General features: G+C 44.3%; 1 protein-coding gene across 1 annotated transcript; it reads left to right on the top strand.

Moving 5' to 3' along the window:
- Positions 1-39,280: 39,280 nt before the first annotated feature.
- On the top strand, positions 39,281-70,452 carry PCGF3 (polycomb group ring finger 3). The gene is made up of 9 exons (XM_056848259.1): positions 39,281-39,379; positions 50,998-51,115; positions 54,515-54,611; positions 54,917-54,972; positions 56,352-56,462; positions 58,773-58,861; positions 60,122-60,259; positions 68,778-68,858; positions 70,302-70,452. Exons 2-9 carry the CDS (start codon positions 51,007-51,009, stop codon positions 70,347-70,349), a joined length of 729 nt encoding a protein of 242 aa, XP_056704237.1. The 5' UTR covers positions 39,281-39,379; positions 50,998-51,006; the 3' UTR covers positions 70,350-70,452.
- Positions 70,453-71,934: the final 1,482 nt, after the last annotated feature.

Raw genomic sequence — 71,934 nt, 5'->3', positions numbered from 1 at the left:
CCTTCTGAGCTAGAGATCTGCCAGGACCCATGAAGGGCCAGACCAAATGATTTTGCGGGCCTTATACTGCCCCCGGGCCTGATATTCCCCACCCCTGTTTTAAAGGAATAATGAAATTATGAGAAATTGGGGAGGTTAGAGTTAGAGGTTAGCTTTTCGTTGTGATGATGATAACCACATATACTACAACGCTATTATCATAGCTTAACTACGATTACAAGAAACAGTGAGGATTAGGTTTTGTGGTTGCAGTAATTAGAAAACATTATACTTAACATACAAAACCTTGAAAATTAGTCTGAAATTAGGCCGAAAAATTAGTCTGGCTCCTAAATTTTTGAGCTGGCTCCTGCAGCCAAAAAATAAATAAACTGTCAGGGCCTGCTGTGAGCCTACTAGCTGGTGTGACTTTTGGAGATCCTATTTTGCCAGTTTTTAAAACTCGGCATTGGCTGCTGGTCTGCTTCTGGGCACAAGTCAAAGCACTGATATTTACCTATAAAACACCTGTGTTTGACCTGGGGTCAGGGAGATGCCTTTCCCCCTTTGGGCCTGCAGGCTGCGTTTATCAAAGGCCTACCTCTGTATGCCCCCAGGTTCTGAAACTAGATGGGTATGCTCCAGGCGTGGTCTTCTCGGTACTGGCAGCAATATATGTTTGCCTGGTGGCAAGTCTGTGCTTTTAGGTGCCAGGTGAATTTAATTCTCTGAAGCCTTTTAGACCTCTGCAGTTCAGTTTCCCTGCCCTGTTGAGTGTGTGTGTTTTGCCGTCAAGTCACAGCTGACTTGTGGAGACCCAGTAGGGTTTTCAGGGCAAGAGACGTTCAGAGGTGGTTTGCCATTGCCTGCCTCTGGGTCACGACCCTGGTATTCCTTGGAGGTCTCCCATCCAAATACTGGCCAGGGTTGAGGCTGAGAGTGTGTGGCCGTCCCAAGGTCACCCAGCAAGTTTCCATGGCAGAGTGGGGGGGTCTGAACCTGGGTTTCCCAGATCCTAGTCTGACACCTTAACCACTACGCCACACTGGCTCTCCCCTCCCCCTGTTACTAGTAGTTTTCGGCTGTTTTTCAGATTCTGTTGTTAAGCTGTTTGCGATTTGATATGTGGTGTTGTTCCTGTTTTGTCTTTGTTGTAATTTTTAAAATATCAATTTATATGCACACTGTATGCTGCTGTGTATATATTCATACTAATTAATAGCTTATTGCGAAATACCTTCACAGAGAATGTAAAAGCTGTTGCAGGTAGTTGTGTTGATCCACCGATCAATTCCAAAAATATAAGTCTTGCAACACTTGAGAATTTGAACATTACAGTGAGTGAGTGAGGTCTAGGTAACCAGCTTTCTGCCACCTTTCTGATGCCTAATTTCTGCTCTGTGCTTTTTTCCAGGTTTGATCAGAAACCTACAAAAGCACTTGAATTGGCCAGTTCGTATAATAAGTGATTACTTTGGATAATTGATGTATTTAACAGTATATTTGCAACATGGAGTGAACAATCTTTGTGCCAGCCTTAAATCTGACTTGGCTGTGGGTAAGGTGGCATGTTAACAGTAGCTCTGCACGTTAGCTCTTCTAATCTCAGTGTTTTTAACACGTTCCTAATTAGGTGTGAAGTGACTGAAGGTTGGTAGCATCACAGTGAGCGATGTTCGTTCAGATTTCCTGCTAATATAGTTTATTTACTTAGGTGGGTAGTCTGTTAACAGCGGGAGGTGATCTGAATTTAATGGGTGAAATGAAGCCTTGTTTTGATTTTTGAAAAAATAAAAATAAAAAATCATTTCTTTTTGAAGATATCCCTGTGCTCACTTTTTTCTCCTGTTTGGCGACTGAACCTGGTACTTGCATACATTTCAAATGAGTATATAAAGTACAGCCTGAAGATAGCATTTTAAGACTGCTGTTTGGCCTCAAGTGAAGGGGTCAGGTGGCTAACTGAAATAAAATATCAGTTTAAGATGGAGATAAGATTTGAGGACAAAAAATGGGGTTGCTGCTAACAATAACCACTCTGTTGATTTTTTTTTAAAAAGTACGCTCTGCTTTGACTGCCTACGAAGCAGCTTCCAGCAATACAAAAATACAACGGAGCATAAACAATGAGCCAAAAAACAATCAATAAAGATAATGAAACAATAAGTAGAGCCCAGAAAGTCAGCCCCTAAATACATAATTTCAAGCATAGTCATAGAAGCGTCATTGGCACCGAAGGGCCAACAGCCCAACTGGTTTGAGTAGTAGTACCCCTCGTTTCCTTGTAACGTACAGTTGTTGAAATGAGCCTTGTCATGCATTCTTCCCTCACAGTGGTATGTGTGCATATAGGTGGGTGGGAGGGCTGGCAGTGCACACTGTTATAACATGTGTTAAGGTCCCATAACTACACATTTGTGCAGTGGTCGGCAAACTCATTGGTCAACAGAGCCAAATATCAACAGTACAACGATTGAGATTTCTTTTGAGAGCCAAATTTCTTAAACTTAAACTATATAGGTAGGTACACTGTTTATTAACTTAATAAACTTTAATTAAAGTTTTAAGTCTTAATTAAACTATTAATTAAATTAGTTTTTTAAGCTCCTCCTACAGAAAGTTTAATGGGTATTTTCAAGTGGGCACGCATACATACCCACACACGCTGACTTGGATAATTCATCCCCCCCTTTCCTCAACGCCTTTTAATAACCATTCATGCACGGGAGGTTTTGCCTTGGATTTGCCGCTCTCTAGATGCACATTTTCCCCATCTGCATTCTCAAAACTCTGCAGGGGGGCTTATTGTTGAGTTTTGAGAATCTGGATGGGGAAAATGTGCATCTGAGTGGCAAATCCAAGGCAAAACCTCCCATTCGTAAATGGCCAATAACCCCCCATGCAGAGTTTTGAGAATCTGGCTGGGGAAAATGTGCATGTAGACAGTACAAATCCCAAAAAGAGTACAAATGAATCAAACATGGCTTCCCCCCCCCCCCGGGCCCCGACCTCCTCCTCCTTGCCGCTGCCTGGGCTCCTTCCTTCCTTCCCCCCGGGCCAGCCTACTGTCCGCCCCTCCTCAGTGCCTCGGCCTCCTCTGCCAGCCAAAACCAGCTCGAAAAATCCTGCCCGCTGATTGGCTGCCACTGCCCGCCCGCCTTGGTGCCGCCGGCCCTCGAGCGCTGTGTGCAAAACCCGGCTGCGCTGTGAGGGAAGGGAAAGGGGGGAGGAGGAGGGCATTTTACCTCACACACCGCCCCTCTCGTGGGGGGGGGAATAAACCCGAAATGGGGCGGTGAGGAGAGGTTTCGTGGTCGACTTTTGGGGGGGGGCACGTGCCTCTTCCTCCTCCTCAAACATTTGGGTTTCCAGAGCTTCATGTGAAGCTTCCCGCATCACTGTGGGGATGAGGGGAAAAGCTGCACCTGCAGAATCATGATTTCTGCCAGAAAAAGTGCAACTCTCTCCCTCCCTCTCTCTGCATACACACGCGCACAATATCCACAACCCACAGCTAAATCGGACGTGTGTTTTAACTTATTTCAGAACTATAACTCCATACTACCCTTGGCACTCCCGGGGCGGATGGACACAGATCTTTCCCAACTTTGGGATTCTGTTCTCCCCCTTGCCACTTAGATTCCCCCCCCCAAGTAAGCAGCGGTGGGAAAGGCAAACGTCGGCACCCCGAGGACCGTTTGCGTGTCGCGAGTGCCTAATAAGGAAGGGTGCAGTCCGCACGGCCACGCTCGAGGGGGGCCGGGGCAGGGTATCTGCCCCCCCACGGGGTCAGCCGCGGCTCACAGCAGGGGAACCCGTCGGGGTGTGGGCAGTGGACTTGGCCCGCGATGACTCGGCCAGCTCACCGGCTGCAGTGCCGGGGCAGCATTGCGAGGAGCCTCCCCCGAGATATCTCTCTCCCCCCAGGTCGAGAGCCTAATTATCACGCAAGCCAATGAGCGGCGCAGCTCCCCTCCCAGCCCAGACGGCGCGCGGCGGGCCGGGCAGCGGGACCGCGACCACCACCTTTGGCAAGCTGGCCGCACTCGCTGCAGCCAGCGCGGCCGAAGGGAAGGGAGCGGAGCCGGCGAGCGCCGGACGGAGTCGTCCCCCATCGGGCTGAGCCGCCCCGCTTCGGGCATCCCCGGGCGCGACCCTCGAGGGCTGCAGAGGGCGAGGAGAGTCCCGCTGGCGCCGGGCTCGGCACACTGCCGCTGCTGCTGCGGGGTTTCCAGAGCCTCACTCAAAGAGGCAAAGAGCCGCATGCAGCTCACGAGCCGTGGTTTGCCGACCCCTGCATTAGTGGAAGAAAAGGGAGAATTCACTGTAAGGGGGGGGGGGGAATTTGCCATTTTCAGTTGCAATGCTGTGATTATATCTAACTCCAGTGGCTTTTGTAGTGGTCAAGTTTTATTTCTTCTTCTTCAAATCATCCTTCCAGAATCATCAACTTTTATTATTTTATTTTATTATTTTAACCTAACTTTGATTTTTACCTAGCGCTGATATTGTATCAAAATAAAACTTGACTTGACTTGTAGTGGTCAGATGCATTACTAGCTTCCAGCAAACCGGGGTTCCTTTGTAAACCAGAGAGTGAAATTTTGGTTTTAAATGGGTTCACAGCTCACCCTTATGAGGGAAACTGCTATGCATTAAACAATGTTAGCATTAGTGCAGATTAGGGTAGCCATCCTCCAGGTACTAGCTGGAGATTTCCTGCTGTTACAACTGATCTCCAGCCAATAGAGATCAGTTCACCTGGAGAAAATGGCCGCTTTGGCAATAGGACTCAATGGCATTGAAGTCCCTCCCCTCCCCAAACCCCACCCCCCTCGGGCTCCGCCCCACAAATCTCCTGCCGGTGGCGAAGAGGGACCTGGGAACCCTAGTGCAGATATCACACATAGTCATGACTAGTGCTGGAAATGCAAGGGAGAGCAAATGTTTCTTTCTAGACAAGGTGGGGAAGAGGGCACAGCTTCACAAGACTAATTTCCCGTTTTCAAACCATATTGCATTTGTACTGGGCAGTTACAAGAGGATTCAGCAAGTGAAATTTGATTGGTTAGCTAGTGCAGCATATCCAGAAAATCATGGTTGTGAGAGAGCAGTCTGATGCCCCCACGATTAAGGGCGATTCATTTTTCTGTGGTGGTTCCTATAACAGACATTTAAAATGTGGGCAGTAGATGTGTGCCTTTAAGCACTTGGGTGCATGTGCTTGGGAGCCTTTACCAGAATAGTGTATTTTTGTATTAGTACACATGTTTGTTCGCACATCTGCGTTTTGTGTACCTGCAAGCAACTACATTTGATGTGAAAAGTTTGGTGTCAAACTAAGAATACTTTTACTTTTTTAAAAAATCTTGAACGAGCCAGGTGAAGATTTAGTTTTATAAAAATAAATCTTGGATTAACATTTTTTCCTGAATCCTTTAGAAATCTTGCTATGAGCTTCAGATGTAAGTGGGTGCAATTTGACACCAGAGCTGGAAAAAATAGTTTAGGTTCATTTTAAGTTTTAGCCCTCAACAGAGAAATATACGGTACTTTCAATTCATGGGTTTCTAGGCTTAATAGCTAGCCAGTTAGTGCCCAGTTGAAAACAAGCAGTGGCTTTGTTATATTTTTCTAACGCTATTTTCTACATTTATCTTGGATATAATGCATTGATTAGAAAACAGAATTTTTAAAAAAACGAACTTTAATTATAATCCAGTTGAACCTCACCACTTTCTAGTTTGATTTGATTATCAGCGGATGAGTAAAATGTACCGTATGTTTAAATCTCCCTTGTTGAAATCGAGGCACTCAGAACAAACTACTGAACTCTGGCTAGATCTTGCCCTCTTCCTTTTGAATTAGGATTCAGTTCGCACAATCACTGCTTAAAATTGTGTGAAGGAATTTGTGATGTAAGCCTGGGCCATATGCTGATTTCTTGAGCTGGTTCCAAAAAATCATTCATACTTTCACCCCCATTCCTGTAAGGATCCGGAAATATAATTTTATGTACTAAACTGCAGTCCCAATAACCTCTTGTAGGTGTAAAGGTTCAGGTTCATTTGAATTTCAAGTTGAGAAATCAACTGAGAGTTGAATTCAACTTTTCTCTTGTTCCCTAGGAACAAGATGTACTAATCTGGAAGCCAGCCTATCTAAGGTACAAACCATTAATTTCAATAGTATATTCATGCGATACATTTCGCACTGGGTATAAGTAACCCAGTTTGAGATTTTTGGCCAGCTAGCACTGTGATCTAAAATTCTTCTTGGAAATCTGTTTCTGCTGATTTATCAGAACCCCTCCCCCCCCCAATAACTAGCTTTGCATGAGTCCTGAGAATTTTAGTCCACACAAATTTACACGAGCCCTGTTATTCTTTCATTGCCTGGAAGAAATAAAAATTCCTTGGTCACCTGCAGGTGATTGTTAGTTTTCTCATGGCTTTTTCCAAGCCAGCACTTTGTCTAGGAATCAACACTCTACTTACTTTCTGCTAAACATATCTAAGTGTATTTACTGCCAGACATTAAAATGTTTTTGTTGCAGTTAATGTATCTGCTTAATGTGTCATATTTAATGGTATGTTGAAAAGTTGTTTAGTTTAAGGTATTATGTGTTGCTGCTATATCCTAAAATAGCTTCATGCATACTGGTAATGATAAGATTTCCCCCCCTTAAATACGCAACTTAGAAAAGGGATAATATGTCTCTTTAACTGTACTCCTAAGAATCAGATTAACCAAGTCTGCATGTGTAACTGCTAGAACATATACAATATACATGTGTCTGTTAACACCCAATATTTTGATCGACATCAAATACATTTCGTATTTTTTTGCTCCTCTGCCGTCAGTGACATCTGTTAATGAAGTGATCACAAAAACTGTTTTTTAAGTTAGCTAGATTCATGGGCAGACACCAGAGGTGCACAGACATCTGTGTCGTAAACTGCAACTCGGATCGCAAATGAATTTTTAAAAACCTTTTATCCAGTGCCTTTTAACAATTAGATGTGACAGCAACAGCAGATGGGGGGGCAGGGGCATCAGCTGAGAGAAAGCAATATAATCGTGCAAATGGACATATCAGAAACACCCAGATAAATTCAGAACAGCTTGGCGAACAATTGTCTCCACGGTGGTCAGCCGGGACTTAAGCCAAGCAAGTGGGTGATTGAGAATCCCTGATTTTGAATACAGAGATTGTACAGTTTTTGAGTACAGTCACAGTAGTTAGCTTTTCTTAGTTGGAGCATTAGTCTGGAGAAGAGCAGGTTGAGGGGGGACATGATTGCTGTCTTTAAGTATTTGAAGGGCTGTCACTTAGAGGAGGGCAGAGAGCTGTTCCTGTTAGCAGCAGAGGATAAGACTTATAATAATGGGTTTAAATTGCAGGTGGAGAGGTACCGGCTGGATATTAGGAAAATGTTTTTTACAGTAAGAGTTGTTTGATGGTGGAATCAACTACCTGGGGAGGTGGTGAGCTCCCCCTCATTGGCAGTCTTTAAGCAGAGGCTGGACATGTCAGGGATGCTCTAGGCTGATCCTAAATTGAGCGGGAGGGGGTTGGACTAGATGGCCTGGATGGCCCCTTCCAACTCTATGATTCTATGATTCCTATATCTAAAAGCCAGCTCCAAGATTGTGTTGCACTGTAGTATAACTGTGAATCTGAAATATGGATGGGACTAGGCAGACAGGAGGTGGCTTGGTTGTGATTGTTTGCTGAGTTACGAAAGGGCAATCTGGGGCACAGCTGAAAAGAAAAAAAAGCCCTTTTCTGAGAGCCGCCTATTCTACGACATGTCTGAGAAGAGCCTTCTTTTCCCCCTTTCTTTTTCTTTTCTCTCCCCCCCCCATTCTTAGAACAATGAAACCATAAAACATGGTGAATGAAGCTGGGTATTTGTTTTTCTGCTCCCCACTCCTTCACCCATAGCTCCTAGTGTTGCCAACCTCCAGGTTGTAGCTGGCGGTCTCCTGGGATTACGACTGATCTCCAGGCGACAGACATCAGTTTACCTGGAAAAAATGGCCACTTTGGAAGGTGGACTCATGGCATTTCTAGCCCATTGAAGTGCCTCCCTTCCCCAAACCCCGTCCTCATCAGGCTCCACGTCCAAAATATCCAGGTATTTCCCAGCCTTGAGCTGGCAACCCTAATGGCCCCACCTATTCACGAGGCAAATTCTCCACAGCAAATAGAGGCAGTCAAAAAATAGTATAAAGCTTGTTCACATTCCCGATTCTGACCACGTTGGTTGTTTGTTGATCTCAAAAACAGCAGCTAAAACAATACTGACCTTTTGTAAATGTTAATAAACATTTTACGACCCTACATAAGCAGCCAGTTTTCATGCCAGACTTATTAAAAGAGGACATCTTGTTTTTAGAATTAGTGGTCAATGTCAACTTGTAAACTGTGTTACTGATTTACATAGCTTAAGGGAAAGGGTCCTGGAAAAGTCTGGAAGTGAAGATATAAAACTTGGTTTGGCAACTGTCTTGATCTCAAGATGCATGTGCTGAAACTTTAATGAACAATCTTTGTGATGAGCGGTGTGAATTCAAGGTTCTTGGACATGGAAAGAAACATATTGAACTTCTTAGCAAAATGTTACCCCATAGTGAGAGATTCTGAGGTTTAGGGAAGCTGCTTTGGATAGCGGTGATGCTGCCTTGTCAAAGCTCTCTTCTGAATAATTCAGTTTGAATGTTATAAAAACTCAAGTTCAGGTATTATTGAAAACAGTTTAAATGACCATATGGGCCATCAGTAGACCAATTTGACCCATTGGAAGCTGTTGACTGTTGGTTGACTGTAGCTGCCACCCCAAGGCATGCAAAGCAGTTGCTAAAGAGCAAATTAGAAATAATACTAAGTTGGATAATAATACTACTACTAATAATACTAAGTTGGATTTCAGAGCAGTCAGCAAAAAGTGTTTTTGGTTTTGAGCCACTTTATGAGAAAGGGGCTGATACCAGCACCTAGAATACGGGATTCCCTAATGCAGGGGTGTCGAACTCAATTGTTACGAGGGCTGGATATGACATAAATGTCACTTTTGGGGCTGGGCCATGCCTCGCCAGCCCAGATTGAGAGTGCGTGTGTGTGGGGTAGCTGCCTTGGCTGACTTGTGGGCCGGATAAGAGCTTTCCAGGTGGCTGGATCTGGCCCTCAGGCCTTATGTGTGACACGTCTGCCCTAATGCTTTCCAAACAATTGCCAACAGAAGATGTGTACACTTTATGTCCCTCTCTCTTCAGGTGTTTATCGCTTGAATGGGAAGCAGTAAAGTGTAGATTGGATTTCTCTTGATTCTCCTCCTCTGTGCCCTAACTTCCAGACCTCAGTCATCCAGTTACTGTCATCCTTCTTTATTTTGTTAACAGATGTTTGAGTGGCTTCCGTTTTTTGGTTTTTGGTTTTTGCTTCCTGTTCCCGGTATGCCAGTGTCTGAAACCAGCAGCACCCTGTGCCCATTGAAGTAAAAAAAAAGCATTCTTCATGGGATGATGATAAAGAGGCTGTAAGATCATGGCCTGAGATCTCCCTCCTCTGTTTCCCCACCCCCCCAACACACACAATCTGAAGAAGAGTTCTGGAGATCTTGAAAGCATGCACTCTGTGTGTTAGTTTGATTGGTCTTAATAAAAAGTATGGGAGTTGCCCTTGGCTTTGCCTACTGAGCTATTTCTCCTTTGTCTTGGCAGGGTCTGGGGAGGCCCATGTGGACTTCATGGAGAGGCTTTTTTAGAGAAAGTTTGAAGAACCCCCGCTCTGCCTTGGCTTGAAGTGTTTGCCATGCAGCTAACCATACGGTATGAGTAACTGTTTTCCAGGCATATAAGTTGCTAGGTCCGTTGCTTCAGTCTCCCAGTACCACATAGCATGAGAAACGGGTACAGCTTTGTGGAGGGCTAGTCCCCTTTTTATACTCTTGTGCAAGGCCAGCCTGTGTAATTAAAATCCTAGTTACGTGAGAGCCAGTTTCAGATTTCTTAACTCAGGAAGTCCAAGCAAAAAAACTCATGTGGCAATGCTGCCTTTTTTGACAGCTTCATGAACTCTAAGGCTGTGGTAGTTTCTTCAGTGTTGTTTTGAAGTTGCTTGGTACATTTTCACTTGTTGAGCGGGTTTAACTTTCTCCGGAGCAAGTGGTTTGAACACACCTGCCAAGGTTTGAAGCTCAAAATATATTTCTTTATGTCTGTGTTTTTTTTGGGGGGGGGGGCTGCGTTGATCATCCACCTGATTTAGAGGTCCTAGGACTGTAATCTGTGATCTAAATTGGGGTGTCAGTTATGATACATGTGTTGTCTTGGATTGCTGAAAAGGGGGGGACAGCTAAAAAGGCAGCTCTGGCCAATGCAAGGAAGAAACAGCTTTTAAAAAGGATGTGTTGTGATAGGCAAATGGATAATATAACAGTCGTTACAGGATGGCTCTTGAAGCCATCCTAGGACAGCAACTTGGCTTCATTGGACCATATTAGGCTAATAGACGTTTGTCCTGGAGTGAAGTGTTTGGGGGAGTGTTTTGGAGCCTTCACAGCAATATTTTTTGAAGGTGCAGAGGTGGGAAAGGCATCTGGCATTTGTCACGAGGGACATATTTGGTGGCACTTTGGGCTGGCAACTATAGAAACGGCAAAGCTGAAGGAGAGCTTTCTCTTTAGGATTCAGCAACAACCCAGTGATTTAGGTTAGGCTGAGAATGTATGAGCAGCCCCTGGGTCATTCAGAAAGCTTTCATGCCCGATTGTGGGTTCAAACCTAGGTCTCCCAGATCCTAGTCCAACATGCCAACCTATTATATGACAAATACATATCATCCCATAACATTAGTGAATTTTGTATTTTCACTAATTCATCTCGAAGCTCTTTTTAAATTCTTGAACCTGTTCAATTTACAGCTTCCCCCTAGACCTTGAGATAAATCTAACTGTTGAAATTCCTGTATAATTTGGTATTACTCTGAATATTCTGGGCACTGGTGGGACCATTTCCAAATTGAATTGGACCATTTCCAAACTGAATTGGATCCTGTTTTAGCTAGCTTCTTCGCTAAGATGTAGTTAAGGTTGCTTGCAAAAGAACAAAAAAACTCAGAGAGCTGCAGAGGACCAAAAAAGTATCACACGTTATTGGCTGTTGCATGTGTTACAAACTAAGGGGACATACTAAGTCCAGAAGCTAATGAGAGAAACAAAAATGAAGGCTACATATGGACTACATATTAGATTTGGAAGCTGGTACAAATAAATAGTACAGGTTCAAATAAATAGTACAAATAAAATTAAAAGGAGCTCCTTTAAAGACTGACAGCATTTTATGCCATCATAAGAGTTCATGGGCTATAGCCCTCTTCTTCAGATGTTATGACTGGTTCCTCACAATGCAGTTATTTTATGAAGAAGGTATTTTGGGGAAGAAGTGTTCATGGGCTATGAAATGCAGAAAGTACATGGTGAAGTGTACGGTAAGTATGTAAAACTAAAATCTGATCAGGAAAATACAGAGACCCTTCACTAGAGTTTGTTAAGCTTATAATGGGTGGAGTCTGAAGTTTTTGCAAAGATAGTAGACACCTGCTGTGAGTAAGGAAACCCAAATCTGAAATGGGCTCTAATCCACAAATTTATGCTGGAATCACTCTTCAAGGTGCCACTAGACTCTTGTGTTTGCTGCAACAGTTTATCATGACTACCCCCTTGGGAAATACAGTACAATAGGAATATGATTTTTTAAAAAAAGATTGGGCACCACAGTGCAGCACAATTTTTTTGTATGATATTTTGTCATGCATTTTTCTGCCAACATAAGGATTAATTTGGGTTGGCCAAAACATATACTCACTCTAAGCCCTGGCTATCGTATTTTGGTCACATTATGAGAAGACAAGAGTCACTGGAAAAGACAATCATGCTAGGAAAAGTTGAGGGCAACAGGAAAAGAGGAAGATCCAACAAGAGATGGATTGACTCAATAAAGGAAGCCACAGCTCTCAGTTTGCAAGATCTGAGCAAGGCTGTCAAAAATAGGACATTTTGGAGGACATTGATTCATAGGGTCGCCATGAGGTGGAAGCTACTTGACGGCACTTAACACACACAAGCCCTGGGTGGCCTCTTGAGTTTTTTGATCCGCAAAGGAGGGACCACTCATTGCTATTCAACATATGATAGTATAAAAAGAAGAATTGGGGGGCAGCAGAGACTGTTAGTCTTTCCCAGTTAACCATAGAGGAGGATAACCATAGAGGAGTTTCCCCCCACTTCCTAGGCAGGCAGTTTGCAATGGGAAAGAGGCATGTGCAAGATCAGAAGGACAACACAGCCTGCTGGTGAATGGTATTTCTGGTGCCCAAAGCAGCTGTTGCTTTTACTTTGGCAGCGAATCAGCCCTGGGGTAACATGGGACAGATGCAAGCAGAAGCAGTTAGATTTTCGTAGGCTTTATTTCAGTTGGGCATTAGGATTTAGAAGTAAGGATTTACAGGCACTGTGGGATTTGATGTGGCAGGAGCAGGGAATGAGGTGGTAGTATGCAGGTGCCCTAGCATTGAATCCATAAAGAGCAGCAAAGAAGAAAGACAAGATTTGCTGAAGACATTTTTGTCTTTATGTTAATTTAACAGTAAAATGGGTAATGCCCTGGGGTACCTGTTTTGAACTGACCCTCATAAATTCTTATACATCCCTGATTTAATTTGTTTTTTAAACAAGTGACTAAACTGTGCAATTCTCTGCTAGAGGATGTAGTGATGGCTTCAGGCCCAGATGGCTTTAAAAGGCAATTAGATTCGTGGAGGGTAGGTCTGTCAGTGGTTACTAGCCATGGTGACTAAAGGGAACCTCCATGTTCAGTGCCAGTAAACCTCTGAATACCAGTTCCAGGAGGCAACATCAGGGGAAGGCTTTGACCTCTATGCCCTGTTATTGGTCCTCCAGAGTAACGGCCACTGTGTGACATAGGATGCTGGACTAGGGCTCTTCTTACGTTGTAAATTATTTTTCATTTTTGACTGTTAAAAAAACAACAAAGATTCATAAATGGCTTGAAAGTCAGTTTATCATGCAGTTAATTAGGGGGAAATGAATCAGTTGAATCCTTAATGAAATAATAATTCATCAAGAAACCTTGTGAGACAGCTCCCCTCCCGAACAAAGCAAACCCATACAACAATTAAAAACAAATACCCTATGCCTGATTTACTATAAAATTCAAACAGCTCAATGAAAACATGAATCACTTCCAAGGTTCTAACATAATGTCTTGCCTTTAAAAAATCAACTAGAATGGGAATCCCCATCTATCAATAGATTCCCATGGAATTATTTTAATTGGCTTAATACTGAATTTTGAATGAGTCAGTGCCTTAAGTTTTCAAAGCAGAGAACTAGCATTGCAATAGGGAAATAGTGTTTTTTGAAGGCTGGATGAAAAGCGTTCATTGTGTCCAATATGGTCAGTGTGGTATAGTGGTTCAGAGCGGCAGACTCTAACCCGCTCCTCCACATGAGTGGCGAACTCTAATCTGGAGAACCATATTAGATTACCCACTCTTCCACATGCAGCCTGCTGAGTGACTTTGGGCCAGTCACAGTTCTCTCAGAACTCTCTCAGCCTCACCTACCTCACAAGATTCCTGTTGTGGAGGGAGGAGGAAGGGAAGGTGGTTGTAAGCTGCTTTGAGACTCCTTTTGGTTAGAGAAAAGCAGGGTTTACAAACCAACTCTTCTTCTTCCAGAGCAAATTGGTTTCAGTATTGAATCTGGGACAGAAGCCAGATTGACATGATCCATGTAATGAGTTTCATCCAAGAGCATCTCTAGCGGAAAAGCCATTGTACGCTTGAAAACCTTACCTCCAAAGGAGAGACTTTGCGATGTGCCCAATAGTTGGGACAATCTTTAGAGTCCAAAGAGGGCTTCTTAAGGAGTAGTCTGACAACTGTCTCCTTTAAAGAAGCTGAAACCTTCCCTTCTTTCAGAAAAGCAACTGATTGTCTCTTGGACATGTGGTAGGCCATGGTACTGTTTCCAATTCAGTTGAAAACCTTGTCCATTTCCTCAGGCTGGGACATCTGAAATCCAGAGAAGAGCGGTAGGATGATTTCTCAACAAAATTTAGCAGCTGTACTATAACAAAAGTGGAACCCATGTCAAGGCGTATGCGGGCAATTCTATTTTTCAAGTACCTATTTCCTGATTCATTTTCAAATATCACTTGTCAACCAGGAGATATGACCAGGAAACTTCCCAATAGCTGTCACAATATCATTTATATCTCTGCCTTTGGAAGAAGAACCGTTATAATTGGCCTCTCATACTTGTGGAGGGACAGAGCCAGTGTAAAACTAGACTTCACTAAGAAGTCCATGGCAACAGAACTATTGAAAGCCCTCCTCCTACTTAGATTACTGTCCAGCTGCCCAGCAAATGACACCAAGTGCAGAGTGCAATAATATTGTGGGACAGTCACATAGTTGTCGAAGTGGCAATGAAGTTCTGAGCTACCCTGTCCCCAACAAGAGAGGTCACGATGAGTAGCCGTGTTAGTCTGTCTGTAGCAGTTGAAAAGAGCAAGAGTCTAGTAGCGCCTGAAAGACTAACAAAATTTCTGGCAGGCTATGAACTTTAACTACTATCCCCAACAAGATAGCCCAGGCATGGAGTTGACCAGGTAAAGCAGTCTAATGATCTTCAATGGCAAACTTGAGACCCTCTCTGTCAACTGACACTACTAGACCATTAAGCAGTGGGGTGGTCAGTAAACTCTGATGCAGTCCTCAAATTGTCATGCAAGCAAGGCACCAGGCAATATTCTAAAAGGGAGGGATTGTTGGCAAGAAACATGGAGTGGCTGGCACTCTGAGAGCTGTGACTCCTTGGCCATTTAAGCTACAGTGGCATTGCACTAAGGATGCAACTGGACCTCACCAGACTCATCCACTCAAATTTTAGTAATTTATGCCAGGTTAGCATCCTCATCCAGGCTTAAATATATGGATCTGGCACTAGGGAACAGTGTCACAAACTTAAGCAAGGTTTTAGAATATGTAGAGATTTCCTCGCTCTGAGGAGAAGGAGGGCATCTTGATATGGGTGATTCCCACCAATTGCTCAGGGGGGCAGGACCAATGTTAACAACTTCCTGTCTCCTGGCTGGGAGTACCCCTGGCTCAGTTTGATTGCTGCCTTGACAGGAATTCCTCTCTGAGAATGATGGGAACCTTCTTCTCCTGCCATCTGTTTCTTGTGGAGAGAGCTCTCCTGACTAGTCTAGCCCAGCATTAACTAGGAAGTCTGCTGCAGCTCAAAAATGAAATAGTTTAAAACACCATAAAAAGGCGCAAAATGGCGTCTCAGGTGCAAGTGGCTGTCTAGGCTGCCAGTTCGGTCCCTGGGTGCTACGGTGGTATGTCAGGCTCCTCTGTTGGACCCCCCCCCAAGTGACTCAGATGGACTCCCTAACACCAGAGCGGATCTTCAAGGGGGTAATGTACAATCTCCTCTCCCCTTCTGAGGTAGTGGGTGGGTGGAATTCTTGCTCTGGCTGAGTTTATTGAATTTTATTTATTTATATATTTGATTTGATTAATGCCCCACCCTGAGGGAAGAGCTGCAACGAATGCGAGAGTGCTCATCTCCCACCCCATCTTAGGGATCTAAGCACTGTAACCTGAGGTCACTCTTGTCTGCTCCCAAGGAAAGGTTGAGGCTCAGGGAGGGGCATGCTCCCTCCTGTCAGGACCTTTGCTTTCAGTGGCCTGCCAAGGTGGCCAGCAAAACCTCTTCCTCCACTGCCATCCCTGCCAGAGTCTAGGACAGCCCCTCAGTGATGGAAAGCTTCGCATCACAGGCAGAATCTGAGAGGGAGGAGGGAGAGATCTCCTCAGAGGAGGAGCCCATAGTTGCCAAGCAACCCTTGTGCCTGTTCAACACGGATGCCTACCAGTCTCTCTTATCCAAAGCCATCCTGGTCCTAGTCCTCACAGAAGTCCCTAACTCAGGGGCGGATCCCTCAGGGAGTAAATCCAGGCCTCAGGGAACAAGGAAATATTTCCCCAGGGCTCCCTCGTCAGAAAGGTCAGTTCCCTTCCCTGATTTCTGATGAAGGGACAATCCTATATCTATCAGGCACTTCCCAAACATTACCAAAAAGCTTTTTTCCTTGGCTACTCATGCTAAGGAATTGTTGCAATTCCTCCAACAAACTGATGCTCTAATCTCTCTATGGCCCAAGGGCTTACTGTACGACTTCCCGCCTCTCCTGGTGATCCCCAAAGCTCTACAGAAAATATGTCAGGAGGAGGCGGAGGTGATCTTTGTGGCTCCAGATTAGCCCTGGAGTCCATGGTTTTCATCCTTAGTGGAGCTCTCGAAAAAGGCTCAGTGGTAGAGCATCGGCTTGGCATGCAGAAGGTCCCAGGTTCAATCTCTGGCATCTCCGGTTAAAGGGACCAGGCAAGTAGGTGATGTGAAAGATCTCTGCTTAAGACCCTGGAGAGCTGCTGCTGGTCTGAGTAGACAATATTGACTTTGATGGTCAAAGGCAGCTTCATGTGTTCATGTGTTCAAGGCTCCCTGGAACATTCCAGTGAGCCTGGACATGCTGCAACTGGGCCTGGTTTGGCATCCTGATCTATAATGGCTCCATCTGACTGGGTAGCTCTTGAAAGGAATGGGCTCCTGAACCTAGGCAACTCCTCAGAGGTTGTGGAGACAATCATGGCCTCCAGGAAGGCCTCCACAAGGCACATCTACAATACTACATGAAAAGCCTTCACGAGGTGGTGCCACTGCAAGCGCACCAGTCCCCTTGATCCTGGCCTGGGCCACCTGTGGACTTTCTGACAAGAGGGCATCCATCAAAAGCTAAAAGCATCCACTCTTTGTCGCCAGGTAGCAGCTATAGCCACGATCCTACCACAGGTAGCAACATTCTGGCTCCTTTACCCAGTCATTTTCATATTATCCACTTCCTCAAAGGCGCTGTTCTGTGGTCCACAGATTCTCTTCATGGAGACTCTAATTAAACCTCCTTTTGAACCCTTAAGGGAGGCTCCCCTTAAATGGCTGCACATGAAGACCCTTGTCTTCATGGTAGTGATGTCAGCTAGCAGATTGTCGGAACTGGGAGTCTTGTCAGTTGGAAAAGGGGTTTGTGTCTTCTATAAGGAAAAGGTGACGCTCAGGCTAGACCCCACCTTCATTCTTAAGGTGAACTCAATTTTTCACAGGTGTCAAGTGATTCATCTCCCATCCCTTCTGCCCATGTCCTTAGCCACCCCAAGGAGAGAGTGGCAGTTCTTAGATCTCCGATGGGCCCTCAGAATCTACCTCTGACATACAGAGTTCATCAGAAAGATGGACTGTTCATTTCATTAACAATCCCGAATAAAGGGAAGAAAGTGCCCAGATTGGCCATCAGCTACACCATTCGACAGTGCATTTCCCATGTCTGCAAGGCAAGCAACATTCTGGCTCCAGCGGGGTCATGGCACACTCCGTGAGAAGTACAGCCACTACTGTAGCCTTTGATCATCAAGCCTCAATGGAAGAAATATGCAAGGCAAGCATATGGCCTTCAGTCTCAACATTCGTTAGACATTACAAACTTAACTCCTCCTCCTCGGCTGATGCCACCTTCAGACATAGAGTGCTACAGCATGTGGTGGATGATAATTAATTCCCACCCATCACTTGGGACAGTGCCATTGGAAGACCCATATCAAGATGCTCTCCTCAGAGTAAGAACGGAACCTTGGATGTTCACCTTGAGGGTTCCTTCTGCTCTGAGGTTAGGAGAGCATCTTGCCCTACCCACAAAAAAAAGGAAAAGAAAAAAGAAGAACATTTACGAAAAGTGGAATCCTGAGTCTGAGCAGTCCTACGTAATCAAATTGCAGAGAGAAGATGCTTGCTTGCTGTTATCCTTTCTTAATCCCACTTATATCACTTCTCTGGTTATAAATTGTTTTGCTTCTAACAGTGACTTGCCTGTTCTGGTTATTTTATCTCTGTCCTGTTTCTTCCTGTCCTCGGATTCATTAGCTCATGAAGTAACCAAACTGAGCTGGGGCAGCTCCCACCCGGGAGACAGGAAATTGTTAAAAATTGGCCCTGCCTCCCTGAGCAATTGGAGGGAATCATCTATATCAAGATGCCCTCCTAACCTCTGAGCAGAAGGAACCCTGATGGTGAGTATCCAGGGTTTCGTTCTTTCACAATATGTCATTTATTTAAAGAAAATATAATGCAGATTGTTTATCAGTGGCACCTTACGCATCTCATGTGCAGCACCTAACAGACAACATGGAGAAATATATACAGTACTAAAATTAAGGAAGTGCAGCAAACTTTCCCAGTTGTCTTAGCTGAACTCCATATAGGAAGGCGAAAGAAATTTCATTTGTCCATCTGCTACTCATTTCAGGGCTGGTTCCCAGCTCTTCTGTTGAGTTAAAACATTATCCTCGTCTCTCCCTAAGGGACATCGATATACAGCAGACCAGGACATCCCAAGATTAGTATCTAACTGGGTTGGGGCACGGACTCGCTGTACCTGAAGCAGCTGCCCCAAAGGAGCAATCCACTTTGGTGTCGTCCCTTTGGGGAAGATCTGTCTGCAGCAGGCTATTGGGGGTTATCACTCTCTCCCCCTGGAAATAGCTTGTTGGGTTCTTGAGCCATCAACTGGATGATGTTGTCTCCATGGTGATGGGGGGGTGGTCACTTGGGCAGCTTTGGGAAAGAGCAGCTCCCAGCTCATCTTTCTGGCTGGCCACCAGGAAAAAAAGGAATACTGGGGGGTGAGAAGTTGTCTCTGAATGTCTGATGTTCGAGGTGTTGATGCTGCTTTTCACGACTACTTCTCTCCCCCCCCCCCAGCTGTCCAGGTTGCTGTTTTCCATAGGGGAAGAAGAAGAGTAGGTTTTTATATGCCAACTTTCTCTACCACTTAAGGAAGAATCAAACTAGCTTACAATCTACTTCCCTTCCCCTCCCCACAACAGACACCCTGTGAGGTAGGTGGGGTAGGTATGAAGTAGGTGGGGCTGAGAGAGCTATAATACCTGTGACTAGCCCAAGGTCACCCAGCTGGCTTCATGTGTAGGAGTGGGGAAACCAACCTGGTTCACCAGATTAGCCTCTGGCACTCACGTGGAGGAGGAGGGAATCAAACCCAGTTCTCCAGATTAGAGTCTACTGCTCCAAGCCAACACTCTTAACCACTATACCATGCTGGTGGGAGTGCTGGGAGAGCTTGAATCTTTATTCTCTCCCTCTTTTCCATCTCTAAACTGCTCCACAACTGCTTTTGGTGCAGCTAAGAAAAAGAACAAGGTACTTCTATGTTTTTCTCCCACCAAGAAGTTGCCTGGTGGAGTGGTTTGGAAGAAACATCTCTCCCTCCCCTGAGAAGACAGCAGCCTTAGGAACCTTCAGTAAGTAAAACAAAATTGTTTTGTGCTAATACTGCACATGATTAATGCCACAGACTAAAGCTGTGATGTGAATATATTGTTTTGCTAGTCTGAGTCACAACTCCTCATTACCACTGTCAATTCTTGGAAGTTTATCATAGTATCAGGAGGAGAATATTTGGGAACATCTCTGCCAGCTATGTTAAGATGACTGTTTTCCCTTCCTACTGTGGTTATAATTGCCTAGGAATGGCCAGTGGCAGAAACCTTTGGGCATGAGGTAAAGGGCTCTTGGCCCTTGGCTCTCACCGCAACCTGTGGCCTTAGGTGAGCCGGCTGAGTGGATCTAGCACCAGCCCATGGTGTAATTGACTATATATTTTTTGTCTTCTATTCGTTTAAATTGTATTTTTTATAAACTGCTTTGGGTTCCTGTTGGGGAGGAAAGAGGGGTAGAAAATACCTAAATAACAAATATCAAAAGATGCTTAAATTATGTTACAACTGCCTGTGTTGGTGTCGTGGTTAAGAGTGGTGGTTAGGAGCGGTGGACTCTAATCTGGAGAACCGGGTTCGATTCCCCACTCCTCCACATGAGTGGCAGACTCTAATCTGGTGAACTGGGTTTGTTTCCCCACTCCTCCGCATGAAGCCAGCTGGGTGACCTTGGGCTAGTCACACACTCTCAGTCCCACCTCCCTCCCAGGGTGTCTGTTGTGGGGAGGAGAAGGGAAGGAGATTGTAAGCCGGTTTGATTCTTCCTTAAGTGGTAGAGAAAGCTGGCGTATAAAAAACCAACTCTTCTTCTCTCTCTTCTTCTGTAGAAAGTATGAAGCAACCTTTTAGCAAGTTACAGTAATGTAGGACTGATGAGGGCTGTTCCTGCAAATTTTATAACTGATTTTCGTCCAACTTGGTTCTCAGCCTTTTGTTCCAGATTGAGTTCTGCATTTAGGTGTCACTTTATGCTGTACCCATGTATAAACCAGGCTTGCTCCTGGGTCTCACTCCTCCTCCTCTCTTCTGGCACAGAGTTTTTACAAAAATGAACATAGTTACTCACAATGTGCCAATGCGGCATATCCAGAGTCTCTTCCAGGCCTAGAATCCTGGTTTGTGGGGGAAGGTGGAACTGACTGTGGCTAGCTTGGTGTAGTGGTTAAGAACTGTGGTTTGGAGTGGTGGACTCTGATCTGGAGAACTGGATTTGATTCTCCAGTCCTCCACATGAGCAGCGGAGGCCAATCTGGTGAACTCCTACATCTGGGAAGGGAAGGTGATTGTAAGCCGGTTTGATTCTTCCTTAAATGGTGGAGGAAGTCGACTTATAAAAACCAACTCTTCTTCTTTCTAACCTCCTGAGAAGTGAGGGGGAAGGACTGAGGTGCAGCCGTGGCCATAAGCCGGGTTTGCGCACGTGTCGGCCTAAAGAGATACCTGAATGAAACCATGGTCTTGTGTGTTTTTGTCTTCTCATTCTAGAGGAATGCCCCGCTATCGGAAATGTGTCTGGGTTAAAATGGAGAGCTCCTGAAAGAGACGATGGGTGGCCTTGCCTTCTGCCCTGTGGTTGCCAGGCTAGCTGCAGACACAGTTCTTGCACCTCACTCCCTTTTGTGTCAATGGTTTATTGCTACTGTCGGAGGGGTTTGGAGCTAAAGCTTGCCATAGCTTATTCTATTAGCACCTTTTTGAAGTGCAAATGTTGAAAGAAGCAAGTGGTGGTGGGGGAACAGCGCAGTGGCTGAAAGCCATTTCAGGATTAGTACATTAGTGAGTCATTACCTAATTTGGGTCGCCTTTGTGGATAGAATGGGTTTGTCAGAGGTTTCTTCATCTCGCCGAACTTGGCTGCAGTGTGTTTGGATGCCAGGGTTTATATCCCCTAAGCCGCTTTCAATACTCTGAACAGGAAGGTGGCCTGATGCAAGGATGGATCTTGTGAATGGCACAAGCTGCAATCTGTTCTGTGCTTGGAGCCTGCTTAAAGTTTCCTTGCCTTTGGGCAGTTTCTGGCGCTTGTTTTCTCCCTGTACTTTGACTGGGTTTATTCCAACACATAGGCGTGAACATATTCTTGAAAAATGAGTGTTCCCTTAAGGCAGGTGCGGGGAACGTCAGGCCTGGGGGCTGTTTAAGGCTCGTGAAATCATTTGGTCTGGCCCTTCGTGGGTCGTGGCAGGTCTCTAGCTCAGAAGGATCTAAGACTGGCGATCCGCCCCCTCCCACTGACAGGAATAGCCTCTATTCAAGGCGGATGTGAGTTTGTTTTGCCGAGAAAAGGAACCTTTCCCCCCCCTTGCAGAAGAGTCGTTAGCTATGGAGCTGCTAGGACTGCCCAAGAAACTGTGTTAACCCTTTCCCACCCGGGCCACGGAGAAACGTATTCCCTCTGTATTACAAGAGGGCTGGGGGCGGAAGTGATGACAATGGAAGGGTTAAAGGAGGCAGGGCCAGATGGCGAGTTCTTAGCCAGTGTGTCCTCATTTCATACCTGCAGGTGGAGGTAGCAGGAGCTGGCTGTAGAATCCAGCCCCGACCATGCAGAGCTGGAGCAACTCTGGCGTGCGGCTGGACGGCTACGCCTGGCTGGTGCAACAGACCATTCTGTGCCACCACATGGGCGAGTGTGCCACTGGTTGGATGCTTGCCTGCTTGCCCGTGCGAGGGGGGGATCCTCTGGGGCAGCTGCCTGCTTGGGGCTTGGTCGGCTAATTTTTAAGTTGATAATTTTGTATGGCCCTCGAATGATGTTATAAATATTCAAATGGCCCTTGGCAGAAAAAAGGTTCCCCACCCCTGCCTTAAGGTGTACATGAAGGACTCCACAGAGCAGTATTCATAGTGATCTGATTTATGCTGCAACCTTGGGGCATGATCCGGTCGAGGCAATGCACTTTTAAATCCCTCTGATTTCACTAACAGCCCATTCCTGAGGTGGGGGGCTGAAGGTGGTCTGGAGGTGGCGTAACCCCACCACAGTATAAGTGGCCTCTTATAATGGAATAAGAGGCACTTATGCTGGCAGCGGGGGCAGTTCCGTCTGTGCCTGGGCACCGTGGATCTGCATACGACCCCTCCAATGCTGCAGTCTCTCCAGGACCTAAATCTCGGAAGAGATATGCGGCACTGGCATGGGGGGGGGGGAATTCCCAGGGCGAAGCTGACAGTAGTCAGCTTCCAAAGCCCCTCCAGCCTGGGAACGCCCTCTCCAGCAACAGCGTTGCTGCGCCAGGTTTTTCCTGGCACAGCATCGCTGTTTTCTATGGAGGGAAAAAAGCCCTGTTTTAGCTTTTTAAAGCCTTGCAGCAGCCGGGAAACCTCTTCCAAGGCGCCGCGGCTATGTTGTTCCCGGCTGCTGCAAGGCTCAGGAACGAGCTGATTGAGTTAAATACAAGCTTAAATGGCTCCCTCTGAAATCACTGGGGAAAATATATGCATACCTTTAACTGGATTGTGATCATTGAAAAATAAGAGACCTCTGGCACAGGCAAGTAGAACTAAATGTATAGAATCATAGCATTGGAAGGGGCCATACAGGCCATCTAGTCCAGCTCCCTGCTCAATAAAGCATCCCTGACAAGTGTTCGTCCAGCCGCTGCTTGAAGACTGCCAGTGAGGGGGAGCTCACCACGTGCCTAGGCAGCCGATTCCACAGTTGAATCACTCTTACTGTAAAAAGTTTTCCCCTAATATCCAACTAGTACCTTTCCGCCTGTGATTTTAACCCATTATTGCGACTCCTATCCTCTGCTGCCAACAGGAACAGCTCCCTACCCTCCTCTAAGGGACAGCCCTTCAAATACTTAAAGAGAACAATCATGTCCCTCTTCAACCTCCTCTTCTCCAGACGGAACATTCCCAAATCCCTCAGCCTTTCCTTGTAGGGCTTGGTCTCCAGGCCCCTGATTATCCTCATCACTTTCCTCTGCACCCGCTCCATTCTGTCCGAATCCTATGTGATGTATAGCTGTGCTTTTTGATGTAGCTGTCAAAGCACAAATTCTTATACTGGTCGTCAGAATTCTTTGTTCTCTTTTCCTGCGGTTACTTTGCATTATTTTTTTTGTTCTGTGCCCAAAGGAGAGACTTATATCTGCAAAAAAAAAAATTTGAAAATAAGATTAGAAGTAGTGACGTAAAGCTCTGACCTAGTACGACTGTATACCTTGTACAACTGCCCCCTAACCTACTTTAGGATATATATCTGTAGTTTTTGCCATCTGAGAGTTGGGGGGAAAAAAGTTGACATTAGTAAACAAAATTTGAAGTAAACAGACAAAAGTGTATTATTGGGACTGAAAAAACGTGCCCTCACAGTAGCAACGTATTTGAATATCAAGTTAACTTTATAGCATTGAAAAACTCTGAACTCTTCAGTAGTCTACTGTCAAACATTTTAGCTGTAGGCAAGATTACTCTCACTTTAACATCTTGAAAATATGTCTACAGAATATCTAGGAATTCTTACCTAGCTCTGTAGGTGGGCTTAACTAATTTCCTTCACGCTGTATATTTTGAGCTAATAAAAACCTTGTCTTAAATAACATTTCACTCAATCCAAAAGAGAGAATATTTCATAGGAGTTTTTTCATTATTTCCCACTCCATTGTAAAGATGAGGGGAAAAGGTTCTTGGCGTGGCTATGCTGATCCACAGTCACTGTGAACTGGGTTATTGTGATGACGTTTTATGTGTGCTAGCCCTGAAGGCACCCAAGACATTGCAGCGAAGGCAAAGCATGGATGCTCTTCTTTTGGCAATGGTATGCCTCCATGTCCATTTTAATGCCGATTCTGAAATGGCTCATGGCGGGGCTTCTTAACTGCTGAGCCCATGCAAAAACTGCTTCTTACAGTTGTCTTAGTCCAGTTCTTCTTGGCGAGATCTTGAACTTTTTCTGTTGTGGCCCTACTGTTTGGAAGGGCCTACTACCTTAACTGAGAGCCCCATGGCGCAGAGTGGTAAGCTGCAATACTGCAGTCAAAAGCTCTACTCGATCCCGATGGAAGTCGGGTTCAGGTAGCCGGCTCAAGGTTGACTCAGCCTTCCATCCTTCCCATGTCGGTAAAACGAGTACCCAGCTTGCTGGGGATAAAGTGTAGACGACTGGGGAAGGCAATGGTAAACAAAGTCTGCCTAGTAAATGTTGGAATGTGATGTCACCCCATGGGTCAGTAATGACCCGGTGCTTGCACAGCGGACTACCTTTACCTTTTACCACCTGACTCATTATGGGGTAGAATTTCTGTAATTAAAATGATGGTATTACCTAAAATGCTTTTTTTGTTTCAAAACTTACCAATTATAAAAGGGGTCAAATATTTAAAATTTGGAAAAAAGATACTTTAAATTTTTTATGGGGCAAAGAAAGACATAGAATAGCATATAATAACTTAATTGAACTAAAAGAAACAGGAGGTTTGGGGTTACCAGATTTGAGAATGTATTATGAGGCATCTTGTTTTGTTTGGTTAAAGACCTGGATTTTGTTAGAGAATCCCAAAATATTGGAAATAGAAGGTTGTAACTTACGTTTTGGATGGCATACATATTTGTGGTATGATAAGGAAAAGGTAAACAAAGATTTTAACATTCATATTATTAGATTTGGTTTATTTCAAACTTGGAAAAATATAAAAGGTTTTTTGGAAAATAAAACTCCCGGATGGATTAATCCAGTAAAGGAATAATTTAGAGAGGGATACAATTAGATATGGATGTATATAGAGAAATTATAGAGTATAAGGAAGGAGATTGGGTTTTAAGAAGTAGAGAAGAACTTAATATTAAAGACTGGTTTATGTATTATAAATTAAAAGATATATTTAACAAAAATAAGCAAGTTGGATTTAATAAAAATAAATCAAATTAGAAAATATACTACTGTATATACTCGAGTATAAGCCGAGTTTTTAGCCATGATTTTTGGCTTAAAAAACTCACCTCGGCTTATACTCGGGTCAATACGGTAATTCGCCTGCCGGGCCCTCTCCCAGCGCGCTCCCTCCGGCCAGCTGATGGGCGGGCTGTCCCGCCTTCTCCCCCCACCCCACCCGATTGCGCCTTCTGTGCTGCGGCGGCGGCTTCTCCCCCCCACCCAATCGTGCCTTTTGCGCAATCGTGGAGCCCGGTCAGGTAAGCCTGCAGGGGAGGGGATGCATTTCCCCCTGGGCTTATACATGGGTGCCTAATTTTTCCCCATTTTGGGGGTGAAATTAGGCACCTCGGCTTATACTCGGGTCTGCTTACACCCGAGTATGTATGGTAATAAAAGGGAATAAAGGACTGATAGGAAGGATATATAGGTTATTAACTAAAGTAAATTTAGAACAAGAAAGAATTAAACCAGTAATGATGAAATGGATGAAGGAGTTAGGATATAATATTGATTTGGAAACATGGGGAAACTTATGGAAGAAAGAATTCAAATTTACAATAACCAACTAAATTAGAGAGAACATATAAAATGTTTTATAGATGGTATATAACTTCCGTGATGATAAGCAAAATGAAAAAAGGAGACATGGATCTATGCTGGAAATGTGGAAATGAAAGAGGAACTTTTATGCATACATGGTGGATATGTAAAAAAATTAAAACATTTTGGAAAGTAATAAGAAAAACTAATAATTTGATTAATATGAGAGTAAAAAGAAATCCTGCATTCTGTTTATTGGGGATTCCTCAAGAAAAAAATGGATAGAAATGATTGTCAGTATAGTTTTGCTGCTGCAAGAATTATAATAGCCAAAGTTTGGAAGCAAGTAAATAAACCTTCAATTAGTGACTGGAGAGAGAAATTATGGATGTATATGAGGATGGCCAAATTAACAGAATTCCTACATGGAAAAGATATGGAAGAATTAAAAAAAACATGGGCGAAGGCTGTCACATATTGGGATAAACTGTAAAAAATGGATTTTACTATTTTAGTTAATGAGTTATAGAAATAAGTTTAACTTTTTAAAAAATCTTATTGTCAATAATGTAATCTTTAAACTGTTTAGACACTTCTCCGGAAGTCTGGTGATGGATCACTTTCTATGGTGGGTGGTGGGTCAAAACGATATTTTGTAATTTTGCAATTTTGATTGCATTAAGCAGATTATATAATTGATATTTTTTTGTTTTTTTATTGTATTTGTTTTGTTTTATGTGTTATGTTATAAAAATAAAAAAAATTATATAAAAAAAGAGAGGCAGGTTGTACGTTTTTAAATACATGTAATTTACATGCAAGCTGGGCTAAATTTGATCTCTGGACTCCCAACTGTCACCAAGCCTCAGTACGGGTAACTGTTCTTGTGTATGTGAATTCTAGTTTGCCTGAAGGGGATAATTTAATTTAAAGCATACTTAAAAGTAAGATTAGAAACTAGGCTTTAAAACTGGTACAGCAAGAAAATCGGAAAGCTGGTACAGAACGTACATTTTCCCTTCACCTATCGCCCTGCTTCCACAGAAACAAAGAGTAAATTGTTGAAGATTTTGAGTTTTCCCAAAGACTGGGACTGGTAATATATTGGTTCTTAATTTCCCCCCCTGGTTTTGTTGGGGGCTTTTCTAATATGATGAAACTTAGTAGAAATCTATTAAGCTTAGAACTGTTCTCTGTTGCAAGGGATCTTATTTGCACTGTAACTATATAAAGTTGGTGGGTTTAGAAGTCTTTAAAAAGAAGAAGAAGAGTTGGTTTTTATATGCCAACTTTCTCTGCCACTTAAGGGAGACTCAAACCAGCATACAATCACCTTCCCTTCCCCACAACAGACACCCTGTGAGATAGGTGAGGCTGAGAGAGCTCTAAGAGAGCTGTAACTTGCTCAAGGTCACCCAGCTGGCTTCATGTGTAGGAGTGGGGAAACCAACTCGGTTCTCCAGATCAGAGTCCACTGCTTAATTGAAATATATGTTTGAGGATCACTGGATAGCTAGGCAAGGTATGAAAGATACATGTTTAATCAGAAACAATAATGTCCCCTACTAGAACGTAAGATGGGCCAAATTGTCTCTGTGCTTTATCGTCCACCAGTCTTTTGTTGTGGAGCCTTAATCAAGATGGGTGTTTGCAACTGTGAACAGTAATAGTCTGTTCACCACAGAGCCACCTGTTAAAGAAGGGACATTGTGGAACTCAGTTACAGAAGCATATAATGCCGTTTGCAGACTGCTTAGCTGAATATTCAGATATCGCTCCTGAGGTAATTGAGGGCGTTTAAAGCCAATCTTGCAAATACAATGGCAGTTTTTAGGCTCACGTTTCCAGATGAAGTAAAATGTTTCCATGCATACATCTCTAAATATCCCGCTGATCGGTACAGCTAGCTGTCAGCTGTAGCATAGTTACCCAAGTGACAAAATTAACTCTGAACCCCATAGAGTCTGAACCCCACAGTCTCTCTCTCTTCCTGCTCCTATTGTCCAACTCCTTGCAAATTTGCAGATGAAGTTTATTTTGGTTCTTGCCGTAGTCACGTTTTCTCAGTTACAACACCTTTTGAGTCACCAATCCACCACTTACTTACTTTGTCAAGTTTCTCACCTGTGGTTTACTTAATATTCTGCTCTCTTTCAGCCCTTCCCTTCTCCCTCTGGGCATGAAGGTTTGGTACTTGGCCATATCCTCTGTTGGCTGCATGCTGCTAAGATGGTTGCGTTTGTGAACTGTTTGCCTAGGGTAGAAAGGAGCCGTTTCCTAAGCCTGGAACAGCAAGGGGGGGGGGGCAGAGCTACCTGGCCATATTGATGATGTGTTGAAGCCTGTTACCAAAACAGAAATACCACCTTGGCGTTGTCCCCTTTGCTGTCAGCCTGATGGTCTCTTGCACACTTCAAGTACAAACTCTAGAGGATTTTTGTGACACCTTAGAGTCTTAAGGTCGTTTTCACACATGCTGAATAATGCACTTTCAATCCACTTTCACTATTGTCTGCAAGTGGATTTTGCCATTTTACACCGTAAAATCCATCTGCCAAGTGCATTGAAAGTGGATTGAAAGTGCATTATTTGGTATGTGCGAAAGCACCCTAAGAGACCTGGCAAGGTTCCTGTTTTGTGTTTGCTGTTGTAGACTAACATGGCTACCCTGAAATTTATCACACTTTGAGGTGGAAGGGGTGCAAAGCAATCCCCCCCCTTCGGTTATTTTTCCACCACTCCAGGGTTTACTGTGCGACTTAGCAGGAGCTGGCTAAGTCTAACCGTGGTGTCACGGTTAGAGTGTCAGACTAGGATCCTGGGAGATCTGTGTCCAGATCCCACTCTACTATGGAAGCTACCTGTATGACCTTGTGCCAGTCGCATTGTCTCAGTCTAACCTGCCTCACAGGGTGGTTGTTATAATGGAGGAGGGGCGAATGATGATCAAAAAGGCTTTGGGTCCCCGTTGGGGAGAAACGTGATAGCAATGAATAGCAATAAAATTGAATGAATGAATGAATGAAGAACGGGTCAGACAAAATCGTGTTGCAGCCCCATGATGCCAGGAGCCTTAGAGTATCGGGTGACTTAGAATAACAGTTCAGGTATGTTTTCATGAACTTGTCTACAGCTATGAAAGCTGAAAATTCTCGTTGAACAAAATCAGATTATCGTGGTTTGTCAGCTCCCAGATAAACAGCTCCCAGTTTGTCAGCTCCTTCCCTGGATCATTCTACTAGCTTTGATATTGTATTGACTACTTTATGAAGCTGCACATTGGTCTCCCTCACCTACTGCTTCTTTTCTGATTACCAGCGCCTCTCCAAAGTCTTAAGCAAGAGCTTTTCCTTGCCTGCTTTCAGTGACCTTTTAAGACTGGAGATGCCAGGGATAAAAACATCTGGTCTTATGCACACAGAGCAGTGTTCTGTCACTGAGGCATGGCCTTCCAAAATATTCATGGTCCTGCTGGATCTGGGAAGGGGCAGGAATAGGATTTGAATTAATGAACACAAGGATATATATTGAATGTAGTGATGATGGAGAATACCACTGTGGAAGAAAGGATTTTAGGTTGGCCGGATCCAGTTTTCTTTTTTTCTTTTTCTTTTTTTTTTAAATATAATTTTTATTTATTTTTTAATTCAAATACGGGATGCAAAAAGGAAAAAAGGGAGGGGATAAGGGAAATCCATCTGATGTAAACAAGCACGGTTTTGGTCTCATAAATTCAAAAGCATTTTGCATTTTCAAACTATAATTATCAAGCATTTTCATTGATCTAGTATGTTTACATTTATCTATTGCATATTCTAGTTTCTTATAGTATATTTATCTATTAGTCCGCTAACATATAAGTATAAAATGGTTGCCATTTCTCGTTAATAAAAGTCACTCTGGCCATGTTTGCATAGTCGAGCATTTTTCCATTCTTCTATGTCAGGTATAGACGTTTGCTTCCAGGTTCTGGCCAGTACAACTCTTGCAGCTGTTGTGGCATATTTGAACACATCTCTGAATCTCATGGGTAAATCAGGTGGTGTTATACTTAGCAGAAAGTATTTGGGGTCCAGTCTTATTTTTATTTTAGTTATGTTCTGTAGTTCATGTTGAATCTTCTTCCAGTACATTTGTAGCCTCGGACAAGTCCACCAAACATGAAAGTAAGAACCATCTGTCTCTTGGCATTTCCAGCAAGCCCCTTTTTTTCCCTTTGAGGTGGCCATCTGAGAAATCATGTTGGGCGTCATATACCATCTGTAGAACGTCTTGTGCCAGTTTTCCCTCAGTTCTTGACTATTTTAGTTCAAGAGTACAAAGTTTTTCCCATGTTTCCATCGTGACCATCTCACCATAATTTTGCATCCATTTAATCATGTTTATCTTAACTTGTTCTTCTTCTGTATCATACTTCAGGAGTAGTTCGTAGATTTTTCCTAACAAATGGTCGTCACTCTTGGTTACAATTGACTCAAATTCTGTTAGTTCTTGGAACGACCCAGATTGTAGACAGTCTCTTTTTAGGTTGGATCTCAGTTGGAGATATGTCAGCCAGCTTATCTTTTCGAATTTGTCTTGGAGCATTAATAAACTTTTGATCTCTCCTGTAGAATCTACCATGTCATGGTATACTAATGGCGATTCATTTTTCAATGTAATGTCTTCATGGTAGGCTTCAGTCGGAGACATTATGGATGGCGGAGAGGGACTGATTTTCTTTTTATATCTTTTCCAGACTTTTAGGATCGCTGGCTTGATATCGCAATCTTAGGAGATTTTACCTGATTGCAATGTTGCTGTAGGGTTCCATAAGGCTTTATGGAAGCCTTGCAAGAGGTCCACTCTTTCCAATGTAATATTTCTGTTCTTGGGATGTTTGATCCAGTCTGCAACCCAAGTCAAACAGGCTGCATGGTAGTATAATGTAAAGTTTGCTAGCACTAGGCCACCTCTTTTCTTCTCATCCTGTAGTACTTTAAATCTAATTCTTGGCTTCTTGCCATTCCACACAAAGCGATTTATTTGCTTCTGCCAGTTGTCTATCGTCTTGTCAGGTATACTTATTGGTAGAAACTGGAATAAAAAGTTTAATCTTGGAAATACATTCATTTTTATGGTAGATATTCTTCCTAGCCAGGAAATATTCATCTTCGACCATCAGCTCAGATCTTTTTCTATTTCTCCCCAGATTTTTGCATAGTTCGTTTATATTGATATATATTGATATATTGATGCCTAAGTACTTGAGTGAATCTTTCGTTATTTGGCATCCTGTCTTTTCTTTGATATACATATCGTCAATTTTTGTAGTATTAAATGCCAATATCTTCGTCTTAGCTTTGTTTAGTTTGTAACCCGAGTACTTTGCGAATTCCATAATATGATGTTGCACATATGGAAGAGTGCCCTTTGGGTTTTGACAGATTAATACAACATCATCTGCATAGCTTTTAATTTTATGTTCTTCTTTTCCAAATTTGAGTCCCTTGATGTTAAAATCATTTCTTATATAGTTCGCTAAGAATAGAAGTGGTGAAAGTGGACAGCCTTGTCTGGTGCCTTTTGCAATATTGAATTCTGCTGAAAGATAACCGTTAACTAAGAGTCGTGCCTTTTGGGCTGAATATGTTGTGTTAAATACTTTGAGGAAAGTGTCTCCACAGCCCATTTGTTCCAATGTCTTTGAGATAAAGCGCCAGGAAACGTCAAACACTTTTTCTGCATCGAGGAAGATCATAGCTGTCTTCAATTATTTTGACTTAATGTCTTTAATTGCGCTGAGAACCAGTCTTACATTGTCTCTCATAATTCTCTTGGGGATGAACCCAGTTTGGTCCGGATGCACCTGATGCACCTTTGAAGTCTTTTGGTTAGTATGGAGACAAATAGTTTGTAATCAATGTTCAGCAAATAGATTGGTCTATAAGCCTGGGGGTTGTATGGATCAGTGCCTTCCTTCGGTAATAGAGATATGTGTGCATCCTGCCAGGATGTTGGAATCTTTCCATTTTCTGTTACGTCATTGAACAATGATAGCAAAACAGGTGTGAGTTGCTGCTCATAGAGCTTATAAAACTTCGGAGTAATCCCATCCGGGCCTGGTGCTTTATCAGGTTTTAAGTTATTTATGGCATCTACGATTTCTTGTGTTGTCATCTTCTGGTTGAGGCTTTCTTGTTCCTCTTCTAATAGCTTACGAAGTTTAGCCTGTGATAGATACCTTTGTAGCCCTTGCTCTTGTAAGTCGTCTTTTGCGTAGAGTTGTGTATAGTAGTCAGCAAAAAAATTTTCAATTTCTTCTTGTTTATTGTAGGTTATTCCGTTGCTTTTTGCTCCTAGAATCTTTCTCTTCATTTCTTGTTGCCGAAGTTGATTAGCTAAAAATCAGCCGGGTTTGTTCGCTTTCTCAGAAAATCTTTGCTTGGCGTATTTGATCTTCTCGTGAACTTCTTCTGACTCCATGGCGTCTATCTTGTGTTTAGTCAGCTTAATTTTACATAGAATAATTTTATTTGGTATAGTCTAGAAATCTTTTTCTAATTTTCTTAGTTGTTTCAGAAGGTCCTTGTAATTCCTTTCTTTATCTCTTCTGATTTTAGCATTAAAAGCTATCATTCTGCCGCGGATGTATGCCTTGCTGGCGTCCCAAATGGTAAAGTTTGATACATCCGGAGTTTTGTGAAGAATGAAAAATTCTGTAATGTCGTGTTTACATTGTTCAAGTGTCTGCTTCTTACGTAATATTTGATCATTTAATTTCCATCTTCTTAAACCTGACCTTCCTCGTATCCAGACCAATTCAAGTGGATTGTGGTCGGATAGTGTTCTAGGAGTGATGTTCATAGAATCTACTTTTGTCAACATTGTCCTGGAGATCCAGCACATGTCAGTTCTGGAATGCGATCCATGCCGGTCTGAATAAAATGTGTAATCTCTTGTTTTAGGATATTTTGTTCTCCAGTTCCTTCATGTATTTAAAAACATTTCTTGGTAGCTAGACGTCGCACTGTGGAAACTTTTAAGCATGAAGCTCTAATCATAAAATTCTGTTGTTCATTACTTGTATTCTGTTCTTCCTTCAGTACATTAAAGATGATCCTGATTTTATCTTCACAGTAAACCAAGTCAGGCAACTAAGGTTGGGAGGTAGTGATAGGACCAAGTGATCTTCATGTCTGAGCCTAGTCCGAGTATTACCATCTGTGATATGGTTCTTGGTGTTCCGGTGTTCAACACATGCCAAATTTTCTAGCCCCAGCCAGAAATAAGCCTGCTCTGATTTCTCCACCATCAAGCACTGTTGCAAAGTTTTCTATAAAACCGGTATAGTAGAGATGACAATGACCAGTGATGAATTGGCAAAGCTCAATAACGATACCAGAATTTCTTCGACAGGCCTTAAGCCTGTGTATAATCAGACTGCCAAAGGCTTCCCATCTGATTCTGTGAGTCTAATGATCCATAGCCTTTATTTTATCCTAACAGAGGACTTCATGATTTTTATGCTTTCACTTCTGCAAAATAAACAGTTGATTTAGAGACAGTGGCATATTTGAGATGTTGGGTTCTAGGGCATAATACACCTGTTGCTTGCTCTTTGCGTTGGTTGCCAGCAAATTTCAGGCTCAGTTCAAGATGGCTGTGGCTGCTTCTAATTTTTTTTAATGCTTTGGGCTTTGTATGTATTAGAAACTGCATCTGTGTTTATAATGCAGCTCTAGTACTGGGATTCCACTTTGGCTCATAGGCATACTTTCCCCATTCTGCATAGCTAGTTCCCCAGCAGTTCAAAAATAAGACCTATTATCTGTGAAGTTATTTTTCATGTTAAACCCTTCTGGCCTTCTTGCTATTGTTCATGATGATGTTGGGTATGTATAATTTATGTTTTGTGTTCATTACTTTTGGAGGGAAGGTTTTTATAAGTACGGTGGGGCACCTTAATAGGCTGAAAACAATTTGACTTTTAAAAATAGTCTTGGTAGATTTGCAAATCCAATGGAGTTGGGTCTGACTTTAGAAGAAGAAGAGTTAGTTTTTATATGCTGACTTTCTCTACCACTTAAGGCAGAATCAAACTGGCTTGCAATCACCTTCCCCTCCCTACAACAGACACCCTGTGAGGTATGTGGGGCTGAGAGAGTGTGACTGGCCCAAGGTCACCCAGCTGGCTTCATGTGTAGGAGTGGGGAAACAAATCTGGTTCCCCAGATTAGCGTCCACCATTCATGTGGAGGAGTGGGGAATCAAACCCGGTTCTCCAGATCAGACTCCACCACTCCAAGCCACCGCTCTTAACCAGTACACCACACTGGCTCTCAGTTTAATTGCTGTGATGGTTGTTGCTTTGGTCACAGAGGCAGCAGAAGCTGGTGTTCTTGGGTGCTTCCACTCTGTTGATGTCTAGATATCTGGTAGGTGGAGGCTTCCTAATAGAAATACAGATTTGGTGCCATGAAGCTCGAAAGACGCACAAAGGAGAGGGCTAGATTGATTCCTATGTAGTTGGATATACGCTGTCTCTTCCCATCTCAGCCCTCCCTACTATGGCAGCTAAACTCACATGTCTGGTACCTTTGACTGTGGAATCCAGCTCGTGATTCCTGCTCTCACAGTGCTGCTTAGCTTTTTGCTGCCAGCACATGGCTTAAGCACACTAGAAAACTGTTCCGCCTTCTGCAGACATTCAGACAGTTTGAATGAGACAGTGGGCACATGATTGGCTCTTAAGGACCTATTTTAAAGAGCTCTTAATTTGCTTGTTAACCCTGATGAAAGCAGCAGGGACACCAGCAATCTACCAGCTGGGGTTAAAGTTGTATTGGTGTGTAAATATTATGTGCGAAGGGGGTCAGTGCATGAATTTAAGAGCCCTTTAAACAATATACCAATTTATGTGGAGCTCTGGCTCAGACAAGGCCAAGCCTCTGGCTTAAATCAGCCCCACATCTTGGTTTCAGTTCAGTCACAGAACTTTTTACAATATGTAGAGATTGTGATGCTTTTCCTAACAGAACCTTCCAGACACGTCTCATCAATCTTGTCCAAGCATCATCACATCTATTAACATTAAAAGAACTAAGACTGTTTGGAAATCGTACGTATCGTGCAATTGATACATGTTTCTAGCATCTATAGAACCCTCCTGTTATTCTATAAAGGCATCTGCCAGTCACAAATTCATGAGAGATGCTCATTTTTTGATACTGGAAGTCCACATCTGGATTGTTTACCTGCTAGTTTTGAGGAGATTAAGCCAAAATAAACACCTCTGCACTAATACCAATGGTAAGAAAGACAGTGCAGGAATTCAAGGCAACAATAAATACTGACTCAACTAATGAAACATCAAGGTGTATTCAGTGCATTTCAAAGTGAAAGAGGACTAACAAATATACAATTATTTACAAAAAATCAAAGTCCACAAAGGTACACTGATCCAAGGTAAACTCTATAAGCTGGTTACATGAACTCAGCAAACATGTAGATAAAGTAGTAGTAGGTAGGAAGACGATCGTTTCTTTCTGCTTCATCAGTTCCGTTCAATCAATGTAATTAAACATGCACACTCTCATATCCAGACAGTATTGCTCCTTCCCTTTAGGATAGGTTCAGTTGTTGTATCCCGTTGGGAACTGATACCTTAGCAATGATGTCTGTACAACTATATCTTTGAAACATGAAATTTATTATGGAATGCAGCATCTGTAAACAGATATAGTTGGAGAACCTGTCCTAAAGGGAAGGAGCAATACTGTCTGGATATGAGTGTGTGCATGTTTAATTACATTGATTGAACAGAACTGATGAAGAAGAAAGAAACGATCGTCTTCCTACCTACTACTATTTATCTACATGTTTGCTGAGTTCATGTAACCAGCTTATAGAGTTTACCTTGGATCAGTGTACCTTTGTGGACTTTGATTTTTTGTAAATAATTGTATATTTGTTAGTCCTCTTTCACTTTGAAATGCACTGAATACACCTTGATGTTTCATTAGTTTTGAGGAGATGGCAGGATGGGTTGTGCAAGATGCGAAGCTGTTGTGATCATCTCTTACTACAATAGATTTACACATGGATCTGTTTCTACTCTCCACCTAAGAAGTCATGGATATAGCCTGAAGTTATTGTGCAGGTTAATATCAGTAATGCGTATGGCATGGGGAAATCTGCAGAGGAGGCATAGGGGCGGCTTTGAAGAGAGCAAGCTTTTCCCTTTTCCTTGCGTGCGTCCACTGTTGTGGGTTTAGCAGCCAGTGGGGTCTGGAATTCAGCATACAACTTCATTAGCTAGACTGTTCTGATTCATTCTTTTGGCACCATCTGTTCACTAAATGAAGCGGGGGAAGAAGGTGGAAGAAATGGCACATGATTATGTAATAACGAGCGTGTTAGAATGAATGATGCTTAATTTGTCACTTGTGGTTGTCTGGTGTTCAGCTTTAACAGTTTTTATATCTGAATAGTGAATAGCACAAACCATGATGCAAGCGAAACCTTCCAAGATGTATGCCGCGAACTGATTTTTCTTCTAGGGTAACCGCCTCTTAATTTGTAGGGCTATTTGCAAAAGTAAAAAATCCTGCTGTCAATGACTCAGATAGCCAATGTAAAGTATTCCCTAAAGGAAGGGGCATATAATCACAAAGTGGTTGTAACAATTTTAACAATTTTGGGTTCGTTTTTTAAACCATGTATGTAGGGAACCATAGTTGGCTTTTGGCCTTCTTACATGGGGAAGGTATTCCAAACCTGTGCTCATTTTAGTCATCATTTTCTGTCCTTTTCCTCCAACTCTGGGAAAGAGATGACATTTACACAATAGCAAGCATAGGGTTGCAGTGGTATAAACCTGTCTCAAAAAGTAAACCTGTGCAGTAGTATGAAATCATCTAAGTGGCAAATACAGCACGCTGGCTATGTTACAAAAAATAATCTTATTTACACAAAATGTATTAAACAACACCAAGAAACAACAGAAATACAGCAGATCTAGCTCCAAAGTACACAAATTGTACAACTAACAAAACAAAAACTAAGTTCAGGAATCCAGGTCTTAACACAATTTTCTTTTTAAACAATCCAATTCAGTTGCAGGTCAGCATTCCAATAGCAGGTAAATCACAGGTATCAGTCAAAATTGGATAACTGATAAGAATCAAGACCAATCAATCAGATGGAGATTTGTTGATCCAATTTTGACTGTTACCTGTGATTTACCTGCTATTGGAACTCTGACCTGCAGCTGAATTGGATTGTTTAAGAAGAAAATTGTGTGTTAAGGAAGACCTGGATTCCTGAACTTAGTTTTTGTTTTGTTAGTTGTACAATTTGTGTACTTTGGAGATAGATCAGCTGTACTTCTGTTATTTTCTTGGTGTTATTGAATACATTTTGGGTAAATAAGATAAATTTTTGTTACATAGCCAGCATGCTGTATTTGCCATGTGGTATAAACTTGGCCAGTCTTGCCTTTTTTGGTGAGCATGCCAGCATGATCCACACGTTTTGAAATACTTGTTTGTCACATTCACACATTGTGGTTCTAGTTTAAGCTTTAGTATGTACCTAAAGATGCCACATTGGAGGGAATAGCGCAAGGAGGGTCATATGAGAGCAGGCACTTTGGGCAATACCTTCTTTGTGTGGAGAACAGATGGCTCAAAATCCCAGTAAACTGCATTCTTCTTCTGACTCAAGTATGTGTATCTGGAGTTACTTTGGCACAAAGACACGAGTTGTTAACTGGGAGATTTCTGCTTGACTGTGCAGCTGATTTTTCTTAATTTAGCAGGGGTCACTCATCTCTGAAAGTTGTCAGAAAATTTTCCACAGGATGGCCAACTGGTATTTGATCATTGTTCTTTATAAATATAGCAGCAGTGGTTTGCTATACCTTCAGTTCAATTGGGCAATGTTTTATTGAGGTAAGCAAGTCTTCAGGGTGATGTCTGTAGTAAAACAACTTATTCGTATTGGAGTGGTTCATCTCTCAGGGTCATAATTTCCTTTCATTGCTAAAACAAGAAAATTAATTGATGCTTTTTAATTTTCTGCTTAAAAAACAGGGGAGGGACTTGCTTTGTTTTTTTATAAAAGTTTTTTAATTACTTTTTTCAACACAACACAAGTACAATACAAAACGCATGGCAAAACGTACATATTTAATGATGATATAAATCTCAGACAAGGCACTTATCTATATCTGGAGTGGGTCTTACATCTGTCTAGCTTCTATAATTCTGAAACAGTTAAGTATTACAAAGCCATATTGTGTATATATATATGTACTAAATAAATCTAATATTTGGCCCATTATGGACTGTAATTCTTATGGGACTTGCTTTGTTATAAACCAGGAGGCCAGGTCCATGTGTTTTTTTGATTTTTTTTTAAAAGTAATGAAATAGGTTTGGTGATTGGTGGAAAATGATATGAGATACCAAGGGGCAGTATGGTGGAAAAGGATATGAGATACCAAGGGGAAGTAGCTTGACCATAGCATTTCAATGAAAGGAGGGGAGGAGCTATGAGCAGCAGTCTATTCCCTGGTCCGGAGAGCGATGATTTGTTATTGACGATAGTGGGAGACCATTGATCTGTCTCTGTGTGAGGCAGCTGCATACATTGAACAGGTTAACATGGGATGGAAAACAGGGAGCTTGGGAGAGCCTCCTCTAGAGTCCTACTTCCAAATGGGAAACCTTTGGTCTTCTGACAGCCTGAGTCCTTCTAGTTTTTAATTTTCACAGGACTAGAATTTTAACGTGAGAAAATGAGGGGGACTTCCCATTCCTGTTGCCCTGTGGTGGCAGGGAAAGAACGGCTTCTCAGCTGGGCTTTAATTATTTGAACCTGTATTAGCTTCATTAAGAAGACAGAGAGGTGATATGATAACCATCTTCAAGTACTTGAAGGGCTGCCATATAGAGGATGGTGCCGAGTTGTTTTCTGTTGCCCCAGAAGGTCGGACCAGAACCAATGGGTCAAAATTAAATCAAAAGAGTTTCCGTCTAGATATTAGGAAGAATTTTCTAACAGTTAGAGCTGTTCCTCAGTGGAACAGGCTTCCTCGGGAGGTGGTAAGCTCTCCTTCCCTGGAGGTTTTTAAGCAGAGGCTAGATGGCCATCTGTCAGCAATGCTGATTCTATGACCTTAAGCGGATGATGAGAGGGAGGGCATCTTGGGCATCTTCTGGGCATAGAGTAGGGGTCACTGGGGGTGTGTGGGGGGGAAGGTAATTGTGAATGACCTGCATTGTGCAGATGGCTGGACTATATGACCCTGATGGTCCCAACTCTGTGATTCTATGATTCATATGTCTTAGCTTTTCTTCTCCTGGCTTTGGCGGCAATCACCATTTTAAGTGTCAGCTCCACCCTCCAGATTCATTGTTATCAAAATTGCTGAATTCACTGAGAGTAACATCCCTTTGGCATCTGTAGTGTTAACTTTCAGGTTGTTCTTTTTCTATCTTTTCAGGTCTCTGGATGGCAGACTCTGAAAAGAAATGCAGTTTTAAGAGGTATGCCTCCCAGCAAAATGTTACCGTCTCCCATCTTTCTGTCGCATTTCTGTCCTTCTTTCCTCCCAAGGAGCTCCGGGCAGTGTCCGTGTACTCCTTAATGTTATCCTAACAACAGCTTTGTGTGGTAGGCTTGCCTGAAAGATAGCAACTGGCCCCAGTTCACTGAATGATCTTTGTGACTAAGTGCAAATTTGAATTCAGGGTTCCCTGATCCTAGTCCAGCCACTGCACCATGCTGTTTTTTATCAACAAATACCATGTGCATTACTGGGAATGTTTGGGCAGACTGTACTTAACTGGTGGTGCCATCTTATTTCAAACCGGCAAAATATTAAATGGAAAGCAGAGTTAACTCAGCCAAAGCTGGTCCATTTAGATGTCTGATCAAGACTAAAATGGAAGAGTTTCCCCTTTCTCTCCTTAGCAACATAGAGCTAGAAGGGAGCTTAAGGGTCATCTAGTCCAACCCCCTGCACAACACAGGAGATTCACAACTACCTCCCCTAGTGACCCCTGCTGTATACCCAGATGAAGGCAAAAACCTCCAGGATCCCTGCCCAATCTGGCCTGGAGGAAAATTCCTTCCTGACCCCAAAGTGGCGATTGGCATTACCCAGTGCACATAAGAAAGGGCTACGACAGCCGAGCACTTACTCATCCCTTCCTGCCCTCCCTCTCACAATCTGCCTTTGTTCACAGAATCAGTATTGCTGTCAGATGGCCATCTAGCCTCTGCTTAAAAAAACCTCCAAAGAAGGGGAGCCCACCTCCTCCTGTGGAAGCCTGTTCCACTAAGGAACCACTCTGTCAGGAAGTCCTTCCTAATGTTTAGCCGAAAATTCTTTTGATTTAATTTCAGCCTGTTGCTTCTGGCCCCTGAGAGACACTTCTTCCTGTTGTAGTCACTTTAAACAAAAGTGCTGCTGCATTTTCCACCAGATAGAGCCAGTTTTAACATGAACGTCAGGTCCAGTGTAACCTGGTTTTATGTTGGCCTCCAATGTTATGATATGGCAGCTGTTCAGCAGCAGCTAAAGGAGAACACTGCTTCATCTTACGATGCATATCAACAGGCATTCTGCTTCATCTGAAGCATCTTCCGCAAAATGCTATGGAAGACCTCTGTGTCTATCTAAGTTAGGCACATAAAATTATAAGGCTTTCCCAGCTGATGCATCCATCTGCCTAAAGCTAGGCGAGCCCTCTTAGCAGCAAGCGCTCTTCCTCCTGTCAACAGGAAATATTGAGGGTCTTAATGTTTTGGAATGCTCCTGAAGGTTTTTTGGGGGGGAGGGTCTAGTTAAGCCTGAAAGGTTATTTTTTAATTATTTTTTATAATTAGGGTACAGAAAAAAAGAGGGAAAGAAAAGCGGTTATAATAAAGACGTATCTGTGTCCAAGTAATATTAAAACAATGCATACAAGCATCCATCATCCACTCTCGTCTCCACCAACTCATTCTAGCACTAATTGTTAATTCATTTCTATAGTTGATCTGTTATTGATCTACTAAACCTATGGTTATATCAAAGGATTACAAATACTTATATTTCTTAGTCCTAGTCCACCACCAATCATTACATGCATACTCTATATTATATCACAGACTTCTACATATTCTGTATTTCAGTTTAACATTTTATCTCCGTACCCTCTAAATGAATTAAAACACCTTGAATGAAAACCAATAAATTAAAACCCCTTTTATATAGAGGTTGCCACCCCAACTTAAAATCATCTATTGATATATTTTTTTACCAAACACATCAATTTTGACATCAAAGCCTGAAAGGTTATTGCGAGTGGCCCGAAGTCCCAATATGAAAGATCAGCTTCAGGAAAAAAAGAGACAAGAATCCATCTGTGTAAGAGCCAGGCACCAGATTTCCATCCTGCTCTCCCATCATTCCATCATCCTCTCCAATGTGACCAAAAAACAGAACCTATGGAATTAGAAATGGGACGAAGCCCTACTGCAGCTCTGTCCTTCTCATAGCCCATGTCTTGGATGTAAGTGAATGGGTCTACTGGGAGAGATTTTATTATTGAGAGCAAACCTCCCCCTACCCATCTTTACAGTGGCCTGACCTTCATAAGCAAGATGTTTGGTGCCAGGGATAGGCTCTCCTACCACATACAACTCACTGCCGTTAATAGTGGCCTCTTGGAATCAGGCCCGTTCCTCCACAAGAGCTGGAATTATCTTCTGCAGAATTGGAAAGGTGAACAGCCACAACAGCGAAATGTGCAGTCTCCTCCTGGGGAGGTACTTTTGGGCTCTCAGGAGATGGTCTGTTAACTTTGCCCTGGCACACAGTTTGGGAATTGTTGAGCTTCTATGTGACCTGCTTTCTCCTGTTCATAGAATCATAGAGTTGGAAGGGACCACTAGGATCATCTAGTCCAACCCTCTGCACAATGCAGGAAATTCACAACCACCTCCCCCACCACATCCCCAGTGACCCCCTACTCCATGCCCAGAAGATGGCCAAGATGCCCTCCCTCTCATCATCTGCTTAAGGTCACATAATCAGCATTGCTGACAGATGGCCATCTAACCTCTTCTTAAAATCCTCTAGGGAAGGAGTGCTCACCACCTCCCGAGGAAGCCTGTTCCACTGAGGAACAGCTCTAACTGTTAGAAAATTCTTCCTAATGTCTAGACGGAAACTCTTTTGATTTAATTTCAACCCATTGGTTCAGGTCCGACTATAGGAAAGAAAATTAAAATTTTATGTTAAGGTATGTTGGACGGGTAGGTTGGGTGCTATGTTATGCAACGTCTGTAAAGGACATAGCAGGCAAAGATGTTTATGGGACTGCAGTGCTTCTTAGAGATGCTTTACAGAAAAGAAGATAGAGATGGACAGTTGCCAGTAATCCCAAGTTCGCATCATGTGCAGATTTATGCCAGTGCATTAAAACAATTATGCAGGGTGCTTCTGTGGACATTTATTATATATTGTGAGACCTCGCGTGTGCCATTGCCTAATAAAAGAGTCACGACAGCCAGTGTCTGAGCTTGCCAAAGCTATGGATTATTAATCAGTACGTCAGTTATCAGTAATGTTAAGCCCGTATATTTTTAGTTATACAAATGGGCTTTGTTATACAGGTCATTTGTTGGTCTCTTGCTCTGCATTTTGACATTGTTTGGCTCTTTAATTATAAAGGGTTGCTGACCCCTGCTTTAAAGTGCAGCATTTCCCCACCAACTGTACTGTGTCAGCCACAGCCATAAAAAAAAGATTGTACACATACGGTAACACAAGTCATTAAGTAGATGCCAACATCTGGCTTTTGATATATGTTTTCATATTGGTACAATATGTATTTGGTGCTGAGCAAAATACCCCTTTTGCCTGGGACTGTGAAAAGCCAGAAGCATTTTTGCATATGGAAAAGCAAGCATCTTCCCTGATTTAAAGTGCTTGTTTTATTCTGAACTGATCTGAATTTTTATCAGATGTAGATTATTAAAAACCCCCAATAAGAGTAGTATTGACAGGAGGAGAGTTTGGAAATAAAGCATTGTGAGCGTGTGTGCTGAATCTGCAAGCTGTCCCTCAGGGTGAGGAGAGACTAGGAACTATGTAAGGCAGAAGGATGCTTTTCACTCATTTCATGCATACTTGCAAACACAAACCAGACTTGCACAAGGACAGAAAAAAAATCCCTTTTTCAAAAACAGAAGAGTGTGATGTATCCAAGACCTGTGACAGATTTCAGACTGTTTAGGATTGCTCATGTGTGGAATTATACAAGGCCTAGATCAGTGATGGCGAACCTTTTAGAGACCGAGTGCCCAAACTGCAACCCAAAACCCACTTATTTATCGCAAAGCGCCAACACGGCAGTTTGGAATGATCTTCCACTATCTGTTTCTTTTTTTTTTGCTGTACTCATTTTTGGGTGTTCAAGACTTGGATTCTACAAACACACACACACACACACACACACACACAAATGAAGCACCCAATACAAATCTATCCCTATACCAAAAATAGCTAACACTATTAGTTAACACTAAAGAAATGGATATTCCCTGAATCAACAATCTACGGCAGTGATTCTCAGCTGGGGTTCCTTTTGAATTTGCAGATCTTTTGGCCTTTTCTGAAAAAGGCATCTGAGTGCATTTTCTACCTTTGAGTCACCTCCGCTGTACATGCGTTGGACCTATCTAGTCCAGCTCCTGTATCTCACAGTGGCCCACATCTATAATAAGGAGGTAGCACATAACCCATCAGGGCTAGTAACCTGTGATGGACTTTTCCTCCAGAAATTCTTTCCTCCAGAAATTCGTCCAATCCCCTCTTAAAGGCATCTAGGCTAGATGCCATCACCACATCCTGTGGCAAGGAGTTCCACAGGTTAATTACATGCTGGGTAAGTGGGTGTTCCTCTTTTAGTAGGGGATTTCACTGAAAGGTGGGAGGTGCCGCAAAGCCCGCACTGTGGCCCGAGCACTCTGCTCCCCACCTATGCCACGCTGTGACCTATGCTCCCCTCCAACCTAGCTCCTCTCCAACCCCACCACGGGAATCACCTTTGCCGCAGACTCAACAGGCTGCCGTCCACGCCGCACCCCCACGCCGCATCTGAGTCGCCCGGCTGCATGTGATGGGGAGGGAGGAAGTGCTCCCATTGGGCTGCTGGGCAGAGGGGCGGGTGATGTGAGAAATGCCCTCAGGTGCGCGTGGAGAGGGGGAGGGGAGCAACCCGGCCCCGCTTCCCTCTGGCTTTCTGGTAATGAACTCAGGCGAACTCTGTGCAGGGGCGACAGCGCTCATGCCCACAGAGAGGGCTCTGAGTGCCCCCTCTGGCACGCATGCCATACTACTACTACTATTCAGTGATCTTCCTAACCTCAGTTGGTGCTTCTTTTCCCCTGAAGCACCTGAGTTTTCAGTTTTGATAAATCAGCTAGGATTTTGTTGTGCATTTTGAGGATTAGAAAATCTTGTTCAGTGTTACCTCTAAGCATATGATATCTCTGCTCTGCGCACACGGTTTGTTTACCGTGTACTTTGTGAAGTATTCTCCTAAAGGAAGTACTGCTTCACACAAGATGTAATTAAGGTACAGGATTAAGTGCCCAGAAGAATGGTGATGGATGAATTCCTTCTCTGTAAAAGCATTTTTAAATTCATTAAACAAAACATGTTCATAAAATAAATAAATAGTAATAATACTTTTTTGGAAAACCTGGGTCATAACTGAGGTTTACGTAATAACTATTTCAACTTCATCTCAGAACTCCTGTTTATTTATTAAAACAGTTAAATCTCACCTTTCCTGGTGGTTCAGAGTGGCTTCAAATGATAGTGAAACACAGTTCAGTTCAGCTTAAAACAAAAAATAAAATAGCAAGCCCCAAATCTTTCCCCTCTGCCTCCATTAAAAGATGGCTGCCAATTCAAACCCTCTCAAAAGCCCTGGTGAACAGGCAGCACTTGAGCCTCCTGAAGATCTCCAAGGAGGGGACCCTCACTTTTTTAGGGAGCCCCCAGTCCACAGAGCTGGAGCCATGATGGAAAAGGCCAGGGCTCTGCTTGATGCTAGATGGGCCACCCTAAGTGGTAGGGTAGTAATGTTCAGTTGTATAATTTCCGTTCTACAATGGGGCTTTCTTATACTGACTTTTTGTTGATCTCTGTGTCTAAATTTGGACATAATTTGGCTGTTTAATTGTTTTAAGGTTGCAGACCCCTGGTGTGGGAGGTTGAGTAATTGCCACAATTAGCATGCCTTGCGTATTTGGAATTCATAACTGTATTTAAACTTCCACTACCCCTGGTCAGCCTGCCAGATATAAATAACAGATCCCAGTTTGCATGCAAACTGTGGTTTGTTCACTGCTTGCCTCCTGTTCTCCACCCAGTAGGAAGAGATACTCCCTCTACTGTCATCTTCGTGGCCAGGAAGGCTTGTGCTATTCAGCAGACTGAGTTATCACCTTGAGTACAAGGTGTGGTTAGTAAGGCTGTTCAAAACTGTAATTTTGAAACCTTGGCTTAATGCCAACAAACCGCAAATTGATGGACTATCTGTATTCAGATGCAACAACAAGCCAAAGTTTGATTAAATCTCTAGGGTAGTTTTTTTTTCTTGTGTGTGTTTTATAGCACAGTTTAGGAATTGCTTGTGCAGGCCTCCCTTAGACTGCAGACAATGTAAAACTTTTTGTATAGTTTGTTTTTTAAACTTGTTGAATAAGTTGTGGGAAATCTCTTGTGAAACTGGGAAATTCTGTTAATCCTCTCATTTAAATTTCCCCCCCAAAATATCCCAATTTTGGCTTCTGCTAGCATCTTTGATGTAATTACAAACATGTTCAGCAGGAAAGAAATTTAACAGTGCAGAGTTTTAAAATAATCTGGGAGAGTGTGTGTGTGTGTGTGTGTGTATGTTGAGAGCACATTCTCAAATCTGAAGACTCGAGTAAATTGAAAACCTTGCTGCATTCAAGTTGTGAAATGTGTTCCAAAATAAAAAATTAATTACTGTGTTTTCTGAGTCGATGGGTATCAGCAGCTCTTACTGAAAAGCATCTTAATTCAGTGACACCTGCAGTGTAGGAGCCCATTGCAACAGATGGCAAAACCAGTTTTCACTCCTGTTGTAATTATTTAAGACTGCATTTTCTCTTCTGCCTGTGCATATTTTTCCCAATGAGAAGACGTGAGCAGGTGTTTTCCTTTTGCTTCTGGTAGACTGCAGAAGTTCTAATAAGTCCGTTTCCTGAAGAAGAGTTGGTTTTTATATGCCGACTTTCTCTACCACTTAAGGGAGACTCAAACCAGCTTACAATCACCTTCCCCTCCCCACAACAGACACCCTGTGAGGTAGGTGGGGCTGAGAGAGCTCTAACAGAGCTGTGACTTGTCCAAGGTCACCCAGCTGGCTTCATGTGTAGGAGTGGGGAAACAAATCCACCAGATTAGCATCCGCCGCTCATGTGGAGGACTGGGGAATCAAACCTGGTTCTCCAGATTAGACTCCACCGCTCCAAACCACCGCTCTTAACCACTATACCATGCTGGCTCTGAGATTTGAGATTGGTGCCCCCCAAGAGCTAAATAGTCAAACTTGACCTGCTGCCTTTTCTTCTTTAAAGAGTCTAATAATTTTGGTTGGGCTAGTTAAGGGGCTAATTTGTTTTCTAAGCCCAGGGTTTTCAGGCTTTTTGACTTTTAGACTATCAAAAGTTCTCCTTCATGAAAGGGGGGAGAGAGACAGCAACACCCATGCACCCCTCCTTTTGAAAATGAGTAAATATTTTTCTATCTCTTACAGACTTGCCCGTGATACAGCAAAATCACATATTTAGGCTTTTAAAACAACCTTTTGGTTCATAAGCTGTAAAATGCGCAACCTGTTTCCCTGAGGCAAGCTTCCAACAATTCATCACAGACCTGGTGACTCTACATTCCTTGATCTTGGATGCCTAGATTTCTATCAAGCCAGTTTTCGCTGACCTGCAGTCACCTGCAGGTTATGTCAGTCTAAGGGTGTGACAGTGACAGATCCACTCTTATTGTCGCACACAAAATGATATTAAGCATAGCTCGAGCCGTTTCACTAGATCCACTCCTGAGGAACGCATTGCAGTTCCTCCTTTTTATTCCTGTGTGCAATGTCTGCGTATTCTCTCCTTAAATAGCAAGCAAGGATCTTGATACGTATAAACCTAAAAATGGAACAGTGAAGTTTCTTGGAATAAAGCATTACCATTGCAATATTTAGAATGATGGAGTTGGAAGGGACCACCAGGGTCATCTAGTCCAACCCCCTGCACAATGCAGGAAATTCACAACTACCTCCCTCACACATACTCACGTACTCCCTCACACATACCCATACTCCATGCCCAAAAGATAGCCAAGATGCCATCCCTGTCATCATCTGCTTAAGGTCATAGAATCAGCATTGCTGATAGATGCCCATCTAACCTCTTCTTAAAAACCTCCAGGGAAGGAGAGCTTACCACCTCCCGAGGAAGCCTGTTCCACTGAGGAACCGCTCTGACTGTTAGAAAATTCTTCCTAATGTCTAGACAGAAGCTTTTGATTTAATTTCAACCCGTTGGTTCTAGTCCAACCTTCTGGGGCAACAGAAAACAACTCGGCACCCTCCTCTATAAGACACTCCTTCAAGTACTTGAAGATGGTTATCATATCACCTCTCAGTCTTCTCCTTTTCAGGCTAAACATACCCAGCTCCTTCAACCTTTCCTCATAGGGCTTGGTCTCCAGACCCCTCGCCATCTTTGCTGCTCTCCTCTGAACATGTTCCAGCTTGTCTACATCTTTCTTAAATTTCATTCTTAAATTTCTTAAACATCTTTCTTAAATTTCTTAAACATCTTTCTTAAATTTCTTGGGTCTGCATGTGACAAGTCTGTAACGTTCAGTGGTCTGTGCCTGTGTTAAGCCAGTGGTCTTAAGACTGTGCTGCAGAACCAACCCTCTGGATTCTTGAGAAGCTTACCTCGGTGAGAAGGTTAGTCATGGCAAGCTATGTCCTCTGAAAGGCAACATGTCCATGAATGCCAATGTTCCTCTGAAATGTGTGGGCTGCAAGAGAACGTTGAGCGTGCTTGGGGTTTGAATTCCGTTCATGCTGGTTAATGGGGAAGTCCAAGGAACCTGGCCGGTATGATTGCTGACATGAGCATGTAGCCCAAAACATGTCCCAGAATCCTCTGCACTCTGCAGGAGTTTGGTGGCAGAGGCCCAGGAGCTTCTTAGGAGATGCTGCTATGGTGAAAGTTCCCCTGCGTTTGAAAACCACTGATGACAAACAGAATACTGAAGGTAGCCTGCTACATTTAAAGCAACCGTGTCTAGTTCACTGTACACCTCTGTTGGGAAATCCTGTCCACTGTAGCCCCCAGCTTATTCATGGCAGCTTAGAAGTGTTTAATACTGTAAATACAACTGTGTCTATATACAGTACCTGTAGTAATCAGTAATGTATAAAGCAGCCCTGAAAACAGGCAACTTGCTATATGCTATTGCTTCTTGTATAGCTGCCCTTAGGAGGGCATCTTGGCCATCTTCTGGGCATGGAGTAGGGGGCCACTGGGGGTGTGGGGGAGAGGTTGTTGTGAATTCCTTGCCTTGTGCAGGGGGTTGGACTAGATGATCCTGGTGGTCCCTTCCGATTCTATGATTCTATTCTATGTCCTGGTGTATTGCATTTTGAAAAGATACTAAGAAGTGCTTTTACCACATGAGGAAAGTCGTGCAATGCAACTAGGCTTGAAAGCAATTTGGTGCATTCCGTTCCAGCTGAGACTTCCGTGAGAAAGAAAAGTTAGAGAGAGGAAATAACAGTTTGCACATGTTTATAAACTGATGCCAACATTAGGGGGTGAGATCTTTCTTTTTTCCCTTGTAACTTGCGATTATAACAGCCAATCTAGATGGAGATTTTGCCATAGAGAATGGGAAGCCAATGGCAAGTTTTACTCTGCCTGATTTAACTGTGAGGCAGTATCCACCATCTCTCGGAAGGGAACCCCAAGCAGGCCTACTCAGAAGGAAGCCCCATGTTATTCACTGTGGCTTACTCCTAGAAAGCATCCTTAGGATCACAGCCTCTGTGAATCTCCTGCCCAATGGCAGTTGTGACCAGTAACATAAAATGGGGAACTCATTACATGATGGCCTCTATTCACATGTTGGTCTGCGCTAGGGTTGCCAACCTCCAGGTACTAGCTGGAGAGCTCCTGCTACTACAACTGATCTCCAGCCGATAGAGATCAGTTCACCTGGAGAAAATGGCCGCGTTGGCAATTGGTCTCTATGGCATTGAAGTCCCTCCGCTCCCCAAACCCCACCCTCCTCGGGCTCTGCCCCAAAAACCTCCCGCCGTTGGCAGAGAGGGACCAGGCAACCCTAGTCTGCACTCTTATGATGTGACTGGGAGATAGGAAGCTTAAGATGAAAATGCCAATTAACGATATCAGAAGGTAAGAGATAACCTCTTTGACAAATATTAATGAGCACAAGATTCATAGTTTTAACCATCAAGAGAAGCATCTTCGCTCCATCGTGGGTACAGTGGTAGAAATGGGCTGCCTGCCGATGTTGCCTAGAGGGGCTATCAAAGCAAGATTAGCAAAGGGAGCGTCCTGTGCCTGAACAGTAAATTTGGGAATTGTTGGATGCCTCTGTCCTTCCTAGCACCATGTTTCTATGGTTCATCCATTGTGTTAATTTCTTCTCCCTTGAGTACCTGGTACTGTAGTGACCAACTTCAGAGGAACTTTGGGAAAACCTAAATTTCACCCTCAAGTTTCTGGCCTCATTTTCCTGAATGAGGTGGTAAATCAGCATCTGGACTGTACCATTTCAGAGTTCAAATGGGGGGGGGGCTGTATAGCTCCTCCATAGGGAAGGATACTTTTCTCACAGCAAAAGCAAATATAAGGTAGAAGTACAGAAAGGACATAGGGTCGCCATGAGTCGGAAGCGACTTGACGGCACTTCACACACACACACACACACACACACACACACAGAAAGGATAGGCTCGAGTCCATCTCTCTGGCTTGCTGATTTTGTGTAGGCAGGGATATATTTTTTTTTGAGAAAGGGGTATGAAAAGTATTGCATTGTGAAAGCCTCCCTCCCACAGTTTGAAGTAGGATCACACTTTCCCTTCTCATTCTACTCTAACCTTGTGTGTCTTTTTGTGTGAGAGTGTGTAAAGATTGTCAGCATGATGTTAAAGTCCTCTCTTGGTTCGTGTAAGCTGCTTTGGGAGATGGCTGCTGGAAAAGCAGGATATAAACGTACCATTTAGTTTCACGTTACAGCCCAGGCAGTTAATCTGCTCTTGGGAGAACCAGATCTCTGTTAAAACCTTTCACCAGCTAGTTACACAGAAACACTGCAGCATCTACCTCCAGGGTACCAATTTTTATGCTCCTTGTTCTCAAACTGAACCTTCTGTCACCGTCTTGTGAGCAAGAAAGCGAATGGCCAAGCTTATCCTTAATTTCAAGTGTTTCATAAGAACATAAGAAAAGCCATGCTGGATTAGACGAAGGCCCATCAAGTCCAGCGTTCTGTTCACACAGTGGCCAACCAGGTGCCTCTAGGAAGCCCACAAACAAGACAACTGCAGCAGCAGCATCCTGCCTGTGTTCCAAAGCACCTAATATAATAGGCATGCTCCTCTGATACTGGAAATAATAAGTATGGCATCATGACTAGTATCCATTTTGACTAGTAGCTATGGATAGCCCTCTCCTCCGTGAACACATGAAGCTGCCTTATACTGAATCACACCCTCGGTCCATCAAAGTCAGTATTGTCTACTCAGACCGGCAGCGGCTCTCCAGGATCTCAGGCAGGGGTCTTTCACATCACCTCCTTGCCTAGTCCCTTTAACTGAACGTGCTGGGGATTGAACCTGGGACCTTCTGCATGCCAAGCAGATACTCTACCACTGAGCCACGGTCCATTTAAGTCTTCCAAGTTGGCAGCAATCACCACATCCCGGGGCAGGGAGTTCCACAATTTAACTATGCCAAATACCATCTTCAGGTAGCCAAATACCATCTTGGGGGAAAAAACCTGTCTATCTTGGTTATTTTACAGACACCAAAGATGCTGACGAGAAAGATTAAGCTTTGGGACATCAACGCCCATATAACCTGTCGTCTTTGCAATGGTTACCTTATTGATGCTACCACTGTAACAGAATGCTTGCATACCTGTGAGTATGAAAATCACTATTTGTATTGTGATATCTGATGTTTGTTCATTTATTTACAGAATTTATACTCTGTCTTTCTGCCCAATTAGGGCCACCAAGGTGGCTAGCAGTTAAAAGCAGAATGTTATAAAACTGTCATAAAGTCACATTAAAACAGAACGCTGAACCTGTTTAAGGGTTGAAGACTTGGTATGTAAGGTGGTTCTCCCTGACATCTTATGTTCACTTAAGCAAAATACCATGTTTCAGGTAGCCAACTCAAGGTTGACTCAGCCTTCCATCCTTCCGAGGTCGGTAAAATGAGTACCCAGCTTGCTGGGGGTAAAGTGTAGACGACTGGGGAAGGCAATGGCAAACCATAGTCTGCCTAGGAAACGTCGGGATGTGACGTTACCCCATGGGTACCTTTATTTGTATCACTGTACCTTTATTTGTATCACAGGCCTCACTGAATTTGGAGTACAGCAATCCAAGGACAGACAGTGGGGTTTGATCCAGACTAAATTGGCAAGTTCTGCTGCTTCCCCATTCCTGCTACAGATTCCCTTCATGACATTCTTCAGGGTCCACTAGTACTCCCCACTCCCTGAGCAGCATTTCATGGAGATCAGTGGGCTACAGGGGGCTGGTTAGGTGAGGCAGTCAAGTTCCATCCAGTTACTGGAGAATTTACAGTGCAATACTGTGCAGAGCTACTCCAGTCTAGGCCCACTGAAATGAATGAATTTATGATTGCACTTAGTCTGAATCCAACCCTCTGGGGTCCAGGAAGATTTTTGGACACGTTTGGCCTTCTTGTGTTTCTACTGAGGGGGGGGGGGGGTGAAGGCCTGTGCAGACCCCCAAGGCTATTTCCTTTCTGCTCGCAAAGTATGGATTCTGCATTAGAGAAGAGCCGATGTGGCATGTACACATGAAGCTGCCTTACACTGAATCAGACCCTTGGTCCATCCAAGTCAGTGTTGTCTACTTAGACCGGCGGCAGCTCTCCAGGGTCTCAGGCAGAGGTCTTTCACATCACCTCCTTGCCTAGTCCCTTTTACTGGAGATGCCGGGGATTGAACCTGGGAGCTTCGGCATGCCACACAGATGCTCTACAAACTGAGCCATAGCCCCTCCCCTATGATATGGCCTCTCTGATATGGCCTCTCTCCTAGGAGCAGGGGACACATGTGTAAACTGGGCAAGCAGTGTGATGTTGAGTAACATCTTTTGTCGCTCTGGCATTATTCAATGATGGGAGAGTGAAATGTTACAATAAGCTTTTGGAAATGCAGGGGGCGGGAGGGGGAACTGTTCCAAAAGAAAAGAAGTAATGGAAACCAAGAGGAGGTGAGGGTTGTAACAGGCCCCAGTGTAAGGTCTGTTCTTTGATGGGAGAGCTCAGCTTTTCTTAAGGACATAAGAAAGGCCATGCTGGATCAGACCAAGGTCCATCAAGTCCAGCAGTCTGTTCACACTGTGGCCAACCAGGTGCCTCTAGGAAGCCCACAAACAAAAAATATACGCAAGGATTCCCATCTGAATCAAATGAAGAAACTAAACTGATGGGTACAGGTAACTTGGCTGATGTTTATATAAAATGTGCTTAAAACTTTTTTGGGCTGACAGATCGTTCCATTATCATCTCTGCCTGTCGTATGTGTGTGGCTGCTAGTGAAGTTGAGTGCACAGTTCAGGCCCGTTTTAGCATGATTTACTCATCCTTATTTAGAGGATGCTTGAAAGTGTTATGAAGGAGCCCCATAGGGCAGAGTGGTAAGCTGCAGTACTGCAGTTAAAAGCTCTGCTCGCGACCTGAGTTCGATCGCGACGGAAATCGGTTTCAGGTAGCCAGCTCAAAGTTGACTCAGCCTTCCATCCTTCCGAGGTCAGTAAAATGAGTACCCAGCTTGCTGGGGGTAAAGTGTAAATGATTGGGGAAGGCACTGGCAAACCACCCCGTAAACATAGTCTGCCTGGTAAACGTTGGGATGTGACGTCACCCCATGGGTCAGGAATGACCTGGTGCTTGTACAGGGGACTACCTTAAGAAAGTGTTATAACATTGGCCTGGATGAAGGCTTCCAGCATCAGTCTTCTGAAATACATTAATAGGGACTTGTGGGCAAAATGGAGACCAAGCAGTAGGTTTTTGACTCTATGCTTACATAGACATAGGACTTCTCCTCCATGGGAGAGCAATACCATCAGCATATGATTGCCACATTCTGCTTATATTCAGAACTCCACCCTGTCATCTGTTCTCCTCCATTCATATATTTTCAGCTGTTTTCAGCCAGCTTTTAATGCAAGGAAAAGACAGGTGATCGTCTGTATCTCCGTAATTCTTTGCACCTTCTCAACAGGCTCCCCTCTGAGGGCCCAGCAAATTCTATCCTTGCGTGCACTTTTTTGATTGAGGCTTAAAACTACCGAAATGTGCATTGTTTTGTATGAGATATAGATGGCACTGTTTAACTGCAGAAGCCACATTTTCAGAGCCACTGTGTTGTTGCTGGCTATTGAAAAACGTGGCCTTTGTAGAGGAGCTATAGGCAGAGTGAAATGCTAAAAGCATTGCTACTGGAGGGAACTTCAATTACCCAACAAAATTAGATGCCGGAATAACCTTATTTGCTAACAGGGACTCGACAGCCCTAACCCCAATTTTTAGCAACAGGATTAGGTGCATGTACAGATCTCAAATTGATTCTGAATGTCAAGGTAATAATTCTGCTCTACACTGAAACAAAACGTTTTTTATAACAGTATTCTGCTTTGAAATGGCCCCTACAATGAACACTGGTGGTGAAAACTGCTGTCAAGTCGCAGCCAATTTATGGCAAGAAACGTTCAGAGGTGGTTTGGCTTCGCCTGCCTTTGTGGGGCAACCCTGGACTTCCTTGGTAGTCTCCCATCCAAGAACGAACCAGGGCCAACCCTCCCTAGCTTCTAGGTTTGGGCTATCTTGGGCTGTCCAGATCAAGGTCTAATGAATGCTTGAATGAAATTCCAAACTGCTTAAAATTAAAAGTGAATGAACAGTTCTCCCCCTCCCCAGTTCTTTGTCCATGAATAATGTTCATTTCCTAGGTATTCGTCAAATCCATGTTAGCAAACCAGTGCACTGGATATATTTTTTTTAATCTAAAAAGAACTGGAAGTGTGTTAGAACAATTTAGCATTTTCTTAGACTATATAAGTGCTTATTGGGTGTTTTCGTTTGTTGAAACTGGAAGATGAATTCAGTCAGTCACTGGAATGTGTAACACGTACAGTTTTGCACATGTACAGCTTCTGTTTGACTCGGCCATACTGGTGAAGAAGTTTTGCGCATGCTTGTTTAAGTGGTTGCTGGAAAGTAAGGGAACATTGTATCCCTGTGAATGCTCTGACCATGAATTCTTCTGTAAACAGTCTGCAGGAGTTGCTTGGTAAAGTATCTGGAGGAAAATAACACCTGTCCCACATGCAGAATTGTCATACACCAGAGCCATCCACTACAATATATTGGGTAAGTAGGGTGTGAAAGGTAACGTGCAGAGATCTGCTGGGCTTGCTTTTCTAGTTAGCAGGCCAATCCGTGCTTGCATTTTTTATCATTCTGTTTTTCAGCATTTGATTACTAGACACTCGATTCAAACAGGCGTGGGAAATTGCCTGTCTTTCCTTTTATTTAAGCTACACGTGTCCTAAGGTCAAGGGATGAGTGACTTCAGCGCTCATTCCAATAGTCATTTTTAAATAACAATTCAGGACAGAAATTCTTCATGACAGAAATTAACTTTTGACTTCTGTTTTTCCCCCCATTCTTGCCAGTCATGACAGAACAATGCAAGATATTGTTTACAAACTTGTTCCAGGTCTTCAAGAAGGTAAGTTGCGCTGTACTCTTGAGTAAATTTGACATGTGGTTAAAACTATTCTGGGTGGAGCATGGAAGCCATGGAACTATGGGAACTGTGGCATTATGTCTGATTATGTTTCTACTTGCTTTAGCAAGTGAACTACTCCAGACAGCATAATGTTTTCATTCCCATGCCTATATTCTTGTTTGTGCGTGCGTTGTTATAGGTGAGAGAAGTTTGGAAGATACTGACATTTAGCAGTAATTCTTAAAATCTGAAGAAGCTCCATTTATGCTCCATTTTCTAGACAGATTGGACCTGCATTATTGGTGTCACTTTACAAATAACATATGTTAAGTTTAATTGTAAATTATGTTAATGAGGAATGTCAAATAGCTGTTATTTCACATTCTGCAAGTTGCTGCAGAAGTGGTTTTGGCCCAGTTAATGGTACTTAGTATCTCTTCAGTCTCAGAATGGCTTTTCAGAGTCTTGGATATATAAGAAATGAATATATATCAATAAATGCAGTATAGCGAAGAAATGGAATTTTCAGCAAGGTAAACATAGTGAAAAAAATGGAATCCCTGTATTTACTGGAAGCTTGAAGTATTGTATACTATGGGAGAAATATTTTCTGTAATAAGTATTTTTTTTAAAAGAAAATAGTAAAGATCCAAATGTCATCCTTATTTTCACCACACGAGTAAAGAACGCATACCAAAGAATGACCAGCGTATGTGTCAAAAACAGATTACTTGAAACAAACATTTCCCACTGGACCTTCTGAAATCTCAAGACTTACTGGTACAAGTGTATATTCATCAGGCTTCTGATACTTTTAATAAAATGCGTTTAAAGATGGAATCAAACCGTATGTGTTTTTCAGGCCACTGTGACATCATTTCTTTTCAGAATATGGATTTCTGTGCTTTGCCTGTTAAAAAAAAGAAGTTTTAAAAATGTGCAAATTGTTCATTAGTGGAAGCTAGGAACAAGGTCCAGTTTCTTTTTAGTTCATTTAATTGGTCATTCTGTAAGCCTCTGAGAATGCATGTATAGTAAATGTCATGACTATTTTTGACTTAAAAGTTGCATTAAAAACTGGCAGAAGGAAAGAAAGAAGATTTTCCCCTTCCTGATTTTAAATCTTACCAAGTGTGGCCAAATTAATGCATGGGATAGAGAGCAATCATGTGTGATTTTAGAATTCCACCCTTTGGGAAGTGGTTGAAGTTTCAGAGAAAACATGTAAAATTGTTGCTCGGGCGGATTAGCTGCAGAAAAGCAGCCAAACATTAGAGGGTGCTCTTGACACATTTGCTGAAATCACAAGAGGAGAGAAGTGTTGACTTGGTGAAGTCCACTGATCTTAACAAAAGACACTGTTTTAAAATGTTAAACAGCGGAAATGAGGAAGCAGAGGGAATTCTACCACAAATTGGGCATGGAAGTACCAGGTGACATCAAAGGAGAGACATGCTCGGCCAAGCAACATTTAGATTCTCACCGTAACGGTAAATAGACATTGCATGTGTTTTGTTGTTTTGGAAGAATCCAGGTAGACCATGGCTTGTGGGATATGGTGAGCTCATTTTGCCATGGGTTGGAAATTGGGTTGCCAGCCAAGCAGGAACGGGCGGGAGGCTCGGGCGGATGGGGGGGGGGTATTTAAAATGCCATCACTCCAAACAAGTGACATCACTTTCTGGATTTGTGCTGGAAGTGATGTCATACCGTTGGAGCAACGTTGATTTTCACAGCATCTCCCCCCTGCCACCCTATGAAGCGGTGGTGGGGTTCAGGGGCCGCCAGCCAGTGGGAGACCTGTCAGGCCTCGCTAGAAAACTGTTGCATGCTGCGTTGGCTTCCTAACTTGCAACAAATGACAAATTCATGGTGTACTTTATAAATGATACTTGTTTTTCCCCACCCAGGATGATTATATGGCCCATTTACTTCTGAAGTAGAGGAGTTGGCCCCATAATCCTTATATTGTAAAGATTCTCTGGTGTAGGGATCATAGTATATTCTGTGGGCCAAGGATGCCTGGTCAATAGGCAGTTTTAAGTTTCGGGTCCATAGTATTCTGTACCACAAAACTTATTGTCTTGCCGGTAAAACACGGGCCTCAGTGGTAGAACACTTGCTTTACACATGGAAGGTACCAGATTAAATCCCTGGCAATTTCCAGCTAAAAGGATCAGGTGGTAGGAGATGTGAGAGAGCCTCTACCTGAGATCCTGGAGAACTCTGCCAGTCAGAGTAGACAATACTGATCTTGGCAGACCATTGGCTGGATTCAGTGTAAGGCAGTTTCCTATGTCCAAAAGCCCAATCTTATGCGCTGATGCATCCAAGCAAATGCCAGCAATGCTTTATGGGCTGTTTGCAGCTGCAGAACAAATACTATGGCTCTTAAGTAACTTATTGTAGCATGAGATGCTGGAGGTAAAGAGCCTGGTTCAGGTGCACAGTGTAGGCTGAGAAGGGCAGCAGCTTCTAGGATCCAAGCCAGGATCGAGTCCTTGGCTTATATGGCTTTCTGTTGGCCAGTTATGGTTCTGCGCTCATTCCCTGCTGTTATGGGTGGTGGGATTCCCCACCCCTCCTGGCTGTACCCCACTTGGCTGAACAGAAACATGCTTTATTCACACTGCTGCAGCAAATGGGTTGGGCCGTGGCCCTAAAGCAGTCAATGCAACGGGGGCGTTTAGGACTGGGCAGGCAGGTTGCAAAGATCCCGCTGGTGCTGCAGGCTGCTGTTTAGCCTCTGGAAGAGCTTTACTTCTTAATTAATTAAAATATTCCTACCCTGCCTTTCCTCTCCTTTTCCCTAGAGGTTTTTAAGAAGAGGCTAGATGGCCATCTGTCAGCAATGCTGATTCTATGACCTTAGGCAGATGATGAGAGGGAGGGCACCTTGGCCATCTTCTGGGCATGGAGTAGGGGTCACTGGGTGTGTGTGTGGGGGGGCAGGTAGTTGTGAATTTCCTGCATTGTGCAGGGGGTTGGACTAAGATGACCCTGGTGGTCCCTTGCAACTCTACGATTCTATGATTCTTGACTCAAGGCAGCTGGGATACTGTCCATATTGTCCTAGTTGCAAGGCTTTTAAAATGGGATTTAGTTTGTAAACATACAATAGCGATATTGCGTTCAAACTCTAGAACAGGGGTGTCAAACTTGTTTGTCATGGGGGCTGGATATGCATAAATGTCACTTGGTCAGGCCGGACCATGTCTCGCCGGCCCAGTTCGGGACCGGGGGGGGGGGGGGCTGCCTCGGCTGGCTCGCGGGCCGGATAAGAGCTGTCAATACCCGTGCTCTAGAAAAGTCAGCTTTTAAAAACCAACCCTAAAGTACTAGTGCTTAATACTGAGACCTGGTTGGTGGCAACTAATTTTTTTATGTTGAACCAAGCAAGGGCTGAAGGGATCTACACACTCATTTATTCTCAAAGAGATAAGGCTCTTAATCCCTTCTCTGTCAGTGTGTATACCTGCAAAGGCCCCTGGCAGATTGCTGATTTCTATTCACCTGTGCCTTTACTTGCATAGGGAAGGAAGTGGCTGAGCTGCATAACAAAAGAGCAGCCTCTCTTGGTGGAGAAGACTGGTTTTTGACTTTTGAACGCCCGAGTCTGTGGCATTAAATAAAGAATGCAGTGACACATGGAACACACAGAGTTGGTCATTTAGCTTGAATGGCTCTTAATTTAGGGATGTGGGATGTGGTTGACAAGTTTGCTTACTTAAAAGCAGTGAGTGAATTTGGAACCTTTAAAGTCTTCCACTTCATCACAAATGTGCTTTTCTTCCCAACAGGGGAAACAAAAGCAGATGAGAGTACGAACAAAGAAACGTCGGAAGAGAAACAGGAAGAAGATAATGATTATCACAGAAGTGATGAACAGGTATTGCTTAAAAGGGGTCTTTATATTTAAGCAGGTGTTTCCCTTTGGAAACAGTGGAGCCAGTTCAGAGTAACGCAGTTCAGAGTAACGCTATGTCTTTACCAACTAGTAGTTGGAGGCTTAGGTAACTTCTAGGGAAAGTACTTTTAAAAGTTTCCCTCAAGTGAGTGCTCAGTTGAAATTGGACTTGGGAACGGTTGGTTTTCTAAACGTGGCGCTGTGCTTCCTTGATATTATGGTTTCCGCATGGCCGTGCTGGGGCGACCCAGGAGCTCTGCCTAGCAGCTCTGGGTTGGCCCCGCCTGCTTTCGTCCTCCTTTGCATGCCGGGCTCCACAGGGGGGAGAAATGTCTGAAACCCATCTGGCGGTCCATCTACTCCAGCATCCTAATTCCCACAGAGGCCACCAGGTAGCCTCAAAACCAGAGAACCAGCGTGATTTAGTGGTTAAGAGCGGTGGTTTGCAGCGGTGGAGTCTGATCTGGAGAACCGGGTTTGATTCCCCACTCCTCCACATGAGCTGCGGAGGTTAATCTGGTGAACTGGATTTGTTTCCCCGCTCCTACACATGAAGCCAGCTGGGTGACCTTGGGCTAGTCACAGCTCTCTCAGCCCCACCTCCCTCACAGGGTGTCTGTTGTGGAGAGGGGAAGGGAAGGGGATTGTAAGCTGGTTTGATTCTTCCTTAAATGGTAGAGAAAGTCGGCATATAAAAGCCAACTCTTCTTCTTCTTCAACTTGTTATGCCTAGTGGTGGTAGTGTGCTAATAAAAAAAGCCTTTATCCTGTGGGAAATAACCTTCATTATGAAAGATCCTACTTAACTGGTTCTCAAACTGTTTGATGTTGGGACAAACTCCTGAACTGACTATCTGCTTGTAAAGTTAACCCCAAGGTACTTTCCTGCCTCTTATGCTGAGGAGGGGTACTCTCATATGAGTGAACACTATTTTTTTCATGTTGAGTATTTACAAAATATGTAGCAGTGCTGAGCAATAGGCTGTATTTTATGGCCATTTTGCGTGTTGTGCAGTCATACCCAAATCTGCTGCTGAGGTTCCTCTCCCAGCTCGTCCTGTTCCTCCCTGCTCTTTCCTCCTGGCTTCACGACCCTCTTGTGAGAGAGTTGCGACTTACAGTTTGAGTATCTTTGGTATGTGGCTAAAAAGAAAGGTTCTCTTTCTTTACCGCTGCAAAACAAGAACTTGCAAAGGAGCTTCCCATTAACAAACGTTGGCCGTTTTCACTTTTCCCCAACAGGTAAGCATCTGCTTGGAATGCAACAGCAGCAAATTACGTGGATTGAAGAGAAAATGGATTCGCTGCTCGGCACAAGCCACAGTCTTGCATCTAAAAAAATTCATTGCCAAAAAACTTAACCTTTCTTCTTTTAATGAGGTAATGTGGATGTGTTCTTTTTGTGTGTGTGTGTGTGTGTGTGTGTAGAGAAATTTAACTGTACTACTGAGGAGCTTAAGTTTTTTTTTTAAAAAAAATAAAGGCTTACCCATATTTACTAAAAAATAATGAGTTTAGAGAATTACTTTAGAAACTACTCAATGAATGGTTATAATAATGTTTATATGCTTATGACTATTGATGCTTATGACTATTTTGATTTGACGATAGTTTAGACTGTGTAATGCTCGGAAGAAGAAATAGATTTGATCCTTTTCCCTTCTGACGACTTCAGGTATTTTTGTTGATTACGCATGCCTTTTACGACCATTAGAGGTCACCTCTCTCTCTGCGTTTCCCCACGTTTTGCCTGTGTTTTCAAATTCGAGATAAAATAGGTCTCTGAGAATGCAGGCAAAAGGCAGGGAAACGCAGGCTCGGGTTTATTTATTAAAACATTTATGGCCCAACTTTTCCTGCCGACCAAAGTGGTTTACCAGAAACAAACAAACAAAACAGCAACCCAACCCTGACCCCATAGGAAATAAACAGCGTTGTGAGGCTGAAGCCAAAACCAGACAAGAACAAGATTAAATGAGCTGCTGAATGCCCTCTTAGAAAGGTCGGCCATTCGTCTGATAGAGGGCCAGTAGATGAGGGCCAGTAGTCTGTGCCCTCTTGGGAATGGCGTTCCAGAATGCTGCATCTGGCACAGAAAAAGAATGGGCTTGCACTGTGCTGGGTGGACAGCTCAACGAGAGAGTTCAGCCAGGAAGGAGACCTTGGCAGGATATGAGATGGTGAAGAGGCTTATAATGGGAGAGAGAGAGAGCTCTTCAAGAAATGAACTTCATAAATATTTTGTAGCTTACACCTTGGCTTTAGATCACACATTTTGTTACTCTAGATCAGTGGTTCCCAAACTCTTCGGGCCACCGGCCCCTTGGTTCCACAAACTCAACCCCAGCGCCCCCTACCCTTTCCTATAAAAAGCATTATTCAAAATAGGGGTTTGCATGACGCACTGAAGAAGATAAAAATGCTAAAATTTCAAAACAGTAACAATTAATTGCACATCTATTCAAAATCAAATTTAAATTTTTGAGTTGAAATTTATTCAACAAAACTGATGAACTTGATCCAGTGGTACCAGCTCTTCAAAGTCTGGAAAAAAAATTCTGATAGTTTTCCCCAAATTTGCCAGCATGGTGCCATAGCTTGCTCTTTTGTAAATTAGTTAACAACACAGTTGAAGGGGCCCACCTCTAGCACCCCCTGTTGCCCCCTTGCCTCTTAGTGCCCCCCTAGGTCAGTGGTCGGCAAACCGCGGCTCCTGAGCCGCATGCGGCTCTTTGGCCCATTAAGTGCAGCTCCCCACCTCCCCACCCCCCATCCGTCGGCTGATGCGCCTCCTCCGCATCGCCGCGCCCAGCCAGGCAGAGGCGACGCGCTCCCGCTGGGCTCCAGCGCGCCCCAGGCGGGAGGAGCCAGCAGGCAAGCAGGAGGCGGCGCCCCCTTCCCCCGGCCTCCCCTCCTCTCTCTCTCTCTCCAGCGGGGAGGGATCAGAGGCGGCGGGGAGAGGCGGTGGCTGGCCGCCCAGGCTGCTGCTGCAAGGGGGGGGGAGAGGCAGGCTCCGCCTCGCGCTGGGCCATATCAAGGCTGGCGGGGCTCCGCCTGCCCAGCTGCTAGGCGGGGTGCGCCGGGCTGTTTCCCTGCCTCAACTCCTGCTTCCCCGGCTGCCCGCGCCTCTTTCCCGGCCGGCTGTTCCGCTGGGAGCCCGCCCCCCTCCCTCAGCTCCCCTCGTTGTCTGAGAGGGGTGGAAGAGTCATCGGAGTTGTCCGTTTGTCGTCCTGCGTCGGCTGGTAAGTCTGCCGACTCGGGACAAAATCCTCATCCCTGGCTGAGCGTGGGTGGACGTTTGGCGGACGGGGCGGGGGAGAGATAGTGGAGCCGGCTTCTTGGGAGGGGCCGTGGCTCGGTGGTCGGCGCGGACAGGCGAGACCTTCGCCCTGCCAGTGAATGGGAGGTTTTGCCTTGGATTTGCCACTCAGATGCACATTTTCCCCATCCAGATTCTCAAAACTCTGCATGGGGGGTTATTGGCCATTTATGAATGGGAGGTTTTGCCTTGGATTTGCCACTCAGATGCACAACTCAACAATAAGCCCCCCTGCAGAGTTTTGAGAATGCAGATGGGGAAAATGTACAGTGTTTGTCAGTCATTGTCATGATTTAATTTTATGGATACCTTACTTATTTTTCTCGGTTCTGGGTTGGAAGGGCATCTTGAATCGTGGGTATTACCATCACGTGCCCAGGGAGGCAGGACCAATTTTTTTTCTTCCGCTTCCTGTCTCCCTGGGCGGGAAACCCAGTTTCCGTCCTGCCTTATGTAGGGTGGCAGCGAGTAGCTGGAGCTCCGTCTCGAGAGAGATTTTTTCCCTTTTTCCTGTGTGTCCTTTAACCTTGTTACTTCTCTCCTATTGTAAGGATTCCCTGCTTTTTCCTTCCTCCTCCTGCCGATTTTAGATGTGGTCGCGTCTAACTTCCCCTCAGACTTTCCAGCCTTACCCCCCCTCCCCTTTCCGTTTCTTCTTCACCCCTCAGGCAAGATGGCGGACGGCAGGAGGGACTCGGACTCGGACCTCTTGTCCGAGGGAGATCAGGACCCGGCCCTCGTTGTTTCAACAGGGCTGAGGCGCAGAGATCCTTCTAGCGCCCGGAGCGGCGGCCGCGCGGCCCCCGGCTCCGAAGGGGCGGCCGCAGCGTAAAGGGCGCGCTCTGAGGAGCCGCTCCAAATTGGCGCCTAAACAGGCGAAGGGCGCGATCGGGCGCAAACCGCGGGCCCAGCCCCGGGGAACCCGGCGTTCAAAAGTACTCCGACCAAGTTCGATTCTACCGGCAGGGGTAACGTATGCAGCGATGAGCCTGAGGCTCCGGTTACTAGGAGGGAAGTGATAAGTTTGTTTAATGGGGTGCTTGATAAGAAAGCACAAATGATGAACGCTTTCAGGGATTCCATGGCCCCCTTACTTCAGGGTATCAACCCCTCTCGGGCTAATTCTTCCAATCCCCAAGGAAGGGGGGAATAAGGGGATCAGCCAAGCTCCCAATGGTGCACCAAGGCAGCTCTGAAATCACAACCTGTTGTTCAGCCTTATCAGGCCTCTGAAGAGTGGTTTCTGACCCTGAAACTAGGGAGGAAGGAGAATTTGACTCCGACGAGGACACCCTAGTCCTCCTGGAGGAACAACATCCTCGCTTGTTCCTAGCAGAGGACTTCCAGGCCCTCCTAAACAAAGCACTAATTGCTCTGGACCTCAATGAGGATCCAGAACCCATTTCTGATCCCAAACCAAAGGCCAAAAAGATGGGGGCTAGGGAGTTCTTTCCCAGCACTAAACCCCGGGTCTGGGAAATTCCCTTTCCAGAATTCTTCGAGACTCAAGTCCAAACTGAATTTGACAAGCCCCTCTCAAACAGGCAGTTTTCTGCAAGTATTAAAAAACTTTACACAATGGTGCCACAGGCCACTTCGCTATTTCAGCTCCCGCTTATAGATGCCCCTGTGGCAGCGGTCCATTCTCCGGATTTACCCACTGAGGATGGGATGGGACGCATCAGGGATCCCCTTGATAGGAAAACTGAAATCCTCTCCAAAAAAGTGCATGAGGCTTCCACCTTGGCTATTCAGGCCTCGGCGGCAACCTCAATCATGGCAAGAGCCTCTATAGTATGGCTCAGAAAGATCATACAGTTGTACACCGGGGACAATCGCAAGCTGACAGAGGGGCTCAATAGACTCCTCAAGGTGGCGGCCTTTATGGCAGACGCATCCCTAGACGCCATGTCCTTCGCAGCCAGGGCCACTTCTTCCAACGTTGCCATCAGACGGGCACTGTGGATTCGCCCATGGCAGAATGAAATAAAGAACAAAACTCTAACCATGTCATCCCTATTCAGGGGGGAAACTCTTCAGGGAAAGACTAGAAAAGATTCTAGTGGAAAATAAAGATAAAAAGAAGGTACTCCCCAGGTCTTATAAAAGAGATGGGAGATCCTCCTCCTCCTTTCCCAGTTTTAGGTCTTCTCATACACTCACTCCATTTAGACCAGACCAGAGAAGGGGGGCTTGGATCAACAGCAGTAACTACAGGGGATCATCTCGTGGGGGGGGGGCCGGCAAATTTTTTTGTCCCCCCCAGGGACATCAACAATTCTCAAACAACAAGGGAGAGAAGTTCCCCAAGACTCCTAAACAGTGACGCCAACTGCCCGGAGATAGGGGGAAGACTCCTCCTCTTCCACGAAGTGTGGGAAAGATCTTACACCGACGCCTGGTGTCTCAGGTCATTCAGTCGGGCTACCTTATAGATTTCACCAACATTCCCCGAGACAAATTTGTGAATTCCCCAAGATCTGTACGGGCAGAGAAACACCAGAGAACTCTGGAGGCAATCATGCATCTCCGGCTAATTCGAGCCATAGGGCCAGTTCCCCAAAACGAACAGGGAAGTGGGGTATATTCAATTTTCTTTACAGTCCCCAAGAAAAATGGGGACTGGAGAGCTATATTAGACTTGAAACACCTGAACAGGAGCGTGCATTACAGAAAATTCCGCATAGAGACTCTCCGATCCATACTAGAAGCTCCCCAATCGGACCAATACCTCACTTCCTTGGACTTGAAGGAGGCATACCTCCATGTCCCCATTCACCACTCCCATCGCAGATTTCTCCGGTTCTGCTACAGCGGGAACCACTATCAGTTCAGGGCCCTCCCCTTCGGGTTGACCTCCGCTCCCCGCGTCTTCACCAAAATCCTGGTGACGCTGGTAGCTCTGCTTTGCCAGGAGGAGATCACTGTGTTTTCGTATCTCGACGACCTCCTGATTTGCTCGAGCTCCAAAGAGCAAGCTCTAACTCACACCTCCAGGGTGATCCATGTTCTCACTTCACACGGTTTTTTGGTGAACATGGAGAAGAGCCACCTGATCCCCTCACAAAGGTTGGAACACCTGGGGGTCATCATACACACACACAACAACTTAGTGATTCTACCCCAGGACAAGATAGACAAACTGCAGACTCTAGTCAAAGCCACCATTGGCTCCACCCGGGCAAGATCATGGGCCTAGCCAAACTGCTAGGGAAAATGGTAGCCTGCATCAGCTTGGTACCATGGGCCAGGTTCCACTCAAGGGAACTCCAGATGTTACTTCGTCCTTATCAGGACCTTATCACGCAGAGCAGGGACAGGGTAATCCCTCTACCCCTGGCCTTCCGGCATTCCTTGATTTGGTGGCAAAAGAGCAGCAACCTCAACAAGGGAATGCATTTCATAGTGGAAGATCAGATCCAGCTGTTCACAGATGCCAGCCTGGAGGGGTGGGGAGCCACCTGTCAGTCCCTGGTAGCCCAGGGATCCTGGTCCGAAAAGGAAAGAAAGTTTCATATAAATAGACTAGAGCTGAGGGCGATACAGTTAGCGTTACTCCACTTCCAGCACGTCATTCGACACAAACATGTCTTGGTCTGAACGGACAACATCTCGGCCAAGGCGTACGTCAACAAACAGGGGGGGTCGAGGTCTCCTGGTCTCCACAAGGAGGTAAAGGCGATTCTCCTCTGGGCAGAGTTAAACCTGTTGTCTCTTTCCGCAGAGCATATAAGCGGGGTTCTAAATTCGCAGGCCGACTGGCTGAGTCGGCAAGTCCTAGACGAGGGGGAATGGTCCCTCAACGTGTCCATCTTCAGATTGATACAAGAGAGGTTCGGACGGCCCAAAGTGGATCTCTTTGCCTCGGCGAACAACCATCTTCTCCCCAGGTTTTTTACCCGGTACTTTCATCAGGAAGCAGAGGGCATGGATGCTCTGGTGGCCCCATGGCCACAGGAGCTCCTGTTCGCATTCCTGCCCATTCCCATACTTCCAAGAGTAGTGCGGAAAATCAGGAAGGAGAGGGCTTCAGTCATACTCATTGCCCCTCTATGGCCAAGGAGACCCTGGTTTCCCAGCCTGCAAAGAATGTCAGTCCAATTCCCCTGGGAGCTTCCGGCCATCCCAGAACTACTACATCAAGGTCCCCTGTTCCACCAAGAACCTCAATGGCTGCGCTTAACTGCGTGGAAATTGAGCGGGGATCTCTACTAGGGATGGGTTATTCTCCCGCAGTAGTAGATACAATGCTGGAAGCTAGAAAGCCATCAACCAGGAGGATCTATAATACCTCCTGGAGAGCCTTCGTGCTGTGGTGCAAACGAAAGTCCATCGATCCCCTTTCCCCAGGGAACCCCAAATTTTGGGGGAACCCCAAAATTCTGGAATTCCTTCACGAGGGCCTGGAACTGGGCCTCTCAGCATCCACCTTACATAGGCAGGTGGCGGCCTTGTCCACCGTTCTAGCTGAGGTAGAGGGGTTCCCCCTGTCTCGACACCCACATACCATAACTTTCTTAAAGGGTGTGACACAAACCAGACCACCAGTAGTGCATCACTTTCCTACTTGGCGCCTCAATGTAGTCCTTTCGGCGGTGACTAGGCCACCCTTTGAACCAATCAAGGAGGTGCCCCTAAGAATTCTGAGGATGAAAACTATTTTCCTCACAGCGGTGACTTCTGCTCAACGAGTGTCTGAGCTCAGAGCCCTCTCCTCCAGAGAAGGTTTCTGCGTTTTCCATAGGGACAAGGTGGTATTGAGAACGGATCCCACCTTTATACCCAAGGTGAATTCCTTGTTTCATAGGTCTCAGGAACTCCATTTACCTTCCTTTTGCCCTCATCCCATACACCCCAAGGAAAAACAGTGGCACAAGTTAGACCTACACAGACTGCTGAAGGTTTACCTTAGCCGCACAGCTGACATCAGGAAATCTGATGCCCTCTTCATTTCCCTAACCAATCCCAACAAAGGGGGGGAAATGTCTAGCTCCTCCATCAGCATGGCAGTCAAGCAGTGCATTGTGGAGGCTTATAGGGCCAGTAAAATACCTCCCCCCACAGGAATTACCGCACATTCAGTGCACAGTGCGGCCACATCTGCAGCATTCAACAGACAAGCTCCCCTGGAAGAAATTTGTAGAGCAGCCACCTGGTCAACAGCCTCTACCTTTGTCAAGCATTATAAAATTGACTCCAGGGCATCCGCTGACGCAGCCTTCGGTAGGAGAGTCTTGCAGCAGGTCTTGGACTGATCCTGAGTCCCACCCCGGGGTATAGCTCTTGGATATTCCACGAATCAAGATGCCCTTCCAACCCAGAACCGAGAATGGAGCCTTGTGTACTCACCGTGATGGCTCCTTCTGTTCTGGGTTGAAGGGCATCTTGCCCACCCTTCTCAGGTCCAAGACACAGATTTTTCTACACGTAGGGTGCTGAAACCGGGGTTTCAGTTTACACAGCAGCTTATAATTCCGTTACGACACTCCCTATGTCGGCCATGCGTTGTGGATCTTTCCTTTCTTATTCCTTATCTGTTAACGTTGTTGTTCTCGTTCATGGAGCTCACGGTTTTGTTTTTGTGCAGTGGTGTTGTTTGCCTTCTATGCACTTACCTGTCTCCTTAGCTCGGCGAGTCCGTAGACTGGGTTTCCCGCCCAGGGAGACAGGAAGCGGAATAAAATTTTTTGGTCCTGCCTCCCTGGGCACGTGATGGTAATACCCACGAATCAAGATGCCCTTCAACCCAGAACATAAGGAGCCGTCACGGTGAGTACACAAGGCTCCATTTTCCCTCCTCAGAGGCCATGTCTACCCACTGGCTTTCTTGTCGGTAGACCTGGACTCCGAGGAGGGGAAAAAGTCCCCCTTCAGAGGCCAGGTCTACCAATTGGCTTCTGTGGGCCTCCGGAGGCCAGGTCTACTGCCAAGAAAGCCAATGGGTAGATCTGGCCTCCCAATGGGACTCAGCCAGAGGCCAGGTCTACCAATAGGCTTTTATGGCGGTAGACCAGGCCTCCAGACGAGGACTCCGGATGGGGAGGGAGAAATGGCAGGGACTTACAATTTAATTTTTATCAATAAATAAGATCACTATTAAGTATGATATCAAGTTTTATTCAGTGTACCTATAGTTTAATTAAGACTTAAAACTTTAATTAAAGTTTATTAAGTTAATAAACAGTGTACCTACCTATATAGTTTAAGTTTAAGAAATTTGGCTCTCAAAAGAAATCTCAATCGTTGTACTGTTGATATTTGGCTCTTTTGACTAATGAGTTTGCCGACCCCTGCCCTAGGTAATCCCCCCCCAGGGGGTGGTACTGCCCACTTTGGGAACCACTTCTCTAGATGTTTGTAGTGTTAAGACTCTGGGTTTGAGTTCTGAGGAGTCTCACAGGAGTTCTTGGAGGTAGTGTCTATATTTTGCCTCCTGAGAAGTGACATTTCTCCTTTAGGCTGCCAGTTTCTTTTTACAGTTGGGGGTATTTGATTGTCTTGATATATATGCTAAACTGATGTGTGTGTGTGTGTGTGTGTGTGTGAAATAAACACAATCTTTGTACTTTTCTTAATTAGCTGGATATATTATGCAATGAAGAAATTCTGGGCAAGGACCACACTCTCAAATTTGTAGTTGTTACAAGATGGAGATTTAAGGTATGTTGTTGTTAACTCTGGTAGATCAGTGCATTTAACATTTTAGGTTCGGTCTGTAAATATGTGTCACTTAATTCAGGGGTGGTGAACTAGCAGCTGACAGGCTGTGTTCAGCCTTTCTCAAATTCTTTGTGGCCCGACCAGTGTTTTGTAATAGTTAAGAGTGTTGACCTACTGGGGAGACTTGAATTCAGATCCTTATTCAGCCCTGAAGATCACTGGGTGATCTTGGGCCAGGCACATTGTCTCAACCTTACTTATCTCAGAGGCTGGTTGTGAGGATAAAATGAACAGAGGGAGGATATGTGGGTTAGGGGAGGGGCAGTGGCTCAGTGGAAGAAGAATTGGTTTTTATATGCCTACTTTCTTTACCACTTAAGGAAGAATCAAACCGGCTTACAATCACCTTCCCTTCCCCTTTGCCCAACAGACACCCTGTGAGGTAGGTGAGGCTGAGAGAGTGTGACTAGCCCGAAGTCACCCAGCTGGCTTCATGTGTAGGAGTGGGGAAACAAATCCAGTTCACCAGATTAGCGTCCACCGCTCATGTGGAGGAGTGGGGAATCAAGCCTGGTTCTCCAGATCAGAGTCCACCCCTCCAAACTACAGCTCTTAACCACTACACCACGCTGGCTCCCTCTGCTTTGCATGCGGAATGCCCTAGGTTCAATCCCCGCCACCTCTAGTTGAAAGGACTAGGTAGTAGGTGATGTTACAGACATTTGTCTGAGACCCTGGAGAGCTACTGCTAGTCTTAGTCGACAGTACTGACATTGATGGGACTGATGGTCTTTTTCAGTTTAAGGCAGTTCCATGTGTGCGAACCGTGTAAACTGCCTTAGGCATCTTGGAGGCAGAACAGGATACAAATATTGCTCATTTTACTTTATTTATAGCTACCTTTCTCCCCAGGGGAGACCCAAAGCTGCTTACATTGTTAACTTCTCCTCCAATTTATCTTCTCAAAAGCCCTGTGAGATAGGTTATGCTGAGTGTTGTGTGGCTGCTCCAAGGTCACCCAGCAAGACCCCACAGCAGAGTTGGGATTATGAACCTGGGTCTCTCAGTTCCTGGCCCAACACTGTGCCCAGCTGGCTCTCAATATTTACAGGTTGAGTATCCCTTAGCTGGACTGCTTGGGATCAGAAGTGGTCCGTATTTCGGATCTTTCCGAAATATTCCGTATACTGGAATATTATGGAATTTTATGGAATATCTGCTCAGTTGCTGAGATGTGGGGGAGCTCCTCCTTGACCGGTGGTGTGGTGGGGAGGGATGGTGGCGACGGTGCTGCTGTTGGGATGCTCTGGGCTCCCAAGCAACCTAGCTGTGGAAGAACCAAGATCCCCAGGCTGAAAAAGTTTGCTGTTGCTGACATTCCACGTTTGAATAGGATGCTATTGGCCTTTTCCTCAAGCAAGTGTTTTTGTTTTAATCTTCCAGAAAGCGCCTCTACTGCTACATTACAGACCCAAAATGGACTTGCTGTAAGAACTATTCTGTCCTTCTGGACGGTTTTTTTTTGCAGAGACTATCATCGGGCACCTTCTTCGCGCATCACGCAATTCACCCGTGATACAAACCAGCAGAATCCATTCCCGAAAATGGTAGCGCTTTCCCATCCGGCCACCCTTCCGAATATTTCTCCTAGAGATGCATTAAACCTGACTTTGTGGACAGGGAAATATTTATACTTTTTTCTACAAAAAAACAAAAGAAAACAAAAAAACAACAAAAAGGAAATTGCAACTTTTAAGAGGACACTACCAGCATGGAGTTTAAAGACATCGAAAACACTTCACAGTTTCTCCCCCCCTTGTATGTATGGCTTGGTTCTTGGCGGCCGTCTCGCGGTGACACCCAATATGTTAAACAAACAAACAAAAGTTGCAAAGAGGATACTTTAGGATTTATTCTCACTTCACAACTTAATGGGAGGATGGTATATTTTGTTGCAAGGTGTTCTGTCTTTTATACCTCATATCCATCTTGTCTTTTTAGTACACCCTTATTAGGATATTTAACAAGATCTAATGGCCCACGGTTATCTTTTGCTGTGTTACTCTGCTTCTGAATCATGCCCCTTTGTCGGGCTCACTTGGTTGAGGTTATAGAAAGAGTTTCAGTTGGTGTTTCTCTCCTCTTCCCCCTTCAACTTTGTTGCCATTTTTGATGGTCACCTCCTCAAAGTGCTGAACGTTTAAGGAAGAAACTCTCCCTTGCGGCATTAATGGGGCTTTGCAAAGGCGGAGCTGATGTCGGGTTTGAGGGGTCTGCCTTCACCCGTAAGCGAGATGAACTGTCAGCAGCCGAATCTACTTGAACTCCAGTATTGTTTCTTTGAACGACTCGCTGTGTGAATGCTGCAGCTGGTTTTAGTTTCCCTAATTTAAGACTGCTTGTGTTCAGCTGATTCTCTGCTGAGCTGTCATTTATAGGGTCGGACTGAGTCGGCAATGTGATGATTTTCTGGCCTTTGAATCTGTAAACCTGGGTTTGTTTTTAATCCACCCCCTCCACGTAATGCATTATACCCCTAAAACAATATAAATGCACTCTCTTTCTATAAACAGTTGAAACAAGGTAATTGGCTGCTTTACTTTAAGCATCTTGAGATCTCCCCCCGCCCCGATGTGTGTATATTTGGAAGGGATTTCTTCAGCTTCGCGCTATACCCAAAATGAGATGTGACTTACAACAGGGCAACTCTTCATTGGTAAAAGACATGCAGGGCAGGAGTGGGGAACCTCTTTCATCTGGGATCATGGTTTTAAAATCGACTAGTGTGGCTGCACCCAAGAACAGGCATGCACATTCTCATTTTTGCATGTTTCCCTATACACAGGCATGTGATTTTGCTCTCACATGCGCTCACCCAGACACATAGAGGCATGAGTATTCTCTGCATGGACATAAATCAGCCTTTCCTCCTTCGTGCACCTGCTTGGGTGCAGCATCTATACCGAGCAAGGAGGTAACTGCTACTGGGAATGGTAGGCGAGAGGATCGCCCTCGTTATTTCTTATGATGCTCTGCTGTGGTGTGGAATGCTGCCTTGAAACGAGCTCTTGCCTCC

This window comes from Euleptes europaea, chromosome 4 (assembly GCF_029931775.1).
Source record: "Euleptes europaea isolate rEulEur1 chromosome 4, rEulEur1.hap1, whole genome shotgun sequence".
NCBI lineage: Eukaryota > Metazoa > Chordata > Lepidosauria > Squamata > Sphaerodactylidae > Euleptes > Euleptes europaea.
This window is presented reverse-complemented; position numbering and strand designations above follow the sequence as displayed.

What these genes read in the sequence shown, in the direction of transcription:
- PCGF3 (XM_056848259.1), top strand. Translation starts at nt 51,007, where the DNA reads ATGCTGACGAGAAAGATTAAGCTTTGGGACATCAACGCCCATATAACC. An exon ending in ATCACAGAAGTGATGAACAG is followed by an intron (nt 58,862 to 60,121) that starts GTATTGCTTAAA and finishes TTTCCCCAACAG; the next exon opens with GTAAGCATCTGCTTGGAATG. An exon ending in TTACAAGATGGAGATTTAAG is followed by an intron (nt 68,859 to 70,301) that starts GTATGTTGTTGT and finishes TTAATCTTCCAG; the next exon opens with AAAGCGCCTCTACTGCTACA.